A 71,424-nucleotide genomic window follows, 5' to 3' on the forward strand; every position below is an offset into this window, starting at 1 on the left:
TTGCTAGGGTTTTGCCCGTTGGAGTGGCAATCTTGTAATATAAGACTGCTAGACTGAACGAGGTAGGTGGCGGGTAGGCTATGACTGTACGATGTGTACTATGACAGCGACATGTCCTTTCACCAGCTGACTTATGATCTAGGGTGCTTCAGATGGACTTTGGTGAAGCTTCTGATCATAGTCTCACGGAAGCTTGGATCCTCTGACCTTGCAACTTCTGCTTCTGGGCATGTTCCTCAGAACTTCTAAATGGCAGAGCTAGAATAGCTTGGGTCTTCAGAGCCAACTTCTTGCAGGTCTTCAGAACTTGAGTCTTCTACTTCTGGACCGTTCCTACTGGAACATCTGGTCTTCAGAACTTCTGACTCCGGTTCTTCAGAACCTCTTGAGAGCTTTTATCTTCAGAACTTCTGAAGGATTTGCCACTGTTCTGAGCGAACATGGTAAGCTTTACAACTCTCTTTTAGTTACCCTTGGGTCTTTATCTTCTGATTGAATAAGCTTGGGTCAGAATCAAAACCTGTTTGTCACAACTAAAAAAGACAAACGTTAGGGTACCACAATTGTTCATCATCACAAACCTTAATTGTAATCATCAAAATATAGAGATGCAACCACTGATCAAACCTTGATCTTACAAGCTTGTTGTGTGGTTCTCTTCCATGAGAATCACAGGGAGTTTGTCGGACGTAGGAGGTCTTTTGGAGGTCGTTCTGGGCTGACTTACTTTCTTGGAGGACTGTATTTCTAAAGGTTATGACTCTGTCTAGGGGTCACACTTATTTGCCTGCTGGCACCACTTTCAGTTACTTTCCGTCACTTGAGGACACTCGTGACGATGTTTTTAGTTGCAGCCAGGGCTGTACTTATATTGTATGTTAGTCGCTGTTAATCGCGATTGGGTTGAGTCTTTATTTCAACAAGTCTTTTTATTTAAACAAATCCAAAAATATATATATACCTGCTTTTTCGCTTTATTTGATTTTTGGTTAGTAAAGTGACGCCACCGAAATCGGGGTGTTACACTGTGGTATCAGAGCTTGTCGAGTCTTTCGGGAGTCTTTGGGGAATAGGTATTCTGTGCTAAGTTGTGTGACTCTACAAAGAGTAAAAATTGATTGTCTGTCAAGCGATTTTTCGCTTAGAATTAATTGAAGTTACTGCTTAATCATATTGTATAACTATGGTAAATGTTATCTTATGATTAGTACTAACTATTTGTTTAACTAAACAGAACATGGTGAACTCTAAGCAACTTGCTGAGATGGTGGCCACTTTGGTCCAAGCAATGACTGTACAAACGAATGACAATGCACATAGGCGTGCTGCTGAGGATGCACGCGAGCTACACCGGCGTCGGAGAGAAGCAGCCCTAGACCAGAACAGAGGACTGAATGATTTTAGAAGGCAGGATCCACCCAAGTTCACAGGTGGGACTGACCCGGACAATGCGGATCTATGGATCCAAGAGATTGAGAAGATTTTCGAAGTACTGCAAACTGCTGAAAGGGCTAAGGTGGGCCTGCTACTTATCTGCTGTTGGGCGATGCTAAGTACTAGTGGAGGGGTATCAGAGCAATTATGGAAGCTAACAACGAAGAGGTGAATTGGAACTCTTTCCGTGCTGCATTTCTAGATAACTACTTTCCAACTAGCGCTCGAGACGAGCGGGAGGCACAATTTCTGACCCTTTGTCAAGGGAGCATGACCATACCTGAGTATGCTTCCAAACTGGAATCATTGGCTAAGCACTTCCAGTTTTTCAACAACCATGTTGATGAACGCTACATGTGTAAGCGGTTTCTGAATGGGCTGAGAGCAGACATTGAAGATTCAGTGAGGCCGTTTGGAATTACACGGTTTCAAGCTTTGGTTGAGAAGGCCACCGAGGTGGAGCTGATGAAGAACAAGAGGATGAATCGAGCTGGAACTGGGGGAACAATGAGGTCGGGTTCCCAGAGCTATCAAGGAAGAGGAAAATTTCAGATGGAGAAGCCATACCAGCGTCCTGCGGGGGAAAGGTTTACCCCAGGATCGTACAAGCCTATGGCTACCGCTGCTGCTGGAGGAACGGGAAACCCGATTGTAACCCAAGACGTGAAATGCTTCTGGTGTGGAAAGTTGGGGCACTATGCAAGGGCGTGCTCAGAATCGAGGCCCAAGTGTTTCAACTGCAACGAACCAGGGCACAACGCCAGTCAGTGTAGGTCACCCAAGGCGGAGCCGTCTGTCAATGCTGTGAGGGGAAAACGCCCCGCTACTAGAGGAAGAGTTTATATCATGGACGATGAAGGATCGGAGGGGTTAGCCAGAGGAGAGCGCAAGAGCGATGGTAACCTTCTAACTATTCTTTCCCATTCTAGTATAACATGCCCTTCATTACTCTCGTAGCGTGTGCAACACGCCTAACTTGCTTTTACTGTCTGAGTTTTGACCTTATGGTTATTACACCTATTAAGACTTTATTTGACCGTTGCTCGTGTTTAAACTACAGAAGTACACGAGGTTTATAATAACACACTAAGCCTAGGAAGTAGTCTTCCACCGATGAGTTTAAAAGAAAGTTAGGAGTTGAAGAATGAACCCCAGAGAGATTCCTTATGGGTAGCATACGTATTATGTTGAGGGGGTGTAGTTCCGTAGCGGAATCGTTGAGGATTTAATATCAGGATATTTGTGACTACTAGATGATAGGAACTCATTGACTGTTCCAGTGGGTTTTTCTAAATTTCCACCTTCGATGTATTAGGCTTGATCAACTTAATACTGAGGGGGTGATATTTGGAATCACAGCTGGCTATGGACTTTGATAGAAGGATTGGTAGGATTAACTTGATTTGATCGAAGATTAGTTGAGTTTGGGAGGAAAAGTTCTCATTAACTATTAGTTTTCTTGCGAAGGAGTTATAGTTTTAAGAAATGGATATTCATTTAAGAAGTATTGAAGAATTAAAGGCCATTAGAGGTCCAAACTTGGTGAAGGTTTAGGTTTTAAGTATATGAATTCTTGTCTAAATTGCGTAGGACTCGAAGTTTGTCAGAATTTGATTGAGAGATTAAGAAGTTGATTGACGAGATGGTGATCAAGTTACAGAAAGGAAAGTGTTAGTATTAAGATGAATACTTGAGGCTTTCATATTTGGACAAGTTGCTTAAAGTCTAAGAGTATATGGAACCTTGTTATGGATTTCGATGTTGCATGCTAGGGTTAGCAAGTAAAATTTACTAAGTTAAATGAGAATCCTAGGATTAAGATTGACCTTGTGAGTTAAAAATCAGGTGCGAATAAGAGATTTAGTGGTGTTAGCGGTTACGATAGAAGTTAAATCTCAGAAGGTTGAAGGATCGGATGATAAAATGACTATTTAAGTTCATTGAGGTATAGTTATGATTTGATCTTCTAGGGGATGAGTCCCGATTTGTGCGAAGGTTAGGGATTTCAGTAAGTGTAAATCGGTTTGAGTGAGGAAAGTTTTGAGGAAAGAGATGTAAATAATGATTGTTATATATTAAGAGAATGATTATCTTATGAGATGTTGATGAAATGATGTTAAAGGGAATGAGTCTAGTGATGCACAAGGTATTAAGGCTCAAGTCGAGTTTTAATTTGAATGGTGACTAAGTAGAGGATTGATTTCATGGTGCGAATGAGGATAGTTACGAAGTTGGAAGTGACGTTAATGGACTAGTAGATTCCAAGGGAATAATTCGTCTAGGAGTTATCAAGCGATCGAGTTGAGTTTTGGATCATGAGTACAGATCAGGAGGATAGGTTGAATATTCACTTTGAAATGGCAGAGATGTACCGAGTTTAAGAAGAATTTCGGACGACCGAAAGTAAAGAAGCAAGTGGTTAGGATTGTGCGACTGCACGGAGTGCCAACTAGTATTATTTCAAACGGAGACCAGACACAAGTGGTCGACCCGGACAACATAGAGCTAAAAGATGATATGTCTTTTGAGATGCCACTAGTTAGCAGTGGGATTAGAAGAGTGAAACAATCGAGGGGAAAGCATATTGCTTTAGTGAAGGTCATTTGGAATAAAGACACAGGCAGTGCTACATGGGAGTTAGAAGAGAAGATCAAGGAACAGTATCCAGGACTCTTCAAGGAACCCTAAGTTTCGAGGACGAAACTTTCTTTTTGGAGGGTAGTAATGTGAGACCCAAGTTTTTAAGCTTAGAATAAATTAATGAAATTCCTATTCACGATTATGTTCGATGTATCGTGAAGGAAAACCTGAACAAGTGTTTATCGAATGGAATGAATTTATGATGGAGAAAGTTCAGGAAAAGGCTAAGGATATTATTAAAGTCGATAAAAGTTATAGCGTGAGTCTTATTCGCTTACGCCTAGGGCAAGAGCGTTAGTAAACGACTAATTTACTCTTAAAGCACTATAGGAACTAATTCCAAAAATCTTCAGAAAGATATAAGAATTTCTCTTATTCATTTCCATGACAAGTCTTTCGACACGAAACCCTGGAATGTACGAACGTCCGATTCCAATTCTCGGAAGTTTGCCGAAAGTGAATCCCTGAAAACTCAAGAACTTTAAAATAAACTGTCGATGAAGACTTTTTCTATTCGGAGCTTCAAACGAAGATTTCACACGTGCGTACCGATTTCTTTCGATGTTTCTAATCTTTCTTCAGAAGGAAGTTTTCTCATCCGACATCAACTGCAAAAAGTAACTTTTCGGGTTAAATCGATTAACACCGTTAGTGAATCGTTTGCTTAAGTTTCAAGAACCCTGTTTCGAGTTCTGAAATTCTGTCGCCAGATTCTATCTTATAATTCAAAGAGGAACGCGCCGGAAAAATCGCAATCGCGAAATTTTCATTTTTCCGCGTTTTCCATCTTCTATAAATAGCAAGAAAAATCAAATTTTCCTCACCATTGGAGCACCAAACCCGCGAGCTTGAAGGAGGAGAGGGAGAAGGGGATTTTCGCCGTTTCTTGCCCTATCGTCGCTCCGTTCATTGCTACGCGTAGGCCTCGAGGTATATAGATGTTATTCCTTACCTCTGATCGTAAATTCTGTCGCTTTTCTCTATGTCTTTCTGTGCTCAAAGTTTTGAGCTTTTTGTAAAAGTGTTCAAATAACTTGATTTCAGTGTCTAAACTTATTGCCTACATGCCCAAGAGCATGAATATCTGGTTGTTTTCTGCTGAATCTCGCCGAATCGACGCAGATATCCAATTTTCTTGAAAAATCCATTTTTGGGTAAAAGCTTCGCTTTTTGAATCAAAAACTCATGGCTGAGCTTAGCGTCAGTAGGATTAGTTGTTATAAATGTCGTTAGGAACACGCTCATCAAATTTATTTCTCAAAATTCCGACTTTGAGTTTTCGGGCTAAAAACACTGACCAAAATACCCCTGTGTTAGTTTTCGACCCGATAATTTTTCTGAGAGTTTCCCTGGCCTAGATATCGCCTAAGAATACCTAGGAATTAAATTAGATCGAAGAAAAAGTTCGGGAAACTCTATTTTGATAGTGGCCGAGACTTATTTGGTATAGTATCGTGTCCCAAAATAATTTTTGGGTCTGTATTACCTGAGTTATAGCGTAGCTCTCTCCGTTGTCGAAATTTTGGCTTTGGTTTCGTGTCATTCTAAGTTCTATAGCTCGAGTTATGGACATTAGCGAATAAAGTGTTTTTGTACAAAACTTGAATCGAGTCAAAACTCATCCATTCGGGGAAAGCCCTTCTATTCTTGCCTAGATGTTGTACTCTGAAGCTTCTTGAACTTTGTCTAACGTTAGTTAGTATTGTTTCGATTGTACCGACTTATTTTGATTGATTTTTGCTTTGTTTGCTCTAAGGTTCGTTTGTGGAAACCTTGGACTTGACTGAGCAAGCTTGTGAGTGTGACTTACACTGTGATTCTGGAGGAACTAGAGGTGAGGGCAACTTACCTTGCTAGCTAATGTTTTAGGCTTCGACCAATTCGACTTGATTTATTGTTTATGCACTTGATTGTGATTGACTGGGAAATGTTTTCTGGAGGCTTCGGCCGAGTGAACTAATTGAGACGTGTGTCTCCGTTTTCTGAGGCTTCGGCCGACATTGGTGATTGAGATTTATTTATCGCTTTGATTTGCCATTGATTGATTCATATGTTGTACTTGCTAAATGGATAATCATAGGCTATGTGAATACTTGTGCACATGATTTGCTGGATTATATTGATTATACTGTGTAATTATACGAATATTTGTTGAACGTCAGAGTGTGGGAAAATGGGTAGTTATGCCAGACTCAAGATGAGATTTTGGGAAGAAGTTTGATGGGACGAACCGAGGTACGGACCCTTATTATTTTAGTGGATCGAGACCTTCTCTGGGACTTACTTGGGATGATAAGATCTTTTAAACTTATAAGATTAGAGATAAACCTAAATGGAAACTATTTTACAAGGAAAATTCATAATACACTAAACAACCTCTGAACCCTTTAAATAATGATAACAATGTCAGATGAAAGCTTAGGGCTTGGATGTTAGTTTTGGAAAATGAGAAGTGTCGCCGAATCCAAGCTTTGGGGAAACTAATAAGTTTCTGAGTATGTTGGTACTTTTCGCTCGATGAGAAGTTTTTTGTTTGGCTATCTAAAGGATAAGCCGGGGAACTATAAGTTTCCAAGTACATTGGTACTCCTTCGCTCTTTGAGCATTTTATTTAGCCATCCAAAGGCTGAGCCGAGAAGCTTCACTGAGGCGTGAGACTTCGTGAAAGCATGGAACTTCACTGAAGCGTGAGACTTCGTGAAAGTGTTCAAATTCACTGAAGCGTGAGATTTCGTAAAAGCATAAACTTCACTAAGGCGGGAGACCTCGTGGAGACGGGAACCTTCGCTGAAGCTGGTGACTTTGCGGAGGCGTGAAACTTCACTGAGGCGTGAGACTTCGTGAAGGTGTGAAACTTCATTAAAGCGGGAGACTTCATGAAGGCGCGAAACTTCACTGAAGCGTGAGACTTCGTGAATGCGTGAAACTTCACTGAAGCGTGAGACTTCGTGAATGTGTGAGATTTCACTTAAGCGTGAGACTTCGTGAAAGCGTAAGACTCCATTGAAGCGTGAGACTTCATGGAAGCGTGAGATTTCATCGTCTTTTACCCTAGGGCTAACAAAAGGGAACATTTGTTTAGTTAGACACTTGTGCGTTGGGAGGACGATACATTGTTTGACTAACCTTATCACCTAACTTCATATGTTGAGATTTTGATATTGGTGAACAGGGTTATGTTATTTGTTGAATTGTTGAGATATTGAATATTGTGTTGTTACTAGAGATTCGATAACATGTCATGTATATACCTTAGGGCAGGCAATGCAGAACTTATATGTATATATACAACATATATATATATATATATATACCCCCTTATTCTTCACATGTTGCTTGTATTATTTATCATATTCTGTGAGTTGACCCTCGCGCCTTGGCTTTGTGTTCATATTTGTGTTTGGGCGGTCGGCCTGCTGCCAGACAATCAACAGCTGGTTCGTGATGGTTCGTCGTTCGGGGAGGACCCGGAGCGAAATGACTACTACTGAGTCTTCGACGTGGACCCGAACTTCATGCAGGATCAGATGAGGGTCGATGTTAGGGGTGTAGTATATGAGGTGTCGTTGTCATTGGTTTTTGATATAAACCCCTCTGTTGATATTCTGAACGCTATTCATGTTAGAATTAATGATAAGCTTGACTCTGACAAGTCAAAGCTACCTTAAAAAGCTTCCAGAGATGAGCATGACCGTTTCAGAAAGAAACAAAGACTCAGAACTTGACAAACAAGAAGCAACAACATCAGAGATGCTACTACAACTTCTGACTTGCGTCATCAGAAGAAGAGTAGGTTCATAGTTTCTCATTCTGAAGTATCTTAAGATGGAATTTGTCCAGAATGGAGATGTCACCAGAACCTCTGGACTTTGACACTTCTGCTCTCATCAGAAGATATACTAAGTTTTTCCACTTTCATTCTTTTTTCTTATGACAAAAAGGGGGAGAACTAATAGTATCTTGACAACTCCCTTAAGTGATCAATTTCTATGCTCTAACGATATATTCTGATTGATATATGTCATCACTTTCAATGCTATGATACATCTTATGACTCAATTAACTCTGATTACATACTTCAATATAGCTCAGAATCTAGATACTTCTAACATGGTTGATATTAAGTATTAGATTCAAGGGGAGCTTAGCTCAGAATCAAGCTTGAGTCTTGGATTCAGAAGGAGCTAGATAAACTATACACATTAGGATAAGCTTTAACTCTGATACCTTATACTCTGAGTGTATTCAGTTTATTTGTTTAGAGCTGTTCATCAAAATACATGGTTTTGTCATCATAAAAAAGGGGGAGATTGTAAGATCAAGATTTGGTCATGTGGTACAACTCTATGTTTTGATGATAACAAGTATTTATTTGTGGATGAACAATTATGGTACTCTAACGTTTGTCTTGAGTGTTTTGACAACCAGGTTCTGATTCTGATACCAGAAGATATGTTCATCAGAAGATCTGAGGATCAGAAGTTCTGAAGATCAGAAGATCTGAAAATCAGAAGATTTGAGGATCACAAGTTCTAAGGATCAGAAGATCTGAGGATCAGAAGCTCTGAAGGTCCAGAAGCTCTAAAGGACCAGAAGCTCTGAAGGTCAAGAGGCTCTAAAGGTACTGAAGCTCTGAAGGTCCAGAAGCTGAGAAGTGAAGACTCTGAAGTCCAAGAGTTAGCTGGCTCTGAAGACCAAGTACCTATAAGATCAAGTTTTGATCTAGTAGTACAACTCTATGCTTTGATGATTACATGTTAACTATTGTGTATGAACAATTATGGTACTCTAACGTTGTTTTTTGAGTGTTCTAATGACAGGTTATAACTCTGGTCTTATTTCACATAATTCAGAAGCACTATGCTCAAAGAGTAACCTCCGCAACGCTTTCGCACTTACTATGTTCAATCTGAACAGTAGATTAAGCTTCAGAAGATCTGAAGATAGTAAAGCTCTGATATGGATTCAGTTCACTAAGAGGCTGAAGATGAAAGATGCCGCCTAAGAAAGCTCACGCAATATTCAAATATTTGTCTTAAGCAATCTTTCTTCAAATTGTACCTATTGTGTTTACTATTAGCTTTCTGAGAAACATTTCTTTGTAAACCCAAACCTTCAAACAGTTGTTTGTTTTTCCTTAAGGAGACCAAGGTAGGTCGGATCCTTGATAAGACTAAGACAGTGAATCTTAGTGATAGCTAAGTCAGTGTATTGTTAGTCACTTTGCAGGTTGCAAGTGCAGTTGTAACAAACCCTAATTAGTGGATTGCCTTCATTCTAAGAAGGAAGAAATCACCTTAACGGGTGGACTGGATTAGCTTGAGGGATTTATCAAGTGAACCAGGATAAAATCATTGTGTGCTTTCCTCAACTCTTATCTTAGCACTTTTATCTTTGGTGTTTGAAGAGATTTATTAATATCTCAAGTGAGAAAGGTTTTAGATTGAAAACGCTATTCAACCCCCCCCTTCTATCGTTTTTCATACCTTCAGTACCTTCTACTCTGAGGTCCAGAAGCAGAAGTTAAGAAGGTCAGAGGATCCAAGCTTCCCTCTGACTCTGATCACCAAGCTCCACAAGTTCCAACATCAAGCGTCGTTAGATCTGAAGTCAATGGTTAAAGGCAAATGTCACTATCAAGAAGTACAAGGACAGTGTACACTTCTGACAAGCCTACCTACCAAGGTTCAGCCACAACAGGTTCTGGAAGTTCCAGAAATGCCTTCCAACGGTCATATTTTCTCAACGGAAATATCCTTTGCACCTTGGACTATTTAAGGCTGAGAAGAGAAGAAAGACCGATGAGAGAAACCAAGAGCTGCAATACAAGAAAAGATTCAAGCCTCCACTTTCTTCATCTGTTCTTATTTAGTTTACACTTAGCTTATTCAGAAGAAAACCTTTGTAAACACCAACCTCAAACAGTTGTTTGTTTTTCCTTAAGGGACCGAGTAGGTCAGTATCCTTAAGAAGACTAGGATCTGTGTATCTTAGTGGTGATTCCTTAAGGGACTAGTTAGGTCAGTATCCATGAGAAGACTAAGAGAGTGAATCTTGGTGTTGCTAGTTCTTAGGTTGTTAGTCACTGAGCAAGGTGTGCTAGTGCAGTTGTAACAATCTTTGATTAGTGGATTGCCTTCATTCTAAGAAGGAAGAAATCACCTTAACGGGTGGACTGGATTAGCTTGAGGGATTTATCAAGTGAACCAGGATAAAATACTTGTGTGCTTCACTCTTCTCTCAATCTTTATCCGCAGCACCATCTATCTCAGATAAACCGAAAATATTTACTTTAAATCTTAAGGGGGAAGTTTTTATATTCAAAACTCTATTCAACCCCACGTTCTAGTCATTTTTCACACCTTCAATTGGTATCAGAGCGCATGTTCTGATTACCACACTTAACAGTGTTCAGTAGATCTAGACCAGTGTGAAAAACTCATGGATTCCACCACTACTACAAGCAAATATCAATACAGTGCAAGACCACCTATCTTTGATGGTCAGAGATTTGATTACTGGAAAAACAGAATCGAATGTTTCTTTCTTGGCTTTGATCGTGATCTCTGGGATTTTTTTGTTGATGGCTGCACTCCTCCTGTTGATGAACATGGTGTAAAGATCCCAAGGGAGAAGATGAGTGAAGATCAAAAGAAGGAGTTCAGAGATCATCACAGATCAAGATCTATTCTACAAAGTGCCATCTCATATGAAGAATATGAGTAAATTACTGATCGTGATTCTGCTAAGTGTATCCTTTATTCCTCAAAGATGACACATGAAGGAAACAAAAAGGTGAAAGAGACAAAGGCGTTGTCTCTGATCAGGAAGTATGAATCCTTCCAAATGGAACCTGGCGAATCCATTGAGGATATGTTTTCCAGATTCCAGTTGATTATTGCTGGAATAAGACCCCTCAACAAAAGCTACACCACTGCTGATCATGTTATGAGGATCCTTAGAGGTATTCTTGAAAGCTGGGTGCCCTTGATAACTTCTTTGACGTTTTCAAGAGACATTGACTAGTTGGGTCTGGAAGAACTCATAAGCATGCTGAAGAGTCATGAGTTAGATCGTGAAGAGCATCAGACTCACAGGAAGAAGTCCATAGCCTTGAAGTCCAAATCTGAAAAGGCAAAAGCTCTCCAAGCAGCTGAAGAGTCTGAAGAAACCTCTGAAGATTCTAATGAGGATGAGCTAACCCTGATATCTAGAAAGCTCAACCGCATTTGGAAGCACAGGCAGAGCAAATACAAAGGCTCATCAAAGGACAAAAAGCCAAAGAAGCATTTCAAAGCAAAGAAAGGCCTCATGGTGACTTTTGATGACTCAGAGTCAGAAGAAGTAGACTCTGATGGTGAGATCGTTTAAGGACTCATGGCAATTGTCAAGAACAAAGATGTAGAGTCTAAGGATGCACCTAATGCTGAAACTACATTAGAGGAAGAGCCAGACTCTGATGATGAAAATGAGGTATTTGCTTCTTTCTAAACTTCTGAACTTAAAGATGTTTTATCTGAAATTATGGATAAATATAACTCTCTCTTGACTAAGCATAAGAAGTTGAAAAATAATTTCTTTGTTGCCTCTGAAACTTCTGTTGTACATGAGAAAAAGATTTCTGAATTAAATGTGAGTAATCATGGTTTAGTTAACTCTAACTCTGTGCTCAAAAATCAAATTGCTAAATTAGAAGAAGTTGTTGCTTGTGATGCCTCTGATGTTAAGAATGAATCTAAATATGTTAAGTCTTTTCAAAGATTCCTAGCTAAGAGCGTATATAGAAGCTTAATGGCTTCAATGATCTATGGCGTAAGCAGAAATGGAATGTATGGCATTGGCTATTTTAAACCTTTTGAAGTTGCTCCATCATCTCTTAAGAAATGAACTTTCTCTATGTCAAAATATCATGCTCAAATTCCTTTATATTATCCTACTGAAAGACCCAAAGTTGTCAGAACCTCTGGGCTAACTAACAATAAAGGACCCAGAAAGTGGGTAACTAGGGATAAGATTATATATGTTGCAGATATCTTCAATAGGTCCATCGAAACTCCAACCATGGAACCTAGACAGTGGATGCAGGCAAAACATGACGGGAGAAAGGCATATGTCCCAAGATCTAAAACTTGAACCTGATGGTGAAGTTGATCTTGGAGGCATCAATAGAGTAAGATTTGGTCAATGAATCATTGGTTTTTTTATAAGAACCCCTCTGTTGATATTCTGAACGCTATTCATGTTAGAATTAATGATAAGCTTGACTCTGACAAGTCAAAGCTAGCTTAAAAAGCTTGCAGAGATGAGCATGACCGTTTCGGAAAGAAACAAAGACTCAGAACTTGACAAACCAGAAGCAACAACATCAGAAGATTCTACTACAACTTCTGACTTGCGTCATCAGAAGAAGAGTAGGTTCATTGCTTCTCATTCTGAAGTATCTGAAGAAGGAATTTTGTCCAGAATGGAGATGTCACCAGAACCTTTGGACTTTGACACTTCTGCTCTCATCAGAAGATATACTAAGTTTTTCCACTTATATTCTTTTTGCTTATGAAAAAAAGGGGGAGAACTAATAGTAACTTGACAACTCCCTTATGTGATCAATTTCTATGCTCTAACAACATATTCTGATTGATATATGTCATCACTTTCAATGCTATGATACATCTTATGACTCAATTAACTCTGATCACATACTTCAATATAGCTCAGAATCTAGATACTTCTAACATGGTTGATATTAAGTATTAGATTCAAGGGGAGCTTAGCTCAGAATCAAGCTCGAGTCTTGGATTCAGAACGAGCTAGATAAACTATACACATCAGGATAAGCTTTAACTCTGATACCTTATACTCTGAGTGTATTCAGTTTATTTGTTTAGAGTTGTTCATCAAAATACATGGTTTTGTCATCATCAAAAAGGGGGAGATTGTAAGATCAAGATTTGGTCATGTGGTACAACTCTATGTTTTGATGATAACAAGTATTTATTTGTGGATGAACAACTATGATACTCTAACGTTTGTCTTGAGTGTTTTGTCAACCAGGTTCTGATTCTGATACCAGAAGATATGTTCATCAGAAGATCTGAGGATCAGAAGTTCTGAAGATCAGAAGATCAGAAGTTCTGAGGATCAGAAGCTCTAAAGGTCCAGAAGCTCTGAAGGACCAGAGGCTCTGAAGGTCTAGAGGCTCTGAAGGTCCAGAAGCTCTGAAGGTCCAAAAGCTATGAAGTGAAGACTCTGAAGTCCAAGAGTAAGCTGGCTCAGAAGACCAAGTACCTGTAAGATCAAGTTTTGATCTAGTAGTACAACTCTATGTTTTGATGATTACATGTTAACTATTGTGTATGAACAATTATGGTACTCTAACGTTGTTTTCTGAGTGTTCTAATGACAGGCTATGACTCTGGTCTTATTTCACATTATTCAGAAGCACTATGCTCAAAGTGTAACCTCTGCAACGCTTTCGCACTTACTATGTTCACTCTGAACATTAGATTAAGCTTCAGAAGATCTGAAAATAGTAAAGCTTTGATATGGATTCAGTTCACTAGAAGCTCTAAAGGATCAGAAGCTCAGAAGGATCAAAAGCTCTGAAGGATCAGAAGCTCTAAAGGTCCAGAAGCTGAGTAGTGAAGATTCTGAAGTCCAAGAGTAAGCTGGCTCTGAAGACCAAGTACTTCTCCTCTAAGTCCAGAAGCAGAAGGTACAAAGGTCAGAGGATCCAAGCTTCCTTCTGACTCTCATCACCAAACTTCACAAGTTCTAACATGAAGCGTCGTTCTTATCAGAAGTCAACTAGGATAAAGGTCATGTCACTATCCAAAGTACAAAAGCAATTGTACCATTCCTGACGACCTTACCTAACTTATTCAGCCACAGCAGAACCTGGAAAACCAAGATTTGCCCTCCAACGGTAGCATTCCATGCAAACTTCCAAACCTTATTCCTTGGAGTATATAAAGAGGCTGAAGATGAAAGATGTCGCCTAAGAAAGCTCACGCGATATTCAAATATTTGTCTTAAGCAATCTTTCTTCAAATTGTACCTATTGTGTTTACTATTAGCTTTCTGAGAAACATTTCTTTGTAAACCCAAACCTTCAAACAGTTGTTTGTTTTTCCTTAAGGAGACCAAGGTTGGTCGGATCCTTGATAAGACTAAGACAGTGAATCTAAGTGATAGTTAAGTCAGTGTATTGTTAGTCACTTTGCAGGTTGCAACTGCAGTTGTAACAAACTCTAATTAGTGGATTGCCTTCATTCTAAGAAGGAAGAAATCACCTTAACGGGTGGACTGAATTAGCTTGAGGGATTTATCAAGTGAACAAGGATAAAATCATTGTGTGCTTTCCTCAACTCTTATCTTAGCACTTTTATCTTTGGTGTTTGAAGAGATTTATTAAAATCTCAAGTGAGAAAGGTTTTAGATTGAAAACGCTATTCAACCCCCCCTTCTATCGTTTTTCATACCTTCAGTACCTTCTACTCTGAGGTCCAGAAGCAGAAGTTACGAAGGTCAGAGGATCCAAGCTTCCCTTTGACTCTGATCACCAAGCTTCACAAGTTCCAACATCAAGCGTCGTCAGATCAGAAGTCAATGGTTAAAGGCAAATGTCACTATCAAGAAGTACAAGGACAGTGTACTATTCTGGCAAGCCTACCTACCAAGGTTCAGCCACAGCAGGTTCTGGAAGTTCCAGAAATGCCATCCAACGGTCATATTTTCTCAACGGAAATATCCTTTGCACCTTGGACTATTTAAGGCTGAAGAAGAGAAGAAAGACTAATGAGAGAAACCAAGAGGTGCAATACAAGAAAAGATTTAAGCCTCCACTTTCTTCATCTGTTCTTATTCAGTTTACACTTAGCTTATTCAGAAGCAAACCTTTGTAAACACCAACCTCAAGCAGTTGTTTGTTTTTCCTTAAGGGACCGGGTAGGTTAGTATCCTTAAGAACACTAGGATCTGTGTATCTTAGTGGTGATTCCTTAAGGGACCAGTTAGGCCAGTATCCTTGAGAAGACTAAGAGAGTGAATCTTGGTGTTGCTAGTTCTTTGGTTGTTAGTCGCTGAGCAAGGTGTGCTAGTGCAGTTGTAACAATATTTGATTAGTGGATTGCCTTCATTCTAAGAAGGAAGAAATCACCTTAATGGGTGGACTGGATTAGCTTGATGGATTTATCAAGTGAACCAGGATAAAATACTTGTGTGCTTCTCTCTTCTCTCAATCTTTATCCGCAGTACCATCTATCTCAGATAAACCGAAAAGATTTACTTTAAATCTTAAGGGGGAAGTTTTTATATTCAAAACTCTATTCAACCCCCCGTTCTAGTCGTTTTTCACACATTCAATTGGTATCAAAGCGCAAGTTCTGATTACCACACTTAATAGTGTTCAGTAGATCCAGACCAGCGTGAAAAACTCATGGATTCCACCACTACTACAAGCAAATATCAATACAGTGCAAGACCACCTATCTTTGATGGTCAGAGATTTGATTACTGGAAAAACAGAATCGAATGTTTCTTTCTTGGCTTTGATCGTGATCTCTGGGATTTTTTTGTTGATGGCTACACTCCTCCTGTTGATGAACATGGTGTAAAGATCCCAAGGGAGAAGATGAGTGAAGATCAAAAGAGGGAGTTCAGAGATCATCACAGATCAAGATCTATTATACAAAGTGCCATCTCATATGAAGAATATGAGTAAATTACAGATCGTGATTCTGCTAAGTGTATCCTTGATTCCTTAAAGATGACACATGAAGGAAACAAAAAGGTGAAAGAGACAAAGGCGTTGTCTCTGATCAGGCAGTATGAATCCTTCCAAATGGAACCTGACGAATCCATTGAGGATATGTTTTCCAGATTCCAATTGATTATAGCTGGAATAAGACCCCTCAACAAAAGCTACACCACTACTGATCATGTTATGAGGATCCTTAGAGGTCTTCTTGAAAGCTGGGTGCCCTTGATAACTTCTTTGACGTTTTCAAGAGACATTGAACAGTTGGGTATGGAAGAACTCATAAGCATGCTGAAGAGTCATGAGTTAGATCGTGAAGAGCATCAGACTCATAGGAAGAAGTCCATAGCCTAGAAATCCAAATCTGAAAAGGTAAAATCTCTCCAAGCAGCTGAAGAGTCTGAAGAAACCTCTGAAGATTCTAATGAGGATGAGCTAACCCTAATATCTAGAAAGCTCAACCGCATTTGGAAGCACAGGCAGAGCAAATACAAAGGCTCATCAAAGGACAAAAAGCCAGAGAAGCATTTCAAAGCAAAGAAAGGCCTCATGGTGACTTTTGATGACTCAGAGTCAGAAGAAGTAGACTCTGATGGTGAGATCGTTGAAGGACTCATGGCAATTGTCAAGAACAAAGATGTAGAGTCTAAGGATGCACCTAATGCTGAAACTACATTAGAGGAAGAGCCAGACTCTGACGATGAAAATGAGGTATTTGCTTCTTTCTAAACTTCTGAACTTAAAGATGTTTTATCTGAAATTATGGATAAATATAACTCTCTCTTGACTAAGCATAAGAAGTTGAAAAAGAATTTCTCTGCTGCCTCTGAAACTTCTGTTGAACATGAGAAAAAGATTTCTGAATTAAATGTGAGTAATCATGCTTTAGTTAACTCTAACTTTGTGCTCAAAAATCAAACTGCTAAATTAGAAGAAGTTGTTGCTTGTGATGCCTCTGATGTTAAGAATGAATCTAAATATGAAAAGTCTTTTCAAAGATTCCTAGCTAAGAGTGTAGATAGAAGCTTAATGGCTTCAATGATCTATGGCGTAAGCAGAAATGGAATGTATGGCATTGGCTATTTTAAACCTTCTGAAGTTGCTCCATCATCTCTTAAGAAAGAAACTTTCTCTATGTCAAAATATCATGCTCAAATTCCTTTATATTATCCTGCTGAATGACTCAAAGTTGTCAGAACATCTGGGCTAACTAACAATAAAGGACCCAGAAAGTGGGTAACTAGGGATAAGATTATATATGTTGCAGATATCTTCAATAGGTCCATCGAAACTCCAACCATGGAACTTGGACTGTGGATGCAGGAAACACATGACGGGAGAAAGGCATATGTCTCAAGATCTAAAACTTGAACCTGAAGGTGAAGTTGATCTTGGAGGCATCAATAGAGTAAGATTTGGTCAAGGAATCAATGGTTTTTTACAAGAACCCCAATGTTGATATTCTGAACGCTATTCATGTTAGAGTTAATGATAAGCTTGACTCTGACAAGTCAATGCTAGCTGAAAAAGCTTGCAGAGATGAGCATGACCGTTTCAGAAAGAAACAAAGACTCAGAACTTGACAAACAAGAAGCAACAACATCAGAAAATGCTACTACAACTTCTGACTTGCGTCATCAGAAGAAGAGTAGGTTCGTAGCTTCTCATTCTGAAGTATCTGAAGATGGAATTTTGTCCAGAATGGCGATGTCACCAGAACCTCTCGACTTTGACACTTCTGCTCTCATCAGAAGATATACTAAGTTTTTCCACTTTCATTCTTTTTGCTTATGACAAAAAGGGGGAGAACTAATAGTATCTTGACAACTCCCTTATGTGATCAATTTCTATGCTCTAACGATATATTCTGATTGATATATGTCATCACTTTCAGTGCTATGATACATCTTATGACTCAATTAACTCTGATCACATACTTCAATATAGCTCAGAATCTAGATACTTCTAACATGGTTGATATTAAGTATTAGATTCAAGGGGAGCTTAGCTCAGAATCAAGCTCGAGTCTTGGATTCAGAAGGAGCTAGATAAACTATACACATCAGGATAAGCTTTAACTCTAATACCTTATACTCTGAGTGTATTCAGTTTATTTGTTAAGAGTTGTTCATCAAAATACATGGTTTTGTCATCATCAAAAACGGGGAGATTGTAAGATCAAGATTTCGTCATGTGGTACAACTCTATGTTTTGATGATAACAAGTATTTATTTGTGGATGAACAATTATGGTACTCTAACGTTTGTCTTGAGTGTTTTGACAAACAGGTTCTGATTTGATACTAGAAGATATATTCATCAGAAGATCAGAGGATCAGAAGTTCTGAAGATCTGAAGGTCTGAAAATCAGAAGATCTGAGGATCAGAAGCTCTGAAGGTCCAGAAGCTCTGAAGGACCAGAGTCTCTGAAGGTCCAGAAGCTCTGAAGGTCCAGAAGCTAAGAAGTGAAGACTCTGAAGTCCAAGAGTAAGCTGGCTCTGAAGACCAAGTACCTTCTACTCTGAGGTCCAGAAGCAGAAGTTACGAAGGTCAGAGGATCCAAGCTTCCCTCTGACTTTGATCACTAAGCTTCACAAGTTCCAACATGAAGCGTCGTCAGATCTGAAGTCAATGGTTAAAGGCAAATGTCACTATTAAGAAGTACAAGGACAGTGTACTATTCTGACAAGCCTACTTACCAAGGTTCAGCCACAGCAGGTTCTGGAAGTTCCAGAAATGCCCTCCAACGGTCATATTTTCTCAACGGAAATATCATTTGCACCTTGGAATATTTAAGGCTGAAGAAGAGAAGAAAGACTGATGAGAAAAACCAAGAGCTGCAATACAATAAAAGATTCAAGCCTCCACTTTCTTCATCTATTCTTATTTAGTTTACACTTAGCTTATTCAGAAGCAAACCTTTGTAAACACCAACCTCAAACAGTTGTTTGTTTTTCCTTAAGGGACCGGGTAGGTCAGTATCTTTAAGAAAACTAGGATCTGTGTATCTTAGTGGTGATTCCTTAAGGGACCAGTTAGGTTAGTATCCTTGAGAAGACTAAGAGAGTGAATCTTGGTGTTGCTAGTTCTTAGGTTGTTAGTCACTGAGCAAGGTGTGCTAGTGCAGTTGTAACAATCTTTGATTAGTGGATTGCCTTCATTCTAAGAAGGAAGAAATCACCTTAACGGGTGGACTGGATTAGCTTGAGGGATTTATCAAGTGAACCAGGTTAAAATACTTGTGTGCTTCTCTCTTCTCTCAATCTTTATCCGCAGCACCATCTATCTCAGATAAACCGAAAAGATTTACTTTAAATCATAAGGGGAAAGTTTTTATATTCAAAACTCTATTCAACCCCCCCTTCTAGTCGTTTGTCACACCTTCATGTTGGTCCAGGGTTAATGGGTTTTTTGAATTAGGAAATAGAAATTTGAATTCAATTTTAGCAAATGTATCAAAGTGCTTAAATTGATCATGGCTTTGCCCTAGATAGCTTTGGGGATAGCCCTAGGAAAATATATATATATATACTTTCATGTATCAAGTTGTATTTGTATCATTTCAAAACTTATGCTAGTGCTCTACTTTTTGAGTTTTGCGAACTTATTCATTTGAGTGGATAAAAAGTGTTAAGGTTTTTAGAATGACAAACTCGTCAAAATTTACGAACTATTGAACTCTTTCTTAGACTGTGTTAACGACCGATTCTGAAGAACTATTCTTCATAAAAATTGTATCTTTTTTCGTTAGAAAACGTTTTCCGCCGGTTTCATGTCGTTCCGACATCTGTAACTCAAGTTATACGCATTTTAGTGAGCACGGGTTAAGTTGTCCCGTTTCTCACGAACTGCTGTTAGTATTCAATATTTTCTGCATTTTGTACTTCGAATTTCGACTTGAACATTTACAGGGATTTAGAAAACATGTTAAAGAACCCATGATAAAATTATTAGATTTTTCGGAGTGCATTTGACGTATTTAAAAATTAGCCAAAGTCGTTGTACATTTTATAATCGTTTGACAAAATTAGTTATTTCAAGTGAAAAGAGTTGCTTTGGAAAATAGATAAGAAAACCTTTTATTTTAAAATGATATTACAAAGCCTTGATGTAGGAAAAGCCTCTTTTGGACCTTACTTACGTGCGTTGTTTATTCGCTTATAAAAATAGAGAACATTTGAGTTTTACGCACAGTTATTCGTTTAAAAACGATTGAGAAAGGTTTTGAAAGTCGAACAAGTTTTTGGAGTGTTAGGGAATAAGAGTTTGGATATTGTCTCTTTTGTTGATGGATGTTATAGGGATAACATATTTGGTTAAAGATAGGGCAGTTAGGATTGGATTCCCGAGTGAGGAATTAGACTTGGAAAGTAGGTAGTTCAATTAGTAATTACGCTTTGTGTACTTATGAAGGGTATGTATAACGAGAGCGCTTGGCGACAAAGCCAAAGGATAAAAGGAAGCGAGCCGACACGGGAAAGAAATGATGTGATTGGATTGGAGTTGCAGTTTAGGCAGGAAATTGGCTAAGGTAAGGGTAACTCAGTTTTAACGTGTCTTTGAGTCTTGCTTGCTTTTATCGCACTGCATGCGTTTGAGATGAAGATGTTTATATTGATTGGCATTTCATTTTGATTATTGTACTGAACTGGTAAAATGTTTTCTGGAGGCTTCGGCCGGTTGAACTTATTGAGACGTGTGTCTCCGTTTTCTGAGAGGCTTCGGCCGTTTACTGGTTTCTGTCATTACTACTTTCTAGTGGATAAGACATGGTTATTGTTGATACTTGACTTGATTATTGGACTTGGAATTGTGGATTGAGTGACCACTGAGCTTGATGAGATGTTGTTGGCTAACTGTGGCATATAGGGCTTGAACTTGAAGTGGCAATGTGGTGGCGATGGTTCCACGTGATTGTCCCGTCTTTCAAGACGTTATAAAGTGGCGATGTGGTGGATATTGTCCCACGTGATCGTCCCATCTTTCGAGATGTCCTAAAGTAGCAATGTAGTGGCGATGGTCCCACGTGATTGTCCCGTCCATAGTGGCGTTAAGTGGTGATGGTCCCACGTGATTGTCCCGTTCATAGTGGCGGTGTGGTGGTGATTGTCCCACGTGATCGTCCTGTCTTGCGAGATGTTGCTGATCGATCCATATTGGTAGAAGCATATAGTCGCATTATAGGACACTAACATCTGATTCTGTTGATACTTGATTTAATTCTATTTTGTTGATTCTGTTGATACGTGATTTAATTCTAGGTTGATTGATTTTGTTTATATATTTATGATTAAATTCTATGTTGCTGATTTTGCTATATGCGTTATTGGATTATATTGTGGAGCCTGTGTGGCATATTAAGTGGCAGATCAATGGTTTTCGTTCCAGGTGACTGTCCCGTCTTGCGAGACGCCTTTGATTTTACACGTCTTGGTAGTGAAACATAGTTGTACTACATGGCACTTATATATTGGATTTGATTGATATTGTTAAGGTTGTGGATATCTTATTTGATTTATATTGTTGAGATTGTGGATATCTGATTTGATTTATATTGTTGAGGTTGTGGATATCTGGTTTGATTTTATGTTGTTGATTTTGCTGATATTTGATTTAAATCTATGTTGTTGATATCTGAATTAAATTTAGGTTGTTGGATATATGTCGTTATCTATCTTGAATTAAGTTGTTAGCTTATGTGTCATGTTACGTGTGAGACTCGGATTTTTAAAGCTTAGAATAAATTAATTAATTTCATGTTCACAATTAGGATTTAACACAACGTGGAAGGAATTTACATAAGTGGTTGCTGTTTAAAAATAATTTAAGGAAGAAGAAAATTCATGGATTAATTAATTCTATCCCTGTAGTCAATTTAGTCGATAACTTGACTCATTTACATGACTGTCTTAGAACGAGAGCGTTTATAGAGAGCCAAAGTACTCTTAAAACACTGTAGAAATTAAGTCATAAGAATTCTGGAGATATACAGAATTGCTCGTATACCTTCCTACGACAAGCAGATTAATACGAAACCCTGGAATTTACGAACACTCATTTTCGATACCGGGAGGTTTGCCGAAACTGAATCCCTGGTTTTTCTAGAGCTATGAAATTAACCTACAATGAAGACTTTTCCTGTTCGGAGCTTCAAATAAAGATTTCATCCGCGTAAGTCCACTCTAATCGACGTTCCAAATCTTTCTTCAGAAGGAAGTTTCTGCATCCGAGGTCAAAACCATAAAGTGCATTTTAAGCAGGTAAACATTAAAAACAAGCCTCGAAAACAAAAAATCAGACTGATATTTCTTTGAAGAATTAGAAGATTCAGCGGGAAGAATATCGTGTCTAAAATACGTTGGAATCAGTAGGAAAAATCGGAATCGCGAAATAATCATTTTCTCACGTTTTCAATTTCCTATAAATAGGACTTCAAAAAATCAAAAAAATCAAAAAAAAAATCACACAACACACACACACACGGCCGTGGCTTTGGAGAGGAAGAGGAGGAAAAGTGATTTTTGCCAATTCTTGACCGATCGTCGTTCTATTCGTTGCTACGCGTTGGCCTCGAGGTACTGATGTTATTTCTTTCTTCTGATCTTAAATTCCGTCGCTTTTTGTTATGTCTTTCTGTGCTCCAAGTTTTGAGCTTTTTGTAAAACTGTCCAAATAACTTAATTTTAGTGTCTAAACTTATTCCCTGCGTGCCCCTGAGCATGTTTAGCGGATTACATTTTGCCGAATGTCGCCGAAAGGCCGCCGAGTTTCAATTCTGCTTGAAAAACCCATTTTTGGCTAAAGTTCCGTCCTTTGGGCTTAAAACTCTTGACTGAGCTTAGCGTTAGTAGGATTAGTCGTCATAATCGTCGTTGGTGTCGACCCCATCTAATTTGTTTTTCGAAATTCTGATTTTGAATTTCCGAGCTAAAAATATTGACCAAAATACCCCTGCGACAGTTTTCGATCCGATAATTTTTCTGAGAGTTTCCCTGGCCTAGATATCGCCTAAGAATACCTAGGAATTGATTTAGATTGAAGAAAAAGTTCGGAAACCCTATTTTCCATAGTAGCCGAAACCTATTTGTTAGGATACCGTGTCCAAAAATAATTTTTGAGTCTCTATGACCTGTGCCATTGCGTAGCTCTTTCAATTGTCGAAATTTTGGCGCCGGTTTCGTGTCATTCCGAGTTCCGTAGCTCGAGTTATGCTTGTTTTAGCGAACGAAGTCTCCGTTGTCAATTAGTGCTTAAATAGGAACTCTGAAGCTTTAATAGCTTTCTTTACGATTTCGATTAGTATTGTTAGATCGTGTTGCTTCTAGTGAAGCTTGTGTTGATGATTGTGTTTCCTTGTTCTAGGTTCACAACTTCCATGCCCAACTTCTACTCACGAAGGTAAGGGTAACTCAGTTTTAGAGCGTCTTTGAGTCTTGCCTGCTTTTATCGCACTGCCTGCGTTTGAGATGAAGATGTTTATATTGATTGGCATTGGATTATGATTATTATGCTTGCAATGTTGTATGCTTGCTTATGTTGACTGTTTCTGAGGCTTGTGCCAAATGTTTTCTGAAGGCTTCGGCCGAGTAAACTTATTGAGACGTGTGTCTCCGTTTTCTGGGAGGCTTCGGCCGTTTACTGGTTTCTGTCATTAAACTGAGTTGGTATGCAATTGAAATGAGTTATGTTCGTGAATAATAGGAATAACATGTGGTTACTCCGAATAAATCATTGGTTTGGGCATTGTTTTTGATTGACTTGGCTTTTAGGGCTTGGGCTTGAAGTGGCAATGTGGTGCTGATTGTCCCACGTGATTGTCCCGTCTTTTAACGCGTTATAAAGTGGCAGTGTGGTGGTGATTGTCCCACGTGATCGTCCCATTTTTCGAGATGTCCTAAAGTGGCAGTGTGGTGGTGATTGTCCCACGTGATTGTCCCGTCCGTAATGGCGCTAAGTGGCGATCAGGAGGTGTGGTCCTATGATTGTCCCGTCTTGTGAGACGCTAAGTGGCGATGAGGAGGTGTGGTCCTATGATTGTCCCGTCTTGTGAGACGTTATAAGTGGCGATGAGGAGGTGTGGTCCTATCATCGTCCCGTCTTTTGAGACGTTATTGATTGACTCATATTGTTGGTTTTATTGATAAATGATTTGATGTTGTATTGTTGAGGTTGTCGATATCTGAATTGATATTATATTGTTGAGGTTGTTGATATCTGAATTGATGTTATATTGTTGAGGTTTCTGATATCTGATTTGTCGTTATATTGTTGAAGATATTGTTATCTGAATTAACCTATGTTGTTAAGTTATTGATTCATGAGTTAGTTTATGTTGTTAAGTTTTGTTGGTATCTGTTTTAAAATCATATCGTTGATTTTGCTGATATACTGATATGTTTAATTCTGTTAAATATATGATTTGATTTCATGATTCGATAGGATGAGTTGTCATCTAATTTGAGTTAAATTGCTAGTTCATTTACCATGCTAGGTCATTAAATTTGAATTGCATGATTTTCTCTTTTATACATGGTAATTGCATGGAGTTAACCCTTTCTGTTTGCTATTTGTTGTTTGGGCGCTTAACGCTATTAGGCGATGGAGATCCTTCCGCCGAGGCTTAGCTGCTCAAGTTGGAGATCGAGTCGTAAGCGGTGGAGTAGAGGTGTGAGAAGCAGTTTTGCTTCTCTTCTTGTGGATTATGTTTGAGTCTCCCTTTCTTTAGGAGAACTCTGTTATTAAAGCCTTGCTTCCGCCACTGTTAAAGTGCGCATGTTTACTCTAAACCTTATTTATGGGGTTGTAAGCTATTATTACTATATATCGGGAAACAGGTTATTTAAATAAAGTCATCGTGTGTTTCCAACCCTATGGTATTCATTCTCATTTTCAAAAAAATTACCCTTGGATTTTAGGGTTTGCAGAATAGTCCTTAGACTTTGTTAGGTTACTAATGTAATTCCTCAGTTGAGAAATTGGGGCGTTACATTACGCACTTAAACTTTGATAGCATGCTTTTCCCTTTTATACGTGGTAATTGCATGGAGTTAACCCTTTCTGTTTGCTACTTGTTGTTTGGGCGCTTAACGCTATTAGGCGATGAAGAATCTCGATGAAACTTGACCCTTATACGAGTCGGAGATGAAGACTTGAAGATTTGTGAAAGACTTGAAGAGTAGAGTCGGGTTTAAGGCTAGGGTCTTGGGTTAGAAAGCTTACCGTTATTGGTTTAAGCTTACCTAATGATTTTTTTAGGAATTTATGTTTGAGTTTCCGGGTAGGTTACGATGCTTTGCTTTCCTGCGGTTCCCCGATGTGGAGATCGTAGGGAGTATGTCGGATTTATAGTGTCATTGCATAATGGGTTCTTTGTTGAGTTGTTTCTATTGGTTAGGTCTTGTAGGTTGGGTGCTTTCGGGTTTACCCTCGGGTACTTGCCTTGTTCAAGGCTTGATGTAAATTTATTTACAGTTGGGAGTATGCATGACATGTTTTGGAAATACTTCGAAAAGAAAAAAAATATACTCATGTTTATAATCCTTTTTGAAAACATTGCATATTTACTTTATCAGGTTGTTACCGTAACCCCTGAAATTCGGGGCGTTACAGATCTCATGATTCTCATCAACACAAATGAAAATTAAGGAGAGGAAGCAACAACACCAGCAGGAAGCGAAAAACACTGAGGCTAGAAGGCGACCGTAGCCTCAATGATCTCGTCAACTCCAAAGATAGAAAAGGAGAGAAAGTTATGTCCACGAGCCTATCCGCTCTGAGACGCGTCAACGTCACAACCTGCAAAAGGAAAGGAAAGAACAGAGAAGAACCTCTACCTTCACCAACACAACCACCACCGCCAGCCTCGATCCATTCCGAGCCTTGCCAAGGCACCAGCTAGCTCAACCTCCACACCGCCACACCCAGCCACTATCACAAGCTCCCTGACCAAAAACCCAAAACCCGGCAACAAACAAAACGACCCCAAAACACCTCAGTCGAGATCGACGATGCCAATGAAGCAAGGAAGAGAAGCTGCAGTGTGGGGAGCTAGGAGATACACCCACACGGACCATAACAGAGAGTTCTCGACAAACACATCAAAAGCATGATCCACAAACATAAAGCATCAAAGACCAGGATGATTGGAGATCAGAACAGAGTCGATCTCGCGAACTTGGAAATGAAACCCATTACCGAGCTACACAGCAAGCCAAACACGCCGGAAGGAGCGAAGATCACAAGCCAGATCGGAAGGAGCGGAAATCCACAAAAACTGACGATTAAGGGAAACAAGCACGCCCAAGCCATGAGGAGGAGGAACATAGATTCAATCGGAAAATAGAAGGAGAGAGGGGTTGCCGCCTCACCGGAAGGGGCGACGAAGTGGCCACCCAACTAAACACAGCTTGAGAGAGAAAACCTAGAGAGAGGGGCTCTGGTTTCCTTATTCAAATGTATTTGTATAAAATTAATTAACAACAAGATAAAAAAATCCAACTAATCCTCAATAATTGACGTGGCATTGCCACATAGACTTGTCGTGACATGTGGCCATAGTGGTTAGCGTCACTCCGACATAGACCATTTCCAGCTATTTATTCCTTTATGTTCAGGGGCCTAGTTCGGCTTTTACTCCAGCGAGAAACGAAAACCAAATCTCGTGCAAATTTTTTGAACAGAAAACATATTTAACCCAAAAAAAAACACCTTACACTAGGCCACCTCGCTTTTTAGCAACAACATGGGCATTGATTTATATTTATATACATATTATTGGAAATAAATATTATTTAATATTAAATTTACTATATAAGATTTTTTTTTTGGAAAACATAAGCTTTTATTAGATGGATAAGATCGATGTTACAAACTGTCCTAATAGCATGTCAAACTGAGAGCCACAACCACAACGGTCAAATCCCATATCAAGCATTAAATGACCAACGAGATCTTTCGGTCACACAAATAACTTATGGATTGATTCAGTATTGCGACCGAGTCGATGATCAAAGATGAGTTTTATACAAAATATAAAATTGCTTCACATTATGAGTGTATATAACTTTTTTGTGATTTAAAAAAAAACATTTTTGTGAACGTGTATAAATTATTCTCATGCAATATTTGCTGGTATAGACGTCATTTAATTTGTTTTTTTTTTCTTATCTTTTACGTTCGCATTTTCATTTGTCCTTTTCGCCCTCAGACATTTGATGATACACACGTACACCAATTTCATTACTTGAAATATGTGACAAAAAGCGTTGCCCTCTAGCTACTACCACATTCATTCGCGGCGCGTGTGCTCGTGGATTCAACAATGGGCCACAACAGCGTGCCGGTGCCGGCGGTGAAGCTGACAGATTCCTACAGCTGGTGGCGTGACATCAACGACTCTCCGGCGTGGCAGGATACCATCTTCCACACCCTCGCCGTCCTATACGGCGTCGTTTCAGCCGTAGCTCTGGTACCTTGTTCCAATCCAATCGTTTCACTTGTTGCGTCTGTGATTTCAAGTTAGGGTTTTGCTTAGTCACCGTTTTTGTATATTTTTATTTGTTTTAGATTCAACTGGTTCGAATACAATTGAGAGTTCCAGAGTATGGTTGGACCACGCAGAAGGTCTTTCACTTTCTCAATTGTTTGGTGAATGGGGGTTTGTATTGTTTAATATTTTCTTTTTAATATAATCTGTTTAACAATTATTCTTTAATGTGTCATCTGGTTGAGTGATATTCACTTTTTCTTGTTTTGCAGTTCGATGTTTAGTTTTCATTTTCTTCCGGAATGTGCAGAGGTTACACCCAGAGGTAGGTATATAGAGTTCAATTGGAGTTATTTTTCAACATAATCTGAAACCCGGTTCATCTGTAGTTGTAGAAAGATGGGGACATTACTATGGTAGTCTTAATTGGCACTAGAAAAGGAATGGAAGTAATATGATGATAGTATTTGATGTTGTGATACTCACTCACTCCGAACTTGTGTATGTATGTAGATACTCCAACATATACTACTTGATGTGCCGAGTCTTGCATTCTTTACAACGTACGCACTGTTGGTCCTCTTCTGGGCTGAGATTTATTACCAGGCAAGTTTGATTAGTGGTGCATATACTCTATGGTCTGTTTGCCTCATGTGGTTTTCTTCTTTCATGGCACTGTACTTTTCTTGTTTGGTTTTGATAGGCTGATTACTGCCTTGGTGTTAAATAATTTTGCAGGCACGTGCAGTATCCAGTGATGGACTGAAACCAAGTTTTTACACAATCAATGTTGTGGTTTATGCTATTCAGGTGAAAATTTAAGCCTAAGTTTCAGGTTGAATATCTTTTGTTTTTTTGATGCCTTGGATGTTGCACGTTTCTGTAATGACCAAAGTTTTTAATCCTGGATAGCAGCATGTAGTGGCCGGCCCCTAAACTGCTATAGTGGTATAGGGCATAGCAGTATGGCTGCTATGGAAATTTTGAATATAATTTTACTATATACATATAAATGTTAACAAATGATTATTAAGACTTATAACTCATAGCAAATTCATAGTAGCAATAAAAGTCATAGGTCTTGGCAAAAAAAAAAAAATACAACTAAAAAAATGCTGCTGAGGAGTTTACGTGTTGGGGTGTTGGTTGAGGAGGATGCCATTACTATAGGAGGATAACAGAATAGAATGAAGAGAGGAGAAACCAGAGAGGAAAAGAAAGAAAAAAAAGCAAATCAATGGAAAAGTAAGCCTACCTGACAGATTAGAATAGAAGGGATGATGCGGGCGTGGAGAGGCCAGAGAGAGGCGTGCAGTGGTCGCCGGAGAGGGGCTGGACGTTTTAAGGAGAGTTCATGCAGGGTGGAGACTTGAGATAGCAGGGGTGGTGTTTCCGTTAGGGTGAACGCGAGACTGAAACTGTTGGGTGTCAAGTTTTGACCTAGTTTTCTTTCATTTGGTGGAGATTTGAATATCTAGTAATTTTAGTACTGCAATGATATGAAGAGCCTTTAGCCATTATTTGTGTCTGTACCTGCAATTTAGAAACCCAAATGTAATTGAATGGCAGTGAAAATTTTGGAGACTTCTGTATATTTTGGATGCAACTGCATTTATTTAATGTCTGAAGTCATATGATTTGGTTTGACACTTTACCTCCAGAGTTAACCTGTTCCGTGAATGCATGGTTGAAAATAGTATTATGTAATTAGTGACCAATCTCATTATTATGATTTATGGCAAGTTTAGCTCAGAAGTTAATTAAAACTGATTCATTGGATAAAAATGGATAATAATATATGACGTATTTCTTTGTAATTTTCTGTTTTAAGGATTCTAACATTCCATGTTATAAGATTCTGGAAAACATGGAACAACGCTTACTGTCAATATTACATTTATTATTTTTTATTTTAAAAAATTTATTTCTATCAAATGTAGATTAAATTACCTTTATAACAACAATTCCGTGCTTTTATCCTTGTATTCATTTTCATTTAAATATATTAACTAATGGAAAGATCCTAGTGAAATGGCTGTTTCAAGAGCTGAACTAGATGATGATTTGTAAATTCTACTATCTATATCTACGTAAAAGCAAAATCATTGCATAATTACTTGTCATGTATGATAAAAAGCTCTAGAATTAAATTGTGAAAGCTACCTGAAGATTACATATTGTTTACAAAGGTTGTGCATATGTTATCAATTGTTGGAAGATGTGACGTTAGGTGACTCACCAGGAGGGAACTTCTGCGAGATATTCAAATAATCTCATTGCAAGATTATGGTCGTACAAATAGAAAGGAATAAAGTGTGCATAGTTATCAATAACGTTGGATAGTGGCACTATCACGCTGCCATGTATTGCTACAAGGGACTCCATCGTGTTGCAGTTCACTGTGTCGTGGCTGCAGCAGCCACTATTGCAGCAGAAATCACGTGCTATTGCGCCACAACTGCAGTTCAGACATGAAAAACCCAGAACAGAGCAAAAAGGGGGGGTGGGGGAAAAAGTTTGAAATGCCCTCCACAAACGTCGCCCACTCCCATCCTTATCTTCTGCTGTCTTTTTATTCGTAAACCGTTCTTCCGTCAAGTGTTAACCTCATTTAAATCCTCACTTTGATATTATGAACCTATGTAGTAAGCTTAAAACCCCTCATATTTTTATTGTTAATTATGAATGTGTTTGTTTATCTTTGAAAATTGTTTTACTCTGGGACATTTATAAATGAGGTATAATTTATATAATATACGTAAAAATATTTAATATAATTACTCGGGAACATTTATATATATATGTGCTATCCTGCTATATCAGTTTTGGCCTTTTGGGTTCTGGGATCACTAACTATGAAGTGGGATATGTTTATGTTTTTTTAGTGAGTAATATACAGTCCTTTTCTAAGAAGGTAGATTCAATATTTTTTGTTTTTATTGTACTTAAAAAAACACCCACGGACCATCATTAAGAGCATGTTGTCACTTTATCTTTGGTGATATCTTAGCTTTTGATATCCCTCCTTCCTTTGACAAGTGACTCCCAGTCTCCCACTCATGGCTTCACCTGTCTCCTCTTTCAGCTCTCTATGCTGTGGTTTTTTTGTTGCTATTTTGTTTTTTTGAAGTTTTTCAAAACCTCTGACTTATTAGGATTGTTAAATACTTGGAAAATTCTCTTATTGGCAGAGGGAGGTCAATTGAGAATTGTGGAAAATGGCAGGAGAGATGCATAATTGAGAGTATACTATGTAATAGTATTTATAAGTGTTAGTTAGTAAAGCTACTGTATGTAAAGCTTCTTCTAGAAGCTACAAATCTGAGTCTATATAAGGACTCAATGTACACAGTGATAGTTGGGTTGAATAACAGAGTTTACATTCAGTTACAACTTCCACTTTCTGTTATTAGTTTCTCTAGTATGGTATCAGAGCTAGTTTTCTCTGCTCGTTCATGGCTGAGATTCCCAACCCTCTCAACAACGGTGCGACGCTGCCACCACCGACTCCACCCCCTCCTCCTCTGCATTCTCCATCGACGAGGGTGCATCTCTGTAGTTAGTTTCTCTAGAAATATTTGATGCCGTCAGGGTGAACAATTACAAATGTCTTTATGTTTATATAGCTACCCTCCTCAAATTAGGAGAGAAACCCATGTAGGATTTTGTGTTATCTTTTTTGTAGAGAATCAAGGAGATGCTTATTTTCCAACATGTCACAATGACATGGTCCTCTTTACTTGCGTTGGACCTAACTGGTACTGGAAGTTGCAGAAATTATGACCCTGGTCCTGGAGGTTGTTAAACACTTTCAGGATCTGTTTTGTGGCACATGAGTGTGTTATTTGTACACACTTGTGGTTGATGGTGGCTTTTTTGGTCTGAGAACAGGGTATCCTCCACGGGAGACAGTCCTGTTTGAGTTGGGAACCTCCACATCCTAGTGGGGCTAGCTCTCCCAGCAGGTTTTTTTTTTTCATATACAAGACTTGTCTTGTACCTGAGACCTTGCTAAAGGGAAACCAAGCATGTACCACTTGAACCAACCAACCATATGTTGGTGATTGATGGTGGCTTTGCCAAATATGTAGATTTAACGGGTCGATAAAAAAAAATCGACCTGTGTTGTTACTTTTCAGTTATGTCCTCAAACTGATGTTTAACTATTGACCTTTAATATTCCATATATTTATTTTTTTGTGTCATCAGTTCTTTTGATATTTGTTGGAAGTTTTGAAAGGCTCTTACTTTCATGCTCACTAGTTTTGAGTTTGTTGAATGACCATCTTGGTTATTTTGTTTAATGTATTTCAGATTATTTTGTGGTTGATACTATGGTGGAAACCGGTCAGTGCACTTGTCATTCTGTCTAAGTTGTTCTTCGCAGGTTTGTCGGCTGGAGAATTCATTTGTTGTTTTCATTGATTGTGACTTTCATGAGTTTTGCTAATGCATATGATATTTCTTTTTGCAATAGGAATCTCTTTGTTTGCAGCCCTTGGCTTTCTTCTCTATGGCGGAAGGTATTGGCTGTTTCTGTTTTCAACTCCCTTTGATGTAATTTGGAATGAATATATTCCATCTATTTTAAAGCATATGAGGACTTAAGCAAGCACCATTAAAATCATAGTAGTCAATCGCGGATCGTGGATGACCCCCAAAAATGAAATCCCATACAAGGGAAGGCCGCTATTGGCCGTGAATAGCGGGATTTCGCGGCTGCGATCCCGTCGCGGCAGGGGTCCGCTACGCTACAGCGCCGCTTTCGCGCGCTATTGATAACTATGATTAAAATTCAAATTTTAAACTAAATCTTGGGTGTTTTCTGAATACTTGCATCTTGTTTGCCCATTTGTCATACCCTCTCATTTTGCTGCATTTTGCACTACTCCCTGACTCAGTTTTTTGACAGATTATTCTTGATGCTGCAACGCTTTCCTGTTGAATCCAAAGGTAGACGTAAGAAGCTGCAAGAGGTATGTAGTTTGATGAGGCTAAGTGTAGTATTACTGATACAAGCTCAATCCTGATAATGTGTATTGAACTAATTTAAGGGCGAGGCTATTAGTACTACCAATTGCCTATCCACACTCCACTTCTGAATTTTAATTTCCTAAATTGTCCTCAAGTGAAGAATTTATTTTCAGTTTAGTCTGAATTATATTTACTGTTCATCATTCAATTCTGGTCAGTCATTTTAATTTACTTGTTTTTGATACACCAAAACTATTCCCTCCTCTGAACAAAAATCCAAGTACAATGCAAAAGAACATAACTCGTAGTATAAAATATGTATTAAAATAATTAGCTTACCTAAATTTAGAATCACAAGTTCATCTAATGATTCTAGGCCATGTTCCTATAGAGAGAAAGTATGAAAATTAACATGTTAAAATCCAACTGTGATTAGCAAGCTAACCCAAAAAACATATATAAAAGGCTATTTAGGTAATACAAATAAATATAAGTTAAAATAAATAACTAATATTGTAGAACGTTGATAGACAAACATACAATGTTGCATTGAAATTTAACTCTGACAAATTTTGAAAATTATAATTATGAGTTGTTAGTGGGGAATAGGAATAGGCAATTGAGAGTTTCAATAGCCTCACCACCTAAAAGGAAACTACTAGCAAAATATAACTATATCAGGAAACAATTTCTAAGATTGTAATAGAACTGGATCAAATATGGAAAGAAAATGACATCTGTGTCAATGTGATTCAAGATCAGAGATGCAGAAATGAGATACAAAGATACTGCAGAATAACTGATGCAATAAACCCCTCCTATTTCACCCATTCACCTTTTCTCATACCTGCCTCATCCCTTGTAAAGTTTCATCATGTCCTCAAGATGAATTTCAGCTGTTGTTCCTGTCCCAGCAATTCACATGGTATTCCTCTTTTTGTTTTGAAACTTCCTCCAGTGACAGTACTGTAACTGCTTCTAACACACTTGATCTGGAGACTGGACTAAATTTCTTATCACTCCTAAAACCTGGCCCCATCTTGCTCTACTGTAATCTGGTGTCAGACTATATCCTGAATCCCCTTCAATGGCTTCTCAAAGACTTGTTAGTTGATACAGAATCCTTTAGGAACCTCCTCCTTTGAAGTTAGTTTTCCTACCTAGGCGTTGGGCCAGCTTTACGCATTGCTATTTTGGACGATGTGTAACTTCTGAATGCAGGCATTGATAATCCTCATTTTAACTTCCTATTCTTGTCATTGATAATTCACTGGGCCTAACCCATCATCTTTGGTTAAGATTATACCCCATATAACAGGATCAGAATATAGAAAGAAAGCAGAATGTTAATTGATGAAAAGCTCTATCTCTGGGTCTGATCAATGGGTTAACAGATGCTCTAGATCTCCTCTTGCACATATTCATGAGAACTGGACTCTCCCCTAACTTCCCCTCACAATCAATCCATAACTTTCCACACCAACATCTCATCTCCCATTTTATTTCTAACTACCTGTGTCAACAACCTCTTGTGCCCAGACCCCGCACATTTTGGGAGCTTTAATGCACTGGGCTGCCCTTTTGTTACCTGTGTCAACACTCAACAGTCCCCATCTCCCTACTTGAATTACCTGTGATCTCTAGTATAATAAATTTCTTTCTGAATTAGATGTGTAATTGATTCCTCCAACATTATTCCAAAGATATTGTTGTAACTCTCCTTCTCAAATTAGATGTGTGTAATTGATTCCACCAACAGTCTACTCTAAAATGACAAATACAAAGCGGGCTTCATAAGATATCGTTGGTGAGGTAACATAGGGATGTTAGTGACGATGGAGAGATAAGCAATACTGGAAACCTAACTCTGCAGTCTGCTCAAGGTATGGCTTAATGGCTGCATAGGAATAATCCCCATCAATTTGATTCAGATAGGAAGGAAATACTGCTTTGGATAAAAATGTGAAATACTATTGGTAGTAAGAGATATTACTACCAGACTTGAGCCACAAAGAGAAACCGGAAAACCAGCATTGAGACTTAACTGAGAAAATATTTTCTCCCCATGGGGACTGGAGATAGGGTTTGATAGAGATATACATTACAGCCACTTCAGAATAATGAAGATTTCCTGAAAGAGAAACATGGTGAAACAGTAGTTGGGATGAAGGACAAATTTTAGTTAAAGAATCAGGGGCATAAATACATAGTAATAGTGTAATTCCAGATTTAGTGAACTCCATAGTGGAGTATTGACAAGACCAAATCACAGAAGATGGTGCTGCTTTAATCCACGTTAAAATTATAAGTTTTGTGCAGATAAAAAGGAAGAGAGAGAAATGAAAGAAAAAGAGAGAATGGGGACTTGAATAATGGAATTTTAGATGGATATTTTTGTGGTAATCTTAGAATATTTTTAATATAATTCTAATAATTTGCGTGATGTTTTTATTGTAGGTTGGCTATGTGACAACCATATGTTTTTTGTGTTTCCTTGTCAGATGCATTATGGTGAGCCCCTTTTATTTTGAAATCAAAGTGATTCCTGTTGGATGTTTTGAACTTCGAGTTTGATTATATTTTGTTTTATCAGATGTGCTTTAATGCATTTGATAAAAATGCGGACCTTGATGTCTTGGACCATCCTATTCTGAACTTCATATATTACCTGGTAAGGTCATTTACTTTTGTGCTTATTAGGCTTTAGCTTAGTGATCAAAGTGAGATGTTCACTGCCTAAAATTTTGACTGACCCAAATTTAAGGCTAAACTTTTCTTTCTGTTATTGACATTACTCTTAATCCTGATTTGTAAGATTGTTCTTACTGGAAACCCATGTGGCCAGAATTGTTAAATCAGATTAAATCCTGCTTTGAAATCCAACAATTCATAGTGAGCAAATCTCGAACAAAAGTTTTAGCCACTGATGAAAATTGTTTCTCATAAAATATGGCTAGTTGATGTTCTGATTTTTATTTGGAACCGTGATTTTGTAAATGTTTTTTTACTAGTTAATAATTTACTAAGATAAACCTTTTCGGTAGGTTAAATATTTAAACCTTTTTGGAGGGTAAGCCATCAAAAGAGGTATTGAATGTCTCTTTCCCACAATTCCTCTTACCTTTCTCTCATTTTTACTGCAGTTGGTGGAAATATTGCCTTCTTCTTTGGTCCTTTTCATTTTGAGGAAGCTTCCACCCAAGCGTGGTATCACACAATATCACCCAATTCGCTGAAGAGATTCAACCAAGTTTGAAAAAGGGAATCATCAGTGGTTGTCTATTTTCTTAGATGATTCTTATAGTCCAAGGGTAATTTTTATAGAAAGGCAATTCTTTTCTCTGTTTGGGTGGCAAAGTTTGTATTATGGGTTTATAGTTCTCCCTTATATTGTTGCGTATGGATGAATCATTTTTACAGAGGAATGTAATTTACAGAAGGATTCAGCTGTAAAATGCTATGTTTAAATAACTAATAAAAAAAAATTCAAGTAATTTTAGCGGGTTTTTTGTTGCCCAGAATCAATGAAATTAAATTCCATCAAAACAGGTAGAATTCATGAAATCCCTCATTTTCTGAGCGTTTCCTCATGGCCCCATCACATCTTATTTCTTCTTTTTCTACTCCAAGTGAAACTCCATGACCATAGCTTATACCTTATTGAAATAGCACATCCACACTTCCAATCTTCTACGTTTCCCACCCTCCCGCAATTCTTGAAAGAGTGGTGCTAGTTAGTGCGAGAAAAATAAAGAAACCTATCATAAAGTTCGTTCCCCTTGTAAAGCCATAATTCGTAACATTCAGCATTCTCCTTCTTGAAAACTCTAACAACATCTATTTCAATTTTTTTCTCAAGAGAATACCATATATACTGTATTTTTTTCGTTTTCTTTTTTGTTTCTAAATTGAGTTGGTGCAGATAGAAAAAATTGTAGGACTTGATTTTTGTGTGTGTCAGATTCCAGAATTTAATTATTATTAGAGTGAAGTGAAAGAATTAATGATATTATTAAGGAAATTTAATTCCAAACAAGATATTTTATAAATGAAGGGAATGTGATTGAAGTACTTTAATCCCTGAATTAAAAATTTCCTAGATTTTTCAAATGAGTCGTCCAAACACATTGTTACGGTTTGTAGATTTTAAAACATGAAAACACGTTAAGCTGTGTCTGATATTTGCTTTGTCTCTAGGACAATGTGGTAGATTTGTGCTTCAGCAACTCAACACAATGAGTAATCATAATTGGGAGAAGAGGATAGATATATCTTATATACAAGTTCATTTATGTGTTCCTTCGTAGTATATTCTACTTTCACTTCCAATTTAGATCCTCTGCAGTCCTCCCGCAAAATCTTAACCATTAATTTATAGCTTTGATGGTTAAGATTGACTCAAATATAAGAGTGATAGACTATTAAAAAATGGACTCCTCTTAGTTATTTATAGCTGCAAAGGAACCAAATTGGCAATGAAGGTTTCCTAGATGAAAACATTCCCCATGAAATGCGACGTTTGAGATTTTGAATACTCAATACTGTCATCATTACTAGGATACAACCAAAGAAAGGAAAACAAAAAAAACAGGATCATTCAGAACCTAGTACCTAATTGCTATATAACATTTGAAGGTCAAAGAATGCGTACCTGAGCCAGATTTGCAGGGTTTTGAGGAAGTGATTAATACTTGCTGCTTCGTTGCGGGATCAAGTGGCTTTAGCTTGATGATGAATTTGTTTGAGATCATGTGAACCAATGATCCCAACTTCAACTGATTATGGAATGAAATATCGGAAGTTGGTATTTGAATGTTTGGTTTGACTTAGTGGTTGAATGGAAGGTTTGACTTAGTGGTATGAAATATTTTTTCTTTCTCATCCCCACAACCGACAGCTATGAAACTAATCCTTTGAGACTCTGAGATCACGTTAAGTGGGTAGGCCTCTCCCAACAAATGCTTCTCCATACGCACCGCCCAAGAATCAAACCCTCGACTAGATGGTTAAGGAGCCCAACTATCTACCAGTTGTGCTACACCTTGTTGGTGGTATGAAATATTTTAAATACATGAAAAGTGAAGAATTTTTAACGGTGGAAGATAATGAGGGAAGATAAATGTAATTTCTATCAAATCACTTTTTCTTTCTTGGTTTATCTACCTGAAATATTGTAATCGTTGATTCTCTAATATTTAAAACAAGCGATTTATGTCATTGAATTTTTAATTTCTGAAAATCAGGTTCTTTCATTATTTTAGCGTTAAAATGAAAACAGCTATTTCATATATTCACCTCTCTAATGATGTTGGACGTTCATTAATTGACGTGAGCACGTATGAAATAAACAAAATGAACACAGGAAATGGAGAATTGAATTGTGTTTTAAAAATTCCTTTCAATCCTCTAAGAATTTTCGCTTCTTTGTCTATTTGATGTTCAACATATGCCGAATGTTAGAATAAGCTGATAGCTAATTCTTAAGGCCAGCTAGTGCTAGACCATTTAAGCACAGGTGTGAGACTGTTTTAAAATAGTTAGTGAAAATCTTATCAAAGGATTCTCAATTATATTTCTCAAGACAATAATGAGTTTAGACTCTGCCTCTCATGTAAGTAGTCTGCTCTTGCCTTTTCAAGCTATGCTACATTGCTACAATAAAGTTGTGCAGATACAAACCGTTGCAGGTTACATATACAAACCTTGCTTTGCTGGTTGTAGATACTGACTTCTACAAGTCCTAAAATGACTCAAGATGGTTACTCAGTAGTGAGAGTAACTGAGTAAACCTTTATGCTTCATCCCCACATACTTAATTAAATACATTTTTGTATATTGTATTTTTTACAGCTAATATTGTTTTACACTTTTACATTGTTGGATAATAACTAATAGAGAAAAAATATTGCTCCTTGGTGATATAATTTTTTCCTTTTAAAATATACTTCTATATTCTCCATCCTTCTCCCTCATTGTGCTAATGGTTATTTATTTCTTCTTCTCTAAAGCTTATTTATTGTACAGTGACTTAATTAAAAATATATGGAAACAACATTAAATGTCAATTTCGAGATAGTTAAGTATTTATTACGTATAATATATTTCCTCATGATTCAATATCCTTTCTTTTACATTGTGATGTGGAGCCCAAGGCCCAAGCGGCCAAGCTACCAACTTTACTCTTATATTTTAACGTTTCCTCTCATCCCCAAGTCCAACTTCATTTACATTATTTAAAAATTAGGTCCAGTAAAATCAAGTCCAACTTTGACGTTACTAATTCTTTCTAGAGTTGTATTTTTTTTTTATTTGATATTTGTTTCTTTTTTTTTTCACAACATCTACTTCAGAGTCAAGTCCAGAAATAATAGAGATTAAATAAAACTATTTGATAGCCTATCAATCAATAAGATGAAACTTAAAAGGTAAATGCTTGAAAGTTGTATTGACATTCTCAAATTATTTATTAAAACTTGCATGTAGCTAGCTTCTCAAATTCTATCATTTTCTGATTTCTTCTGACAATGTGTTGTCCGTTTAATAAAAACTAATTTGTTGGATAGTATACATTGTACTTTCTTCTTTTAAAAATGTTGCACAAATTATATATCAAAATCTTTTTACATAAATTTGTTGCATAAATTATACATGCATGTATAAATTTTCATAGAAGTCATATACGTTTTAAACTTAGTCCCCCCAAATCAAAATCCTCCCTCCGCCAGTGCTCGTGTGGCCTCACTTGAGTGTCTTGTATGTGTGTCAGAGCTTATGTACACTAACCTTGTCCTAAGTCATGTGCATAGCGGGAGACGATGTTCTATAAAGAATTTTAAAAAGTGGAGTCGCGACCAATATTCTTTTCTAATGAGAAAATATTGAAAAATTCATAAAAATTGTCTACGAAACAAAAATTCGATTCGCACATAATTTTTTTCCGATGCCCAATTTAATTTCTCTTTAAAAATGAGAGACTAGAATCATATTTAAGTTTTTATATTAAGTTATTATTAATTGATCATTTTTGAGAAATGACATGATTAAGAACAATGAGTGCAACATTAACGGTAGTTGACAGATGAGAGATGGTTTTTTCATGTGGACTTTTTAGGGGTAGAGAGTCTTCATGTTTGTGAATTGGGGCACAAAGCGGTTACTTAGGTGTCAGATTACAAGAATGTCGTGAATTTATTTAGCAACAATGTTGATTTGCTTAATAATTTGTTCAAGAATGATATTGTGAAATCATGATGTGATGAGTTGGGACCGGAATGTCATTTCTTACACTTTTTCCGTGGACGGAACACTTAATGTTTTAGCTTGACAAGCCTTACGAGTCTCTTATGCGTATATCGAAATTTTATCATTCCTTTGTTATTTCTTGTCATGATTATCAAATTGAGATACGTTTCATGTATCGCTAGACCCTAATGTCGTGTCTGTATCGTATCGTAAAATACAGACACAAGAAAAATTAGGTCATAAATTGAATAATATACTAATATATCATATAAATATAGTTCAAAATAATCAAAAATCCAAGCCATAAGAAGAATATAGTCTCACAAAGTTCAAGTTCAACTAGGTCCAAGTCATAAGCCAAACTCCCACTCCCTAATTTCTAGGAAAAAATAGTTGAAACAATGAAACGGTGAATAACAGAAGAAGAAAGCCAAAGTTGGTAGGAGGCAAAGAATAAGTGAAACAATGATTCGAACACAAAAAGATACGTTCATGGAATACGCATCGTTGGAATGATTTTCGTATCATATCGTGTTAGGTATCGTGCGATACGTACAATACTAATAACCATGTTTCTTGTATGTGTTAATTTGATCCTTGGACTTGCTAACGTAATTGTTTTGTTATCTTTCAGTTTATCAACTGAAAAAAAAACATGAATAAGGAGAAAAGGAAAAATGTTTTTATACTTAACTTTTAACTAGCCATTAATAAATACGTAACATTTTTATTATATATCGCAAATATAAATTACAATCCCTAAAGTTGAATTCTGAACCTCTCCTCCCAAATTCTATATCCAGTAGCTTTTATCACTTAAGTTATTTTTCTGATTGTTCCAAGACACTAATCATCATGCTCAAAATAATCAAATATTAACATTAAAAAGATAATGAAACTGGGGTATATGGCTACAAGAGACTAACGTGGCTTTTCGTGGAAGCAGAGAGAAAATGAGATGTTGTGTGATTCCTCCACGCCACACGTCATTATTTGAGTGGTGGTTAAGATATCTAGAGTTTGGATAGAGCCACACATGACATGTAACCAAAATTGCAATCCACATTGATTCTTCAAACTGTCTTCTCTTCCAAACCACATTCACCTGTAAATTGTAATGGCCATTTCATGTTCTGCAGACTGGTCTCTAGCTTGCACAAGAACTCACGTGCATTCATTCATCCCCACGTGCCACTTCCCTTCCTCGTACAATGTCTCATCATACTCCTCCTCCAATCCACGGTTCTTCAGTGCAAACTCCTCTGCCTCTCCCACACCCATCTTAGAAGAAGCATCAAATTCCAACACCCCCATGCTAGATGTAGATAATGTTAACAACATTGCTGGTTCTCATCAGCAATATTCCAACCCAGGAACAGAGAACTTGAATGAGTTTCTATGCGGGTTGTTTCAGGATCCAAAAACTGAGGAACTTGCATTTGACTACTACCAAAGATTGAAAGACAGGCCAGTGTTTAGACCAGAGAAATCAACTTTGAAGCATGTGATCAGGTATTTGATGAGATTTAAGAAATGGGATTTCATTTTATCAGTTTCTGAAGACTTTAAGATTTATCATGTGTTGCCGGATGGAGCTACTTGCTCTAAATTGATTGAGTTCTGCATCAGACAAAGAAAGTTCAAGATTGCTGAGACCCTTCTGAATGCTTTTAAATCTGATAGTGAGGTTGCTGTGTTTGCATTTGGTTCTGCCTTGAGAAATTATAACAAGCTACATATGTTTAGGAGAACTGTTTTAGTCTTTGAGAAATTGAAATCAAATAGTGTTGTTTTGGATTCAAGAGGCTATTCACACATTATGGAAGCTTACTCTAAACTTGATGATTGTGAGAGTGTGGTGAAATTGTTTCATGAATTTGAAAGTAGGAATTTGAGAGACTCAAAAAGATACTTAGGTCAGATATATGGGGTTCTGTGTGAGTCATTAGGAAAGTGTGGAAGAGTTTCTGAAGCACTTGAGTACTTCAGAGAGATGACAAAGAAAGGGATTTTTGAAAGTTCTGTTTACTCTACCTTGATATGCTCTTTTGCAAGTTTGCACAAAGTTGGTGAGGTTGAGGAGCTTCTCAGAGAAGCTAAAAGCAGAACAAAGATAAAGGATCCTGAGGTTTATCTAAAGCTTGTGATCATGTATGTTGAAGAGGATTTATTGGAGAAGACTTTGGAAGTTGTTGAGGCAATGAAGGATGCTGATGTCAAGGTTTCTGATTGTGTGCTGTGTGCTGTTGTTAATGGCTTCAGCAAAAGAAGAGGGTTTTCAGCTGCAGTTAGAGCCTATGAGAAGCTGATTTCTCAGGGCTATGAGCCAGGACAAGTCACCTATGCTTCGGTTATAAACGCGTATTGCCGGCTCAGTCAATACAACAAAGCAGAGAAGGTGTTTGAAGAAATGGAGCAAAAGGGGTTTGATAAATGTGTTGTGGCTTATTCAAGCATGATTGTGATGTATGGCAGAAGTGGGAGACTGAGAAATGCAATGAAGTTGGTGGCTAAGATGAAAGAAAGAGGGTGTAAACCAAATGTGTGGGTCTACAATTCCTTGATAGACATGCATGGAAGGGAGAAGAATTTGAGGCAGCTTGAGAAGCTGTGGAATGAAATGAAGAGAAGAAAGGTAGCACCTGATAAGGTGAGTTACACTAGCATGATTGGAGCTTATAGTAAGGCAGGTGAATTTGAAACATGTACAGAACTTTTTAATGAGTATAGGATCAATGGGGGAGTGATTGATAGAGCCATGGCAGGTATAATGGTTGGCGTGTTCTCGAAGGTTGGTCAGATTGATCAACTGGTGAAGCTCTTACAAGACATGAAAATGGAAGGAACAAGGTTGGATCAGAGGCTGTATCAGTCTGCTTGGAATGCCTTTATAGAAGCTGGTTTGCAACTTCAAGCAAAATGGTTGCAAGAGAGTTTCCATGTAAGTTAATTTTCTAAAGCTGAAATATTTCAATCCTGTGGGCAATTTGATACTTGTTTCTGCTAGCACTTGGAAAAAGTAGATATCTATCAGCTATACATGTTGTATAGGTTTTGGGGCTGAAAAGCTCTTCCATTATGATCCAGTGCTTCCAAATTGTAAACAACTTTTTGTAGTGACTTCCGTAAGAGGATTGAAATCACATGTCCTCTTGTACGTTCCTTCAATGAAAATATTGTTAGAATTTTTTATTCTAATTTGGACTTATATTGATTGACGAGGATTGAAATCACATGTCCTCTTGTACGTTCCTTCTAAAATAAGTTGAATGTTATCTGATATGTTTTTCCTAGTGAGCGCAGGTGTTAATGTGATCCTTATGAAATATTTTGGGAATAACGATGTGGATATAAGTTTATTGGGTTGAGCCCAATAGGCAAGTGTGTAAACTTCTGTGTAGGGCCTAATGGACCTAATATTCATGATGGATGGAAATTAGATTTCCCATGTTTTATTAATAAAGGGCAGATCCCCACTTGACTCTGACGTTCTTTAACGACTCGTGCTCCATCGAAGAGTTTTTTGCAAGAGACGAGAGATCAAGTGGTAGGTCCTATTCTATCGCACACAGCTGTGTGTGTGTGCTTCCGCAAATCAAAGGGACTAATAAGGATGTCTTAAAAGGTACGCAAAATTTATCATAATTTTGTAGTGTTCAAATATCTAATATAAATCGAGTTAATATGCAATTCCTACAAATAGAACATTTCAGACAGCAAAAAAAAACTCTCATTAAAACTAACATTCATATCTTAGGTGTTAATTTATTTTGGCTTAATCGTACTTTTGGTCCCCCACGAATGCTATATGTGCCATCAAGGTCCCTAAAGTTCAAAAATCTCATTAGGCATCCCCAATGTTAACCTATGTTAACAACTTTGGTCCCTCCTCTTTTGCATTAAAAAACTAACGGTTTTGGGGACCAAAAGTGCAAATGAACCAAAAAACAAATAAAAAATTAAAAAATTAAAATCCAGAAAACACTTATAATCTTCCTCTTCTTCCTTTATCATCTTCATCATCTTCAAACCCAGATGTGAGATTGAAACAACATATTCTCTCATAGTCATACCTCCCCTCACCCACCACTCATCCATTTCCTTCCTCACCCACCATCACATAAAACCCACATAATGAAGAACAAACCCAAGAAACACACATGGAAGAAGAAATTGGAAAACATCGGTATTGATTGAAAAGTTTTGATTTTTCTTCCAGCAGAGGCATAAAGCCAAAGATGCAGAACAAAGAAATTGGAAAAGAATGAGTATTGATTAATTGGATCGTTTCCTATACCACAACCAAAGATGCAGACCAAAGAAAATTGGAAAAAAAAGGGTATCAGTTCATCTAATGGGTATTGATTTTTCTTCCTATGATTGGACCGATCTGTTACATTTCGTGTTATGAATTACAAGTTGCATAATTCAATTTGCTTTTAGTTGTGAATTATGATTTCAATTTTGTGATCTGAAGTTCAGTTTTCTCTACTCTCAACACTCAAATATGGAATTTTTTAAAAATTTGTTGGGTTTTTAATGTTGAAGATGTTGAAATTGAAGAGGAAGAAAATGAAGATGAAGAACAACATTCATGTTTTCTCAGTTTTTAATTTTAATTCCAATTTTTTAATTATTTTTCTGGTTTAATTACATTTTTTACCTTAGAACCGTTAGTTTTTGGATGGAAAAGAGATGAGGGACCAAAATTGTTAACGGAGGTTAACGTTGGGGATGCATAATGAGATTTTTGAAGTTTAGGGACCTCGATGACATATATATCATTCGCGGGGGACCAAAAGTGCGACTAAGCCTATTTATTTTTGTGTAGAAGTGTTATCTTTGTTATTAAAGGGACCGAAACGAGCCAGAAATAAGGAACATGTGATCTCAATACATTATTAGGTCACTAGTGGCACATAATTGGAATTGTGGTCGCGGTTATGTCGCGAAATTGCAGATAAATGTAGGTTGAAGTGGCAACAATTGCGGTTGTAATGTTGTTGTCAGACTAAAAAACCCTTTTACATTGATGCCGCAATTGTGGTTTCTGACCTCAATTTCAAACCTTAATTTAATTTCATGGGGTTTAACTCCATCTGAATAAACTTCAATAAAAAAAACTTTTGTCTAGTATTGTTAGGGTTGATTCTAATGGTGGATCAAATCTGTTGTTCTGGTTGGCTTCTCAACCATGTGGCCTGAGGACAACTGAGCCGACCGAAAGGTATGCACCTGATTATCCGCCACATGGCCGGGCCGAATGGCTTGTGAGGAAACATCCCCACGATAGTGTCCGCTTGGCCACTAGAGGATAAAGATCAACAAGTCAAGGCTACGTGACTCATGACCACTTGTCTGATCGGACACCCTGTTTAAGGGGCTTCCCTCACTTGCTGAGACAACCGTTAAGGACTCCGACTTTATAATTACAGGTTCTACCATTCATACATAACATGATATTCATTCTAAGCATTTTACTTAGAGTTTTATCTGAGTTTTTTAGAGTCTCTCTCATCCAAACACTGACTTGAGTGTCGAAGTGTCTTATGTAGGTTACCTCTCCATGCCATTGAACTTGAAGCTCCGTTGTGACTTACGGGACCACCACCGCGCAATTGTGGTGTGATCCATTACCTCAACAGAGAGAGACTCACACTAGATTCTTAGGTTCGAACAATTTGCATTGTAGGTGAGGAGACACAAAAAACAAATTGAAGAAGGAAGACCGCAAACAAAGAGATTCCATTCAACATGAGTTCATACTCCAGCGTGCAAAGAAATTCACACTTCACTCGTGGAGGGATTTCAAGTCTAACGCTCTCCTTGAGCATCAGGGAAGACGAATACGATCAACGTAAGACCCGATTATATTATAAATATTTGGGTTAAATATGTTTTTTGTACCTGACTTATACACCATAATCTAAACCCTATAAAATTTTATTCATGGTATTTAGTCCCTGAAATTTTTTGTTTGATTGAAAATAGTCCTTATGGCATTATAATTCATTTTTGAAATGTTTTTTTACCCAGTCACCAGCCAACGTGGCAATCCTAGTCACATATAGGTGCCTACGTGTAATTTTGACATCAGTTTTAGTCCTTTTAAAATTCACTTTTATTAAATTTAGTCCTTTCAAAATTCTCTTTTATCAAATTTAGTCCTTTTGCACTTCTTCCTCTTCCTCCTCCCACCCATCACCCTTTCTCCTTATTTTTCCAATGAACGACCACACTCAAATCGTGATAGTTTTGAAGGAATTATCATTTTCTAATCACCAAGTTGTATAAATTTTCGAAGGAAAGAAAATAGAGCTAGAGAGAAGGAGGTTGGGAAGGAAGATGAAGGAGCAGAGGAAGGAGAGATTTTGGGTAAAGGAGTGAAGGTTTGAGTGTGGTGGTTCGTCGGAAAAATGGTGGGAGAATGAGTGATGGGGGAAAGTGGAAGAGAAAGAAGTGGAAAAGGAAAGAAACTAAATTTGATAAAAGAGAACTTTGAAGAACTAAATTTGAGAATAGAGAATTTTGAAAAGACTAAATTTGATAAAAGAGAATTTTGAAAGGACTAAAACTGATGTCAAAATTACATGTGGTCACCTATATGTTAGGTTATCAAATCCGGATCGATTATCGTAATCCTATTCTTATAGTTTAGGGACGTGTTTGCACATTTTAGAAAACTAGAGAACCAAAAGTGATAATAAGCCAAGAAAAAAAAAAACTCAACAAGTTGTCCGCCCGTAAGTAATCCACGAAAAGAATCACATTAATATTCCTAAACAATATAAGAACTTTATCCTATAACTGTTTTTTTTCCTTTTACACATGATCCAATGTATTACATATGTACTAATACATAGCAAGCCTCCTGATATGAAAAAAAAAGGGAATCACATAATTGTCTCAGTGCTATAAACTAATTAGATCTGGAAAATCATAATTGTGAACAGGATTACAGTAAGGGACAAGACTATAAGATTCCACAAAAGGGTTAATGGCCGTAACGCTTGGGACAATGGAGGAGGCATTTTGGTTAACATCAACTATTATATCATCATCAAATACTTCCCATTGATCAGTGATCACAGTTTTTAAACCCTTCTGCTCAGAAATGGTGGCAATGGCACTGCAATCTCTAACCAAAACAATGGCCTTGTCATCAGATTCTCCACCATTTATCATTCTATGGAGCTCTTCAATGTCCTTTTCAGGGATCCTCACAATTTTAGGACACTGAGAGGCACTGAGGACCCCAATATCCTTACAAAAATCAAAGTACAAAGAGAGCTTCCCACCTTGCACTTCAGCTTTGACCAAAATATCAAGGAAAACGCTTGCTTCTTCTTTCCCACCAATATCAAATATTCTCAACAACACTCTGTCAACCCCTTTGCTAAATTTACCATACACTTCCAGAACCTCCTCCACAACACAATCCATGGCTTCAAGAATGAGGACAACATTCATGTGATTCTTATTCCTGGGCTTGATTTGTAGAAGCTTGTCAGTCAACCCTTGCAACTTCTCCAAATTCCTCAGCTCTTCCATCAATGTCAGTTCAGTTTTGGCATTTTTGCTCTCTCTCTTCACCTCCAAATGCGCTAGTATTGACCTTTAAAAAAATTTAACACATTAAGCAATTTTTCTCAGCAAACAAAACAACATATATATTATATAAAACTAAAGAAGGGTACAAGCAATACGCAGAACAGATACACAGTTCAGAAAAAAAAACTGATGAAATAGCAGGAAAAAGTCCCACAATGCGTTTGGGCTAGGCTTCTCCTCAGCATCAAGTCACTCTCCCACAGCATACAATATGAGATTTTCCTTTTAGAATAAACTGAGAATATAAGCCAGAGAGTTGCATCCTTAATAGCCTGAAGGCATTTTGGACAAGACTTCAACATCAAGTCACTCTCCCACATCCCTACATTTTGGACATGCGCGCTGCGCTCATGCAGCTCAACAAAAACACTTCCCTACACTGTTGATATTCCCTCACCCACCCATGAAAAGAAAAATTGAACTCCATCACATTCGCTCTGAGCCAAACACTTGCATAATTAAGCGCTTAAGCTATCAGATCAGTTCAAATAATTAAGCACGGGCCCAAATCAAGGACAATTTCTAGATTTAAATTTTCATTCCTTAAAATTAAAGCTTTTTGTGAATCCAGATGCTCAAAAGTGCAACTCACCAAATTACCCTCAATTGTTGATTCTGAATGTTACCCTCCCCCAAGCCTCATGTCGCAGAAAATGAACTTTAATTTGCAGAAAATTATATTTGCAGATTATTTTGTACCAGAAAAATTTCTCTAGAAAATATGCGAAAAATGTAGCATGAGCCTTGCTTACCTTTGATCCAAATATGCAAAATATGAACGAACAAAGGCGTTGAAAAACCATGCATTTTCTGGGCTTATGTGGCGATCACTGAAATGTGATAGATCAAACGGCAACCTTCCCATGACATGCACGGCTGGTAGTTCAAAGCAAAACAACCCATGAATGAGCATTAACCCTTTGAGTGCCACCACCCAGCTGCGAGTCCTTTCCAATCTCAAAGAGAGAGTGTACAAAAGAGGCTTCAGATACAACTGTGACATTCGTAGCCATTGGAAAACTCTCTGAACGTTCTTATAATCCATGAACTGTTCGTCGTGGCTCGTGGCCTTGATGATCGCTGTTTCAAGATCAGGGTTCCGGCAAGGACCGTACGGTGAGAGCTTTGCGACCAAAATGCTGTACCTGTCTTTGAGAGCTCCGGTGGCCTTTTTCCAAATCCTCATTTTGCCTTCAATTTAATTTCTCTTTTCTCAGAATCAATTCTGATATTTAGAAACTATAGCTTTAATTTCTTCCTGAATTGATTTTGGTTTTAGAATCAACTCTGAGAAGATGCTACTTACAACGAGAGCCCAGAAAGCTTGAGAAGGAAAAACGAAGGGCTTTTGCGTTGGGATCGATCTATGAAAATTGATTATTTGAAATATGTTGATTAACCAAGATACAACTCAAGGCATGCAGTGTGGTGGTGTTTGTCCAACTATCATGTGTTGTACTCATTATTTATTTGTTTTTTCTTTTCATCGACTATTTTTAGTATGGATGTGGAGGAATTCGTCAAGGGTGGTTGTACTTGTACCGCGTGCTACAATTAAGGATTTTTTTTGGTCTGAAAAGCATGTACAATTAAGGATCTTGAGTTGTAACCTGTAACTATATATTTTTTTCTCAGTCATTTGGCCACCTGTCTCCACAGGGAAAAGAGGCCCCACATGACTAATCTGGCTTGGAATACGGTAGTGATGTCCCTGACCACAAATGTATTATTTTTTACCTCATAGGGAATCAAACCCGAGCCAAAAGCCTAGGCGAAATCCCTTAAGGAAATGCACATTCACCACTTGTGCCACCCCTCGTACACAAGTTGGACATGATTAATAATTTATAAAAGCTACACAAATATATAAAATATGCATGTTTAAATAGGTTCTGGAATTGAAAAAAAAAAAACAAGGTTTTAAAATGATAAATGGTAAAATTGTATTTCACATAGCAAATAAGTTTCCACCTGCATGGCAATTCAATTTAATTTATATACAAAATATAAATATAAAGATTTTTGCACATACATTTAATCATATCACTCTATTTATTTATTTATTTTCAACCATGGGAGCAGTAACGGATCCAGGAATGTTTGAATGTGGGGGCATTATACACATTTGAAAACTTGCACAACTTTTTCATTTTTAACTCTATCAAAAATCTGTGGCATTATTTCTTTTTCCACCAAGTGAGATTTTTGTAAACAATTTCTCTTTTGAAAAACAATTTTAATTTCATTACACAAGAGCATGTTTCCATAATTTGAACCAGTGACCATGAGTTCATGTCTTGAAAATAGCTTTTTGTGTGAAAAATATAGTAAGACTTTGTACTATAGATCAAATAGTTGGATCGATGTCTTTTGAACCTGACAAATGAGAAAGTTTTGTGCACCATATTGCCTTTTTTATTATGAATCAGTTCAATTAGAAAGTTACATGTTTGTGTGGTGTCTTTTTATTTTTAAGGTGCACAAGAAATCAAAGAAAACAATTAAGTAATAAAAAGTGACACAATATAGTTGTTCGTTTACAGACCAATCGAAAAATAGAAACTAAGTGATATATAGAATGAGCATGGAACTGTTAAAGTGAGTCTGTTTTGTTCGTAATATATTTATTTATACATAATTACTTTCTGCAATTTTGTTCGAACTTGGTGTATTGATGAGGAAGCCTCGGTTATTAATCTATATAAGAACCTTTAAAAAAAAGAGTTATGACTCATTTTACAACTATCATTTAAATATATAATCACTTTCTATCTATCTCTATTTTCTCTTTCAATTGTGTATCACTCATCACATTTCTTACTTTCTTATTATTTTTTTCCTATCTCTCTCTTTACTTCAATACCACTTATTTGGTATCAATGAAACTAAACTCTTAAAAAAATAAGCACATAAATAAAATACTACCAAATATGCTTCAATCTAAGCCTACAAATAAAGTAGCAGTTCAATTAGATTATAAAACAAAAATAGCAAGTGACAAGGGGGCACTAGCGATTTCAGTGGGGGCATGCAATGTTATAATACTATCGTATATATTATATATTGATGTATTGCTGAAAAATTTCTTGGGGGCAAATGACCCCCCCTCATGTTTGACCTGGGTCCGTTCCTGCATGGGAGTGCCTTCTTGGCCGAACTCATGGCAGAGGAGATATATATAGACCTTATGCACGCGATGGACAATGACTACAGGTGTGTTGAATGTTTGTCTGATTGTGCCCAAGTTGTTGATACTTTATAGATAGGGGATATAGGGGAGTTGGGTTTGGGGCCCCCCCTATGGGGCTCTCCGCCCCACTTAAAGTGGGGAAATTACTGGAACGCCCCCCTTTAATAGAATACGGAAGACACATTTCCGTATTGAATACGGAAGTTTAATATCCGTATTATATTAGTATGTAAACCGGCAAGGGTTTATTCAAACCCATTTCAAACCCATTTCCGTATTTTGCCAAGCTCTTCTCCCCTCTTCAACCTTCGATCTCTGTCGCTCCCCTTGCTTGAACCGTGTACTTGAAAGGTTCCATCATCTCCATCAAAGCTCTTCACAACCCCATTCTCAGAATTGAAACCTAGAGGTAAGGATTTTTGGATTTTCCCCATTTAACTTGAAATTATGTTAATCATTGAACCCTAGGGTAGTCGATTGTTGCTTGTGTAGAGGTATTGTTGGCTGAAATGTCTTGAATGTGGTTTGGGTTTAGGGCCGATAGCTCATTGTCGTTAATGGCGTTTCTGGGTAAATACGGATCACAGGTTTCCGTATTGAATATGGAAAATGGTTTTCCGTATTCAGTATGGAACATGGTTTTCCGTATTGAATACGGAAAAACGTTTTCCGTATTCATCTCAGAACCAAACCCAACACTTATAATTGATTCTGGGTTCAGAATCAATTATAGAAGGTTTCCAAAGCATTTGTGAGTAGTTTCTAGATGCCATAATTGATTATTAGGAAAATAAAAGTTGATCCAAGCATGCATAATCCACAGAAGATCCGATTATCATCTATGTACTTATAAAATTCTAGGAATTTTCCATTTGCTTGCATCATGTTTCTGTCTATGGCTGAAATGGTATATATAGTGAATGTTTGCTCTGAATATATAGTGAGAATGAAGAACAGAAAGAGGTCTCATGCTTCTAGTGAGGATGTCGGGGCTACTGAGGATAGACACCGGCGGTTACATGCTTCTAGCCGGCGCGGCGATCATGCTGCAACCTCTCAGGCGGTGGAGGCTTCAGCTCCAGTTGTTTCTCCGCCGTCTCCCATGATTGAGGTTCCTCTGGTTGATTATCCGCCGTCTCCCACGGTTGAGATACCTACAGTTGTTTCTCCGCCCTCTCCCATGGTTGAGTCATCAGGCGAGGAGTCCTCAGGCGAGGAGTCCTCAGGCGAGGAGTCTTCCGGCGAGGAGTCATCAGGCGATGCCTCATCCGGCATGGGAGGATCTGACGAGGATAGTATTCCTCCGCCTACTGTTGATGCTGATGTCCTGCCGCCAGAGCAGGGGGAGCAGGGGGCACAGGGTGGCGAGGAGGACCTGATCCAGAGGTTGCCGCCGTTTCCGGGGGGGCCTTCATACACTCCAGTGCCCAAACGTAGTCATCTGTGCCCTCATTAACAATGTAGCAAAAGGCTATGGAGTATGTCTTATCTGTGGAAGTCAGTCCAACAATCTCAAGCAAGGGAATTGCATATTTGTTTGTCTTGTATGTGCAATCCATAATCACTACATATGGAAATGTGTTGAACAGTTTGATAGCATTTGGATGAGCCCAAAATACATCCCTAATGACTTCCGATCCAGGCTCATGTCTTTCAAAGTGGACATACTTGTCACCGTCCAACTTCTTCAACAAGTGTTGCATTTCTGTCAATCCCCCGCGGAGGGATTTTCTTAACCTCTTGCAAACACCATAAATCTGAGATATGGTAGTCAAGTTTGAAGGATTGTTTTCCTTCAAAGTCAACAACATCTTTCTCGGTGGAACCCAACTCCTTGTCATTTTTCCCACTTGCTCCTTCTCTCCGGGTTTTAGACGACCAACAAAATGGTGCCCAAGTAGTGACCTAGCTGGTTCATGGTTGTGTATACCTTCCATCACCTTTAGCCGCCAATCTCTATCTATGCCATTTTTCCTAGGTCGTCCTTTTAGTCTAAAAGGACAACCTGTCTTTTGTGATCTCGTCCCTTCAACAAGGTCAGGGTCTCTATAAGGAACATATTTACCATGCTTCTCGCACCCCAACATGACATAAGCTTTTCTGCTTCCATTCCCACCATAATCTGACTTTGTGATCAACGTAACATATCCATTTTCAATCGCAATTCCATGAACCCAATTGATAAGATCATCACGGGTAGGGAAAATCTGTTATAATAATAAGAATTGATTACAAGGGTGATCAAGACATAATAAGAATTGATATATTACACTCTCAAAACAATGCAAAAATATGTTCAAAGAATACCTGATCAGTTGCAAATAAATGCGAGACATCTATACTTATACACGGGGGCACAAATGCTGGTGGTGGCACCTCTGTAGTGGCCTCTTCAGGTTGACCATTGTGAAATCCAGCTTCAATCAATTGTGACTCACCAAAGAAAAATGAATCTGTCATCCCTGGAAGAGAATACGGAAAGTTACATTCCATACTCAATACGAAAATATACTTTCCATACCGAATACGGATTGTTACTTTCCATACTGAATACGGAAAGTACCTTTCCATATTCAATACGAAAGATAACAATCCGTATTATATCACGACTCAGAATTCAAAAACCCATCCTTCTAACTACTTAAACTACTTAATCTAACTACTTAAACTACTTAATCTAACTACTTCCACTACTTAATCCTACAAAATAACAACAAATAAACACATAGACTTACCTCTACTACAACACTTGTTGTAGTGGTGGAGAGCTTGGGAAATGAAGGAGTGGATGGTGGTGGAGAGCTTGGGAATGAAAGTGAGGTAGGAGAGGGTGAGAGAGAGGGTGGTCTGGAGGCATTGAGGAGGTTCAGGGGGGCTGGTGAGGGGTTGGTGAAAGTTGGTGAGGGAGGAGTAATGGTGGAAAAAGGGGGAATCCTGTCAGAGTTAAATACGGAAAATACCTTTCCGTATTCATCAAAATATAATACGGAAAGTACCTTTTCGTATTCAGTTAAATTGAATACGGAAAGTACCTTTCCGTAGGGCACTTTTGGGTTTAAAAAAAAAGGGTGGGGCGCGCAGCCCCATAGGGGAGGCCCCAAACCCAACTCCCGGGATATAGGGTTGCTACTAATTTCTAGAATTGGGAAATCAAGCGTGTGCGTGAGTTCATGGTTAGCTTTCAGGAAGTCAAACTGGTGCACATTGAGTGAAACAGGAATAACACAAGGGTTAAATATGTTTATGGTCCCTGTGTATTGAGGACAGTTTGAGTTTGGCCCCTAATTTTTTCAAAGTAAAGTAACCATCCCTCCGATTACACTTTTCGTAACAAACCACCCTTAACTCCGCCAGTCCTTGCCAAATACCATCACCTGAGGGGACGTGGCATTGCCACGTATTAAATGAGGTTGACCTGAAATTTATTTTTTAGTAAAAATTAAAAATGACGTTTTTTTAAGGTTTTCATTTTTTATTAAATTAAAAATAAAATTAAGACACTCTAATTAACTTCCTAACTACATACCTATTTTAACAAATAAAATGCAAATTAATAGTTCCTGGGTTCCTCTTCATCTATGTTCTTCATTTTCATATTCATCATCTTCTCCAGCATTAAAAATATAAAATCCAGAAAATAGAATAATTCATCATCAAACCCCTTCTTCCATTTAATTCACCAAAAGCTTAAAATCAATCCTCAAAACTAGATCTAGGGTTTCCTCATCAAATCACAACCCCCAATTCGTGGAACACAAACAGCAACAAAACATCCCAATTCGTGGAACACAATAAGCAGCAAATCAAGAAGCTTAACCGATCCCTTAGGCGAAGATGAAGAAGCAGAAGAAGCATCACCACTAACCAAAACATCCATGACAACGTCCTCCATTTTCACCCAACCATATTCTTCTCCATGACCCAATACGCGGACCTCATCCAACCGTTTCTGGCGAGCATGCCGAGGATGGCGGCGAACGCCGATTCAGACCCCCTGAAACCGGGTTGCCTCTCGGCCCAACGGAAGAACCAGAGAGCAGATCTGGGTCGGGTTCAGACTGAATGGAGGACCCGAACGAACAGCTCAGACTGGGGAAACCGCTGCGCGCAAGTGATCAGAAACAGGGGAAGGATTGTGGAGTGAAACGACGTCGTAGGGGCTGGAGGGGCATGTGCTGAAGGAGAAGATGAAGCGAGATTTGAGGGGTGTGGCTGCTGGTGTGGAGAAGACTCTGAAAGAGAGGGTCATCGATTGAATGGAAAATTGGTGAATGGGTCTGCTGAAAGTGACAGAGGAAGATGGTGGAACCAAATCCAAAGATATCATTTTTTGCTAATTTTTCTGGGTTTGATGAATGATCCTTTATGCACCTGAAGATTGATGTTGAAGAGTGGGTTTTTGATGAAGAAGATATGCAGATGAAGATTTGTAAATAATAATAAGGTGAAAATAAATTCCAGGTCAACCTCATTTAATACGTGGCAATGCCACGTCCCCTCAGGTGATGGTATTTGGCAAGGACTGGCGGAGTTAAGGGTGGTTTGTTACGAAAAGTGTAATCGGAGGGATGGTTACTTTACTTTGAAAAAATTAGGGGCCAAACTCAAACTGTCCTCAATACACAGGGACCATAAACATATTTAACCCATAACACAATAGATAGTTTAGCGTGGGAAGCTTGTAGAATTGGATCGCCAGTTCAAGTGTAGAAGAGACTCTCATTTTTTGTTTATGCATCCTTATTTTTTGAAATTGTTAGCTAGTTGTTCTTTTATGTTAATTTTTCTCTTGTAACGAAAACAAAATATCACTCTATTTAGCATTTTAAATATTTTTAAATTTAAATTTAATTATAACATAAACCATTGATGATTTCTAATTAGATGATTGCATAAAACTTTTCTACATATTCAGTGTATAGTAATTTGAGAAGAAATTGTGTGTCTTTCATAATTTTTGAAAGAGTTAATCATCAAATTAGCCCATGAACTTGTAAGCTTGTTCGATTTAAGTCTCTCGTTGGTAAATGGTTTGGTCCTTGTCCCCACGATTGTGAACTTTTTGGTTTTGATCATCGCCTGATTGCGGAGCTCCAGTGAGGGTGCTGAATGGCAGTCGAACGCTTATATGGTTTTATCCATATCATTTTAAGTAAATTTTAATTCCACATATATAATTAATAATTAAATTTAATGAAAAATATTAATTAACAAAATAAAAATTACAAAAAACTTTAAACCATAATTTTTACAATATATAAAATTAAAAAAATTATTAATTAATAAAAAGATGGGGTGAGAACAGATCTGAAATTAAAATCAGGGTTTATTTATCAATCTCTCTCTTTTTCTTCTGCTTATCCATTCCTCTTCCATCTTCTGAAGCCACACCCAGTAATGTGGGGATTTTGGAAATTTTTCGGCAAGGTTGGCCGAAGAAAAAGGTGGCCTACGGCGGTCCACAAAGGAGTTGTTCCCAAAGATTGAAAGATCCACAAGTTATGTTCCTCTCTTTAAGGCAAGCACGGTGATGGGATTTTCATCATAAATGGAGGTCGGAGGAAGATGATATGACCAGTTATAGGTGGCCGGAGTGTCGCTAGATTCTTGGAATCCCGGCGGCGGAGCTCCTTCTTTTTCTATTCCCCGATTTCATTGCCTAAAACCCTTAGGATTCAGCCAAGAAACATGATGGAGGTAGGGTTGTTTAGTAGATTTTTCGAGGAATACGAAGATTATGGTTTGTAGGGGAGCTCACCGGAAAACTCAAGGATGGCTCTTTATGTCGGTGGTGGATAATAATTTCTCCACATGTGTATATATGGATCGATCGAAGTAATAAAAGGATATTTCCCACAAGGATTATGGTTTATATCAACTTGCACTGTAACTTATTTATTTAGAGTTTTTTTTTTTTTTGATCAGCAAAGTGAATAGATATATATACAAATGAGGCACAAGGGGTGCCTCAACTCATGTACAAATACAAAGAAGAGAAAGAGGCAAACATAACAAGAAAAGGCTCACCATAAGGAACAGTAGCCTTCTTTCTCAAATAACACATCCAGTGAAATATCAAATAGAAAGCAACAAGGCTAAGCCTTATTTTTAGTTTAGAGCTCCTTCAAGACCAACCAAGTGGAAACATATGCTCTGTTATTGTCCAGCACGAATGGAAAGGGGCCTCACAGCAAACTATGAATATGTCCCTACAGTCACTGAAATGATGATCTTAAAGGGATCCCAAACAGATCAATGGATTGGAAGTCCATTCATATAGAGAGTAGCAGAAATTTTTTGTTCTTCCTTTGAGCTAAAGCCATGATTTATACTGTATTGAATCCAGAGCTAAAGAAAAGTCTGCACTCTCACCTTGAAAAATAACTCTATTTCTATAATGCCACAGGAACCAAACAGTTGACAGCCAAATTACACTCCTCCCTCCCTTCTTATCCCTACCATTGCTAGTTTCCTGGAATGACATGTAATGCAACTTCCCTTCCTCCGGCATGACAGTGGTGTTTCCCAACCAGCATAGAACTCGATTCCAAACACGCCAAGAATGAGTGCAAGTGATAAACAAGTGTGATGTTGTTTCCTCTGATTGAGAACAAAAAGGACACAGTGTTTGGGTAGAATTTTGAAAAATACCTCTTCTTTTAAGGTTCTCCTTCGACTGGATTCGATTAAACGGAACTTTCCATGCCAGTGATATCACGTTGGAGGGTGCTTTGGCTGACCATAAATTGCGAAAGCATTTATCTGTAGGTTCAATTACATCCCCTTGTAGAAGAAGGTATGCAGATTTAACAGAGAATTTGCCCCCCTCCTCCTTTGTCCAGAGCCAATCATCTAGGATGCCCTCCGAAAGAGAATGAGAAGACACAGTTTGTAGAAGTCCGGTTACCATGTTGGTTTCCCTATCTAGAATTGGTCGGCGCCAATTAAACTCCCAATGCCAAGAGCCATTTAGCCAAGCACCCATCTCCTTAATTGTATTGTGTTGCTGGTTAGAGATATTAAAAAAGTCTCCCAAATTTTTCTCTCAATATGCCTGAACCCAACCAGTTTTCATTCCAAAAGTCCACCTCATTACCCTCCCCAATTTTTCGTCTAAGACCTCCTTCCATCCAATCCCCCCCTCAGTCCCAAAGCACATCAAGTGGAGATCTTTCCACCAATTTGACGCATTCGAAGGTACCGAATTGTTGTACTTAGCCCTTAAGATCTTGCACCAAAAATTATCTTTTTCCTTCAACAATCTCCATCTCCATTTTCCTAAAAGTGCGTTATTAAAGAGACCTAAGTTTTTCACTCCTAAACCCTCTTCCTCCCTAGGTCTACACACTGTACTCCATCTTACCCAAGCTATCTTGGCTTCTCCCTCTACCGCCCCCAAAGAAAGGATCTCATCAAATTCTCACTTATTTATTTAGAGTATAAAAGTAAAACAAAATATATGATTATTGAGTAAACTTTAGCACGGAGAAAAAGGCTAGAAAAATGGTTAAAGGGATAAAAAGATAATGAGAAAGAATAGCACCCAGGGATCTGTTTCACCAATTCCAATTGTGTTGAGAAAAAAAAACAAATCAAGTATATATGAAACTTCAGAATCCTATTTATGGTGATTAATTAAGTCTTTATATCCACTTATTAATTCCTTTTTTATTTTCAAAAGCCAAAACTTATTAATCCTTAATCAAGCAAAAATTTCAATTCAAATTACTAAGCCTAATGCCGTAGTACTTAGTTTAATTGAAGATTGAGAATCATGCATATTAGGCCAACACTACCAACTCCTACCCTTATCCCTAAGGTGTAGAGAAAAAATTAGTCAATCTACTCCCAGATCCCTTAGTCTTATCAAACTATCATTTGCAAATGAAAAAGCACGAAACCTGCATCAACTCAAGCAACAATAAAAATTAAACATGAAAAGATTCAGTTAATATAGCTCTTACTACTTGAGCTAATATTGCCATCAACACCACTAAAAACACTCCATGAACCATCAATCCCCATTAGTTCTTATTAAAAGAAAAACATGAAATTGACCAGAGTTCATCTAAGAAGCTAAAAAGGATAAGAAGACAATGGAAAAACCAAAAGACTCAATAAAAAGAAGAAAATTCTAGAAAAAACATACAAACACAATAGATGCAAATCTAAAATACTTAAAAATAATACTACATGAGACTAAAAAAAAAACTAATAAAAGATTCAAGAAATTAGCAAATTACACCCGGGTCATCAATATTGGCTTCCTCCTCTACGGTTTCGCTTGGAGCTCACACGGTGGCAAAGAGCAGAGGGCGTAGCAGATTAGATAACAGGGATCAAAGATCAAACAAAGCATTTATATGTGTATTTATGAAAACACTCCAAAAATTTATAGTGGACAAAAGCAAAGTGAAGTTGCTTATGTCCACCAAAATTTTAGTTCACCGTGATTTCTATTGTGTATCCAAAACTCTTTATTGTATATCCAAAATCCACTATGTTAAAGAAACAATATTTCTCATCACAAACACTAGAGTATATTTGAATAGGAATCACAGTTTTCATTAAGTTTGTTAAGAGAGCAAAATGTACCTTTATGTTTTTTTATCATGTTTGCCAAAACAAATGTAAACGTAATTAAGTATGTTATAAGTGTGAAAACGTAGTTAATGAAAATGTAAGAATTATATTTGAGTCTTTTTTCTATTTCACTTTTTTGTTAGAATACATGAATTACAAAATTACCCACATTTATCTCTCATTGCTACTCATATTTGTCTTTTACTCACCAATGAATTTTTTAGTAATTTTATATCCACAACTTATTCCTCCTCATCCAAATAGCTTAGATCGTTGGGGATATAACCGCATATCACCAGTCATTGTTATTGCTCAAAAGCTCAAAAATTCAATCATAGCTAACAAAGCCTTGGCGCATGAGCGCAATCTCAATGAGCAGTGGCGTATCTATGAAGGGGCTGGCAGGGGCCACGACCTCCCAAGAATTTTGAAAAGTTTACCGACTTTAGGTATTTTTATGTAGATTTTTTGCATTCTTAGACTCCGGCCCCCGCAAAATTTAGTTTTCGTAAGTTGATGAGTTTTGAATTTGTTTTTATGTTACATTTGAGGATACAATGACGTTCTCAAAATATACTTATTTGTACGAAGTATCTTATTGTAACAAGGTTATAAGTGATTTTCATTCAGGTGTCAGGTCAAGGGTGTTCAACTTTCTTGCCACGGAGGCCTTCTACCCAATCAATACTTGACTATAGTTGTTAGTTATGTTAACAGAAATCACTGTGTGCAAGTATATATTGGTTCAACTACATAGTTTTGTGTTCTACTCTCAACTTCATGTTAAAATGGTTGTTTTGTTTTTGATATGTATCTTATTTTAAAGGACAGACATCTTATGCCCGCAATTACATTGCAATGGCACAATATTCTACATCACAAGCTAAATACTGCTAAACAATTTCACAGGGACCCATAGCTATATAGACAATTAGACATCACATAAGTTTGAACATTGTAATTAAAATGTCCTAGTTGAGTTGTATTGTAATGCAAATTTGGTACATTAATTTTATGTTATAATTGATGTTCAATTTTAAGTCTTGTAGATTTTTGTTGACTGCAAGTGATTTTTTCTTTATGCCAGCTTTTATAGTGTTCTAAGTTCTGAATCCCATAATATTAAACATGATTCCTGAGATTTTTAGTTTTTGGAAGTGTTGGCACTGATGTTTCGGAATTTCAAAACCGGAACACAAATTAGGCAAATTGCATTCCGTGTTTTCAAAATCCCGGAATCAAACAATTGAATTCTGAGAGTTACAAATCTGGAGATACAATTTCAAAGTTATTTTCCTATCACATCATAGTTTAAAATAAATCATATCTTTAATTTTAAACCATATCTCTAATTTAGAAATCACATATTTTAATAATTTTCTAAATTATAAACCAAAACATTTAACTAAGTAAATGAAAAATAAATATCCTTCAGCAGATATTATAAAACTCGTGCTCTTTTTAAAAACGAGGAGATATTTTTAATTTTCATAACAAATCTTCCAATATCTCTATTTTAAATAAAATAACAAAATCACTTTAATTTATGTTCATACCATATAGAAAATAAAATAAAATCCAACTATACATTATCTTAATCTTAATCTTATAGTATATAAAGTTTATCCACCAAAGTGAGTCATATTGTTCATGAGTTCATGCTAAAGTTTCAATTAATTCCTGCCAATATCCGCGCCAAGAAATTAAGAACATAAATCCAGTAGCCCAAACAAGATGTCCAAATAAAAACAGCTCTTGGTAAATTTACCAAAGACGAAAATGATTTATTTGATATTATGAATGACTGGTTACGTCGGGATCGTTTCGTTTTTGTGTATTTTAAAGGACACATGTATTTTTCTAGTTGGTTCTTTCTTACTATTTTCCACGTGTGCATCCTTCATTGGTCCAAATTAAATGTAAGAAGGATAGATTTCCTTGTTGATTCATTAATCTGAAGTTGAGTATATATATACAAAGTATTCCTTAATTTTAGGAACATGTTTCTTAATTTCATGAAGGAATTCAGGAGGGAAAGGTGGAGGGATTTGAGGAAATTGGTATTTTATCACACCCCACAGTCAAAGCGGGAGGTTCACGGACACTTATGCGTGGCGCTATTTACCCAAAAATTAATGTTCATATCTTCCTCCTTCATGAAACTTCTTCTTCAACTCCCAACGCCGCTAATCCTATCCCAAGCAGCGCACCCCTAAAATCCAAGTGGCAAAGTTTAATCAACAAATCCAAGTGACACAATTTCATCAACGTGTGCATATATAGTTTCATCAACAAATCCAAGCAGCACACCCGTAAAATCCAAGTGACACAATTTCTCTTTGAGTCAAGCATATATATTTGTGATCTGCTAAATTTTACATTGCCTTTGCTGCAATGGACTTGCACTTAATAAATTAATCTCATCTACATGTTCTAAATCTCCCCTTATGTTCTCATACTGTTTTGAATCATAAGAGCAACCTCAATTAAGCGCTTTACATAAAAACATAATAAAGCAATGGGCGGAGAATGTGATCAGCTTACAAGCGGCGATGCAACGTGATTAGGTTAGGGGAGATTCAAAATGCGATTTTTTTTGTTTAGGGACATATTTCATCATTCGTTTAAAGTGAGAGACCAGCTTAATATTATTTTGGTGGGTTGAAAATGCAAATATGGTATTATCACATCTCCAAATTTTATTTTATTTGTAATCAAGATATCACGTTTTCGATGAAAAATTATGTTTTCCAAAAAATAATAAATAACCTGGTTTGTTTGTTGATTTGTTTCTGTAAACCTGGTTTGTTTGAAGAAAGAAAAAGTATGGTAATGAAAGCCGAGAAGAAACGACGTGATGAGGATGAGGGGCTATTTATTCCTGAAGAAATCGTGATGGAGATCCTCTCACGTCTCCCAGTGAAATCGCTGATGCAGTTGAAGTTGGTGTCGAAATCATTCAATTCTCTCATCAACAAACTTGAACTCATAATGAATATCCTGTCACGTCTTCCGGTCAAATCTCTTATGCGGTTTAAGTTGGTGTCCAAATCATTCAACTCTCTTATCTCCGACAACCACTTTGCCTACAAGTTTCACCTTCCATTCTCCGCTCGAAACACCAACCCGCCAGTAATATTCTGGCAGTTACGTGAAGCAGTTGCTGACATCCCACATGCTGACATCTCGATTTTGCATGTCAAATCCTAGCTCAAAAACCCTCTTACTCTTACCTCCGAATTGGAGACCTTAAGCTCCAATTGGAAACATCCCTACACGCCAATAGGCTCCTGCAATGGCTTGGTTTGCTTGATGGGAACTCATGAACAATTTTTGTGGATTTGTTTCTGGAATCCTGCCACGAGATCTACATCTCAAAAGTCGTTCAAATTAGAACAACAGTACGAGCATAACACTTATTTCTATCTCTGGATTGGCATAGGCTTTGGCTATGATCATGTTAGTGACACTTACAAGGTGTTATTCCTCGGGAAAAATCACAAGGGCTTTGTGTTTAACATGGGTGACACTTATTGGAGACACGTTGTTTCATCTATCCCTCCCGATCTGGCCAATTCACCAAATGCGGACATAATTGGAGTTTACTTCAACGGGACTCTCAACTGGGTAGCCCATGAGGACCCGTTTCATTGTGATGCCACGATTCTTTCCTTTGATTTGAATAAGGAAGAGTTTGTGAGGTTCTTGTTGCCAACTATATCCTGCTGGGATAACAGAACTGAAGCACATGTTGGAGTTTTGGGTGAATGTCTGTGTGTTTCTATCTTTAAACGTGAATTTTTTAGCATTTGGCAGATGAAGGAGTTTGGAATTGATAAGTCTTGGACTAAATTGCTCAATTTGAATAATGTGAATGAATTACTAGACCATGACTTGCCGACTCCCCTTGACTTTCCACTATACATGTTTGACAATGGTGATTTCCTCGTGCGCCTAGAAGACAACTTCTACATGCTCATCAATGGCAATGACGTGAGAGATCAGAGACTGAATCCTCTTCTATTTTCGGATTATTTGAGTTTAGACTTTGCCACGGTTTTTTGTGAAAGCTTGATTTTACCCTATTGAAATTAAGTATACATGCTCTGATTTGAAGTTAAGTTTTTAATATATTGTACTTTCATTTGATTTTTGTCATCGGATTTTAATATTAAATTATTATTTTTTTAATTAGTCCATTGTGAATTCGTTAATCTGAACTCCTTACGGCACGTGAATCTCTCTGCGGTCTGCTGCTAGCAGGGCACCTTGTAAATTATTTCAGAAAATTGATAGTTATGTTAACATTAGCAGCTGTAGATATCATCACCACAACTAATTCTGTCTAGTGCCTTATGTAGAAAGAGACTTGGCAAATGACAACTGATAATGAATACTATGGTGAAGTCTTAATGTTCACACCAATGTGTAAATTACACAAAATCCAAAACCAATGTGCAGTTAAATGTAACCATGATGATATGAATTAAGACTTTCTAACAGAAATTTCTCCAAAATAGTTCTGTTTGAATTTCCCTCTCTTTACAAGTTTGATGCAAAAATTCACTCTGTCCATTTGAAAGATTAAGAAGACTATTTGGATAGCAGGTTGTTGCCTGCACTTAGCCTGGTGAATGGTGCATTCATTTTGTTTCAGATCACTAAGAAATATGATGTTTATATTTACTGGTGTAATGCTTTTGTTTGGTATTCCTTATATAGATAGATACATTCATTCTTTACAGAAAGCAATTGTTGTAACTGCGAAAGGTATTTCCAAGTGTAATAAAATTAAAATCATTTCAGATGAAACCTTGTGTATTAAATAGAGATGCAACTACTGATCCATATTGAGTGTACCCGCTCCCATCTCTGGCTAGCCTCCTTTGGAAAAGCTTTTAAAGCTTGAACAAGTGCTCTTTCTTGCACTGCAGACCACTTGTCTTGTTCTGGACTAGAGGAAGAAACTCATTTGCAGCGGTAGAGTTATGATCATCTGTACTTTTGCTTTGACAATCTTAATTCCAAGTTAATTTTTGTTGAGGATGCAGCACTATTTTCAGGCATTCCAGTCCCAGGATCTGTTGGTGCCCCTTCCACTTCCTCTCTGGTTGTTAGCAGAGATGCAATTGACGCGGCAGGTAAAAGCATCAAAAGCTTTGGATAAATCAGGCTTCGGGAGGAGAACGGTTTTAGTTGCCTTCATATATAATTTCTTCAACTGATCTTCCAGTGCCAATGTATTCTGAGATAACTTCATACATAGTAAATACGCTTTGATGGTCACTATGACCATTGGAACATGCTCATGGAGAACTTCTTGAGGTCTTCTTGCATGGAGAACTTGCAGAACAGGTATTCGTTGATCAACCTCCTAGTTATATTAAGGTTGGAAATGAACACAAAGTCTATTAGTTAAAGAAAGCCTTGTATGGACTAAAACAAGCTCCAAGAGCTTAAGAAATGTCCATATGAACACACACCTTTTGTTAGAATTGGTGATGGAGGAAAATTGTTGATTGTGTGTTTATATGTTGACGATCTAATCTACACTGGAAATGATGGTGTGATGTTTGAAAATTTTAAGAAGTTCATGATGCTTGAATTTGATATGCCAGACCTTGGAAAATTGCATTATTTTTTGGATATTGAAGTAGTGCAATCAGCTGCCGGAATTTCTATTTCTCAAAAGAAATATGTTAAGGAAATTCTGGACAACTTTGAAAGGATTGCAATCCAGTAGCCACTCCTATGGATGTTGGTTTGAAACCTGTCAAAGAATCTGGTGGAAAAAGGATAGACAGTACTCTTTACAAGCAAATTGTGGGATGTTTAATGAACTTGACAGCAACAAGGCCAGACATAATGAATGCCGTAAGTATGATAAGCAGGTACGCGGAGAGTCCAGAAGAGATACATCTACTTGCTACCAAAAGAATTCTTCGGTACTTGAAAGGAACCATTGAACACTACTAGAAAAACTACTTTTCACATCGGGTATTTTTGAGTTTTTACATCGGTTTTCGTCCGATGTAAACAAAGGTGATGTGGTATCTCCTCACCTTTTCACATCGGGTTTGTAATCGATGTGAAAAGTATACCTTTCACATCGGTTGTTGTCTAAACCGATGTGAAAAGTATACCTTTCACATCGGTTTAGACAAATAACCGATGTAAAATGTCTACTTTTCACATCGGTTTAGACAGCAACCGATGCGAAAGGTATACTTTTCACATCGGTTTAGACAACATTTTACATCGGTTTATGAAAAAACTGATGTAAAATGTATACTTTTCACTACGGTTTAGACAACCAACCGATGTAAAATGTATACTTTTCACATCGGTTTAGACAAAAAAACCGATGTAAATGCTCAACCATTTTTTTTCATTTTTTTTATTGCTTATTTTACACGACTTTTACTTGAATATACATATTTTTTTTAATGAAAATTTATTAAAATAAAAAGAGATCTTGAGAACACACTCTCTCAAGTGAGTTAAATATCAAATGACAGAATAGCCTAAAAGAAATAGAACAATTCAACAATTCAGCAATTCATCTATCATTCACATGACCATGTCTTTGCTCTTCAATTGAGGAGATCAGACTATTCCATGCACCAGCAACTTCCTTGATAGCTTCTGCTGCACTAGGTAAACCCTGAGCAGATTGAAAAAATAAAATATTTACGGATAGATGGGGTGGATATATATAATTTTTTTATATATTCTAAAATATGTACAGATTGAAAATATGTACAGATTTAATAGTTGCAGACTTAATATTGAAAAACAAAATTTGTATATTTTTTTAATGATTACGAATAGATGGGGTGGATATATATAATTTTTTTATATATTCTAAAATATGTACAGATTTAAAATATGTACAGATTTAATAGTTCCATATTTAATATTGAAAAATAAAATTTGTATATTTTTTTATTGGGATGATATGGGGGTGACACGTGGCAAAACCTTCTAGAAAAAAACCTTCCTTTAGTATATTATATAGATAGATATAGATAGATATAGATATATAGATATAGATATATATGTATTTTAGAAAAATTAAAATAATAAAAAATAATTCTGTAAAATAAAAAATATAATATTTCAATTTTAATCTAAATAATTATGATTATTTTAAATAAAAATTTCGAAAATTTTAAAATTAAAAAATATTGATCCTAAAAATTAAAAAATATATTTATTTGATACACAAATATTCATTTGCTCATTATACGCACTTGAAAACCAATATAATATTAATCACACAATAAAGAAAAAGAAATCAAATGTATTTTAGAAAAATAAAAAAAAATATGTATTAAATATATGTATAGATTTAATATATATTTGTTTAAAAATGTAATCAATTAATATACTCCACGTTCAAAATATTAAGAACCAATGTTAAGAAAAAATAAAATATACACGGATTTGTTTTTTTTTTACATATTATGCAGATTTAATATTGAAAAACAAAATTTATATATTTTTTATTGGGATGATACAGGGGTGACACGTGGCAAAACCTTCTGGAAAAAATCCATAGATAGATTTTTTTTTTTGAACAAAAAATCCATAGATAGATAGATAGATAGATATGAGAGGCTAGGGATATGAAATTTGAACATAAATCACAATCAATTTAAATTGTTGTTCGACTATTGATTTTATTTTATTTGTAATCAAGATATCACGTTTTCGATGAAAAATTTTGTTTTCATATATATATATATATATATATATATATATATATATATATATAACAAAAAAATAATAAATAACCTGGTTTGTTTCTGTAAACCTTGTTTCTTTCATAGCTGCCGTGCGAAGAAGGAAAAATTAAGTATGCTAATGGAACCCGAGAAGAAACGACGTGATGAGGATGAGGGGCTATTTATCCTGAAGAACTCGTGATGGAGATCCTCTCACGTCTCCCAGTGAAATCGCTCATGCAGTTCAAGTTGGTGTCCAAATCATTCAATTCTCTCATCAACAAACTTGAACTCATAATGAATATCCTGTCACGTCTTCCGGTAAAATCTCTTATGCGGTTTAAGTTGGTGTCCAAATCATTCAACTCTCTTATCTCCGACAAGCACTTTGCCTGCAAGCTTCACCTTCCATTCTCCGCTCGAAACGCCAACCCGCCAGTAATATTCTGGGAGTCACCTGACGCAGATGCTGACATCTCGATTTTGCCTGTCAAATCCTTACTCAAAAACCCTCTTCCTCTTACCACCGAATTGGAGACCTTAAGCTCCAATTGGAAACATCCCTACACGCCAATAGGCTCCTGCAATGGCTTGGTTTGCTTGATGGGAACTCATGAACAATTTTTGTGGCTTTGTTTCTGGAATCCTGCCACGAGATCAACATCTCAAAAGTGGTTCACATTACGACTACACAAGCCTAACTCTTATCTCTATGAAATCTTTAGTGGCTTAGGCTTTGGCTATGATCATGTTAGTGACACTTACAAGGTGTTATTCGTCTGCCAAAATCAGGAGGCCTTTGTGTTTAACATGGGTGACACTTATTGGAGACGCGTTGTTTCATCTATCCCACCCTATTTTGCCATCACTTCATCAGATGCGGACATTGGAGTTTACTTCAACGGGACTCTCAACTGGTTAACCTATGAGGACCAGATTGGTTGTGATGTCAAGATTCTTTCCTTTGATTTGAATAAGGAAGAATTTGAGAGGTTCTTGGCGCCTACTATGCCCTACTGTGGATTCTTTGATGCAGATCTTGGAGTTTTGGGTGAATGTCTGTGTGTTTCTATCTTTGAAGATGAATGTTTTACCATTTGGCAGATGAAGGAGTTTGGAATTGATAAGTCTTGGACTAAATTGCTCAATTTTTATAATGTGAATGAATTATTAGACCGTGACTTGCCTACCTTTGGCTTTCCTCTATACATGTTTGACAATGGTGATGTCCTTGTGCCCCTAGAAGACAACTTCTACATGCTCATGAATGACAATGACGTGAGAGATCATAGAGTACTGAATCTTCAATTTTTGGATAATTTGACTTTTCGATTTGCCATGGTTTGTTGTGAAAGCTTGATTTTACCCTGTTGAAATTAAGTATATATGCTCTGATTTGAAGTTAATTTTTTAATATATTTTACTTTGATTTGATTTTTGTCATCGGATTTTAATATTAAATTATTATTTTTTTAATTAGTCCATTGTGAATTCGTTAATCTGAACTCCTTACAGCACGTGAATCTCTCTGCGGTCTGCTGCTAGCAGGGCACCCTGTAAATTATTTCAGAAAATTGATAGTTATGTTAACATTAGCAGCTGTAGATATCATCACCACAATTAAATCTGTCTAGTCTAGTGCCTTATGTAGAAAGAGACTTGGCAAATGACAACTGATCACGAATAATATGGTGAAGTCTTAATGTTCACACCAATGTGTAAATTACACAAAATCCAAAACCAATGTGCAATTAAATGTAACCATGATGATATGAATTAAGACTTTCTAACAGAAATTTCTCCAAAATAGTTCTGTTTGAATTTCCCTCTCTTTACAAGTTTGGTGCAAAAATTCACTCTGTCCATTTGAAAGATTAAGAAGACTATTTGGATAGAAGGTTGTTGCCTGCACTTAGCCTGGTGAATGGTGCATTCATTTTGTTTCAGATCACTAAGAAATATGATGTTTATATTTACTGGTGTAATGCTTTTGTTTGGTATTCCTTATATAGATAGATACATTCATTCTTTACAGAAAGCAATTGTTGTAACTGCGAAAGGTATTTCCAAGTGTAATAAAATTAAAATCATTTCAGATGAAACCTTGTGTATTAAATAGAGATGCAACTACTGATCGATATTGAGTGTACCCGCTCCCATCTCTGGCTAGCCTCCTTTGGAAAAGCTTTTAAAGCTTGAACAAGTGCTCTTTCTTGCACTGCAGACCACTTGTCTTGTTCTGGACAAGAGGAAGAAACTCATTTGCAGCGGTAGAGTTCTGATCATCTGTACTTTTGCTTTGACAATCTTAATTCCAAGTTAATTTTTGTTGAGGATGCAGCACTATTTTCAGGCATTCCAGTCCCAGGATCTGTTGGTGCCCCTTCCACTTCCTCTCTGGTTGTTAGCAGAGATGCAATTGACGCGGCAGGTAAAAGCATCAAAAGCTTTGGATAAATCAGGCTTCGGGAGGAGAACGGTTTTAGTTGCCTTCATATATAATTTCTTCAACTGATCTTCCAGTGCCAATGTATTCTGAGATAACTTCATACATAGTAAATACGCTTTGATGGTCACTATGACCATTGGAACATGCTCATGGAGAACTTCTTGAGGTCTTCTTGCATGGAGAACTTGCAGGACAGGTATTCGTTGATCAACCTCCTAGTTATATTAAGGTTGGAAATGAACACAAAGTCTATTAGTTAAAGAAAGCCTTGTATGGACTAAAACAAGCTCCAAGAGCTTAAGAAATGTCCATATGAACACACACCTTTTGTTAGAATTGGTGATGGAGGAAAATTGTTGATTGTGTGTTTATATGTTGACGATCTAATCTACACTGGAAATGATGGTGTGATGTTTGAAAATTTTAAGAAGTTCATGATGCTTGAATTTGATATGCCAGACCTTGGAAAATTGCATTATTTTTTGGATATTGAAGTAGTGCAATCAGCTGCCGGAATTTCTATTTCTCAAAAGAAATATGTTAAGGAAATTCTGGACAACTTTGAAAGGATTGCAATCCAGTAGCCACTCCTATGGATGTTGGTTTGAAACCTGTCAAAGAATCTGGTGGAAAAAGGATAGACAGTACTCTTTACAAGCAAATTGTGGGATGTTTAATGAACTTGACAGCAACAAGGCCAGACATAATGAATGCCGTAAGTATGATAAGCAGGTACGCGGAGAGTCCAGAAGAGATACATCTACTTGCTACCAAAAGAATTCTTCGGTACTTGAAAGGAACCATTGAACACTACTAGAAAAACTACTTTTCACATCGGGTATTTTTGAGTTTTTACATCGGTTTCGTCCGATGTAAACAAAGGTGATGTGGTATCTCCTCACCTTTTCACATCGGGTTTGTAATCGATGTGAAAAGTATACCTTTCACATCGGTTGTTGTCTAAACCGATGTGAAAAGTATACCTTTCACATCGGTTTAGACAAATAACCGATGTAAAATGTCTACTTTTCACATCGGTTTAGACAGCAACCGATGCGAAAGGTATACTTTTCACATCGGTTTAGACAACATTTTACATCGGTTTATGAAAAAACTGATGTAAAATGTATACTTTTCACTACGGTTTAGACAACCAACCGATGTAAAATGTATACTTTTCACATCGGTTTAGACAAAAAAACCGATGTAAATGCTCAACCATTTTTTTTCATTTTTTTTATTGCTTATTTTACACGACTTTTACTTGAATATACATATTTTTTTTAATGAAAATTTATTAAAATAAAAAGAGATCTTGAGAACACACTCTCTCAAGCGAGTTAAATATCAAATGACAGAATAGCCTAAAAGAAATAGAACAATTCAACAATTCAGCAATTCATCTATCATTCACATGACCATGTCTTTGCTCTTCAATTGAGGAGATCAGACTATTCCATGCACCAGCAACTTCCTTGATAGCTTCTGCTGCACTAGGTAAACCCTGAGCATGATCAATCAAGTGTTTCAAATGGTTCCATGTCTGCAGAGCACGTTGCTCTTCTTTGGAAAAGTTGCTCCCAGCAAAGAGGCTAGAAACTAAAATATCAACAGATATAACTTGGGAAGCACCATCTGGATTTTGAATAGCGGGAGGAACCACAGGATTTATCCATTTGATGGGATCAGTGCCATTAGGTATAGGTATAGTCAGATAACCTTCACTAATAGGATTTTTCATGACCCCATATCGCAGGATCATAAGCATAAACACCATAAACAATGATGCAATCAGCACTCCTCCATACAATTTCTTCATTTTGATGATCCTATGAATGAAGCAATATCCCTTCATCTTTATGGCACTTGATCACAAGGACACCAAACTGTCACTAAACTGACCATCGTCTTTCATATAACTCCTTGTTCTAATCATGGAACAAAAAATGGTATAATCAAATACGGAACGCGAATAGTAAATTCTTCGTATGAGATTCTCAAAAAATTCTGGGATAACATTTGCTGAATAGCAGTGCAAGATTCACCTCTTTCTTTTAGTCCGCTACCAAACTGACATCAACAACCAGCTACCAGCCCTTGGAAGCAGGTTCTGGGCACTGAGATATCCACCCTGAGAATTATTTGGAAAGCATATCAGACGCAGCTTGCATGCTGGACCTGTATTCAGTGCAATAAGACAAGTCAAACGTAATATTCTATCAATAATCACCAGAACAAAGGTATGATCTGTATCTCACTTATAAAGGAATACATTTTCACTAAAACTCAAAAGCTACTACTGCCAAATGTCATGAATATGGAGAAGAATGGTCAT

General features: G+C 37.3%; 6 protein-coding genes and 2 long non-coding RNA genes across 8 annotated transcripts; 5 read left to right on the forward strand and 3 right to left on the reverse strand.

Annotated features, from left to right (window-relative positions):
• Nucleotides 1-27,027: 27,027 nt before the first annotated feature.
• On the forward strand, nt 27,028-35,781 carry LOC130737400 (tobamovirus multiplication protein 3-like). Its single transcript, XM_057589156.1, has 11 exons — nt 27,028-27,295; nt 27,394-27,484; nt 27,586-27,638; nt 27,827-27,919; nt 28,052-28,123; nt 31,628-31,700; nt 31,791-31,836; nt 32,226-32,289; nt 34,745-34,798; nt 34,881-34,958; nt 35,431-35,781. Exons 1-11 carry the CDS (start codon nt 27,149-27,151, stop codon nt 35,521-35,523), a joined length of 864 nt encoding a protein of 287 aa, XP_057445139.1. The 5' UTR covers nt 27,028-27,148; the 3' UTR covers nt 35,524-35,781.
• LOC130737401 (uncharacterized) lies at nt 33,010-37,068 on the reverse strand. The gene is made up of 2 exons (XR_009018673.1): nt 36,939-37,068; nt 33,010-34,418 (listed from the first exon to the last, which is right to left on the reverse strand). It is a non-coding gene; the product is annotated as an uncharacterized LOC130737401 (long non-coding RNA).
• A 3,416-nt stretch (nt 37,069-40,484) lies between these two features.
• LOC130737402 (pentatricopeptide repeat-containing protein At5g13770, chloroplastic) lies at nt 40,485-42,727 on the forward strand. The gene has a single exon (XM_057589157.1). It carries the CDS (start codon nt 40,647-40,649, stop codon nt 42,477-42,479), a length of 1,833 nt encoding a protein of 610 aa, XP_057445140.1. The 5' UTR covers nt 40,485-40,646; the 3' UTR covers nt 42,480-42,727.
• Nucleotides 42,728-46,441: 3,714 nt separating this feature from the next.
• Nucleotides 46,442-48,326, reverse strand: LOC130735246 (putative clathrin assembly protein At1g25240). The gene is made up of 2 exons (XM_057587323.1): nt 47,893-48,326; nt 46,442-47,144 (listed from the first exon to the last, which is right to left on the reverse strand). The coding sequence occupies exons 1-2, from the start codon at nt 48,324-48,326 to the stop codon at nt 46,442-46,444; spliced, it is 1,137 nt and encodes a 378-aa protein (XP_057443306.1).
• Nucleotides 48,327-50,433: 2,107 nt separating this feature from the next.
• LOC130735186 (uncharacterized) lies at nt 50,434-52,036 on the forward strand. Its single transcript, XM_057587274.1, has 2 exons — nt 50,434-50,739; nt 51,272-52,036. Exon 2 carries the CDS (start codon nt 51,277-51,279, stop codon nt 51,784-51,786), a length of 510 nt encoding a protein of 169 aa, XP_057443257.1. The 5' UTR covers nt 50,434-50,739; nt 51,272-51,276; the 3' UTR covers nt 51,787-52,036.
• Nucleotides 52,037-52,403: 367 nt separating this feature from the next.
• LOC130735187 (uncharacterized) lies at nt 52,404-53,436 on the reverse strand. Its single transcript, XR_009018330.1, has 3 exons — nt 53,066-53,436; nt 52,638-52,792; nt 52,404-52,537 (listed from the first exon to the last, which is right to left on the reverse strand). It is a non-coding gene; the product is annotated as an uncharacterized LOC130735187 (long non-coding RNA).
• Nucleotides 53,437-62,225: 8,789 nt separating this feature from the next.
• On the forward strand, nt 62,226-64,656 carry LOC130735906 (F-box/kelch-repeat protein At3g23880-like). Its single transcript, XM_057587778.1, has 4 exons — nt 62,226-62,898; nt 63,636-63,683; nt 63,965-64,054; nt 64,532-64,656. The coding sequence occupies exons 1-4, from the start codon at nt 62,226-62,228 to the stop codon at nt 64,654-64,656; spliced, it is 936 nt and encodes a 311-aa protein (XP_057443761.1).
• A 2,185-nt stretch (nt 64,657-66,841) lies between these two features.
• Nucleotides 66,842-69,673, forward strand: LOC130735907 (F-box/kelch-repeat protein At3g23880-like). The gene is made up of 3 exons (XM_057587779.1): nt 66,842-67,981; nt 68,975-69,071; nt 69,549-69,673. The coding sequence occupies exons 1-3, from the start codon at nt 66,842-66,844 to the stop codon at nt 69,671-69,673; spliced, it is 1,362 nt and encodes a 453-aa protein (XP_057443762.1).
• The last annotated feature ends 1,751 nt before the right edge of the window (nt 69,674-71,424 follow it).

This window comes from Lotus japonicus, chromosome 2, assembly GCF_012489685.1.
Source record: "Lotus japonicus ecotype B-129 chromosome 2, LjGifu_v1.2".
Classification (NCBI taxonomy): domain Eukaryota; kingdom Viridiplantae; phylum Streptophyta; class Magnoliopsida; order Fabales; family Fabaceae; genus Lotus; species Lotus japonicus.

Bases quoted from the DNA above. Each gene is read 5' to 3' on its own strand.
- LOC130737400 (XM_057589156.1), top strand. From the start codon at position 27,149: ATGGGCCACAACAGCGTGCCGGTGCCGGCGGTGAAGCTGACAGATTCC. The intron at 27,296-27,393 runs GTACCTTGTTCC...TATTTGTTTTAG, and splicing joins TCGTTTCAGCCGTAGCTCTG to ATTCAACTGGTTCGAATACA. The intron at 32,290-34,744 runs GTATGTAGTTTG...TTTTTATTGTAG, and splicing joins GACGTAAGAAGCTGCAAGAG to GTTGGCTATGTGACAACCAT.
- LOC130735906 (XM_057587778.1), top strand. From the start codon at position 62,226: ATGGGAACTCATGAACAATTTTTGTGGATTTGTTTCTGGAATCCTGCC. The intron at 62,899-63,635 runs GCAATGACGTGA...TTCCTTATATAG, and splicing joins CTTCTACATGCTCATCAATG to ATAGATACATTCATTCTTTA. The intron at 64,055-64,531 runs GTAAAAGCATCA...TTGATATGCCAG, and splicing joins AGATGCAATTGACGCGGCAG to ACCTTGGAAAATTGCATTAT.
- LOC130735186 (XM_057587274.1), top strand. From the start codon at position 51,277: ATGAAGAACAGAAAGAGGTCTCATGCTTCTAGTGAGGATGTCGGGGCT.
- LOC130737402 (XM_057589157.1), top strand. From the start codon at position 40,647: ATGGCCATTTCATGTTCTGCAGACTGGTCTCTAGCTTGCACAAGAACT.
- LOC130735246 (XM_057587323.1), bottom strand. From the start codon at position 48,326: ATGAGGATTTGGAAAAAGGCCACCGGAGCTCTCAAAGACAGGTACAGC. The intron at 47,145-47,892 runs GTAAGCAAGGCT...ATTTTTTTAAAG, and splicing joins TTTGCATATTTGGATCAAAG to GTCAATACTAGCGCATTTGG.
- LOC130735907 (XM_057587779.1), top strand. From the start codon at position 66,842: ATGGAGATCCTCTCACGTCTCCCAGTGAAATCGCTCATGCAGTTCAAG. The intron at 67,982-68,974 runs GTTTGTTGTGAA...ATTTTTGTTGAG, and splicing joins TGACTTTTCGATTTGCCATG to GATGCAGCACTATTTTCAGG. The intron at 69,072-69,548 runs GTAAAAGCATCA...TTGATATGCCAG, and splicing joins AGATGCAATTGACGCGGCAG to ACCTTGGAAAATTGCATTAT.